Here is a 72,089-nt window from a genome sequence, read left to right as displayed (position 1 = left end):
AAATGTCATGTAATTGTAAGATACAGACTGGCAGTGCACCTTCAAGCTGCTTTTCTTTGTAAACACAAGCATTTGTTCATGTCCAATAAGGGTTAAGCTCAAGAGTTATTAAAGGGTGCTGTCCACTGTCCTTTTTGATAGCAACAAAACACTAGAGTTAAACTAGAGTTATTGAAGATTGCTGCGTTCTTGTGTGGTAGCATCCTGCTAGGAGTTAAGTAGTTAAAGGTGCTGCACCCTGTCATTTTTGGAAACACCATTCTGCTGGTGTTTAGCTGAAGAATCACTAAAGGTGCTGCACCCTGTCATTTTTGGAAACACCCATCTGAAATGGTTATAACTATGAACAGAGGTATTGAAGGTTTCTGCATCCTGGCCTTTTTATAGCACCCTTCTACCCTCAATGAGATCCGCAAGTCTAAACTAAATGCTTAAGATAAAGGTTGCTGTTTTGATTAACACTTTTATTATGATAATACAGTAGTCAAATATATACAAACTTTACAGGTTTCAGATGCTGCACTTGATTCGGAATTCATTTGGTATATTGGGGCTAGGCAAAGGTCACGATCATTGAATACTACAATACCTTAAAATGCTTCGAAGCTCATTTGCAGACAGATATATCATTGTGACAAACTCCCATTTGCCTGAAAGCGAGGTGAAAGCCTGAAAGCGTCGACAAAACACATTTATTGACAGATTTTCGTGCAATATTGACACATTCGCCTGTTACATTTTGCTACATATCTATTCGTCCGTTGTCCAGCTGTAAAGACCTAATCCAGTAGTCCTTGATCGAACCAAGACATTTTTTGTATTTCTTTGTTTATATTCTTTAATGTTACTTTAAGCTTTAAATAATATAACATATTTCTAACTTTTTATAATATATGTGAGGCATTTTTTGCAGTTTCATACCTTTAGGCCATACCAAAATGAATTAATGTTTAGGGGAAACTCTTAGTATGGAAACTTATCTAGCTATCCTGAAAAAAATGAACACCGAAAAACGAATATTAAACGAGTATCCTAAGTATAATATTGACACTAGAGCCTCCTAAGTTCATTCTAGACCAATTTCAATTGTAAGATAGATTTTCACTGAAATTTGAGTTCAAATAAAACTTGTATTTAAGCGAGTTGATCATGGGAAATATTCGACAAGAACGTTGATCATATAAAATGTGTTTTTGCTTTTTTCGATCAAGTAGTCCAACATTATATGTCCATGGACAGTAATAACAGAAACGATTTTGTATGGCTTAGATAGAAAATGTAAACATTACTGCATGCGTCAAGGAATTACAAAATGATGCAATTCCGTCTAGGTTTGCATGAATGGTTTCGCATTTGTTATACACTGTATACCAATCCCCTGTTAATTAGCGTTATAGCTCGAATGAGTTTGATTAAAAGCTAGATCCAAATTTCACTCGAGATTTAAAAAAAATCGCTTTGTCCGCCCAGTTACTTTTTTAACTGCATTTCCTTTTTGATATTTACTATCCTTATAGTGATTATTGGCATACTATCTTTATCCACTTCTAAATTGCGTTATTAGCACTGGAGTTATGGCTCTTAATTTATCTGAATGGGACCATATGTAATTGTCTTCTCTTTAAAGTTGCACTCACATATTGACATTAGGCATTTGTATTTAATTTTATCTCAGAATTAGCATTTTTTTATTCAAAGTCTTCAATCCAGACAGATAAGATAGCTCACAACAGAACAGATTGTGTCAATTGTTAGGACCACTTGCTATGCAGCTTTGCTGTTAACTTCGTGCATGCACCGGACGACAGATTAAGGCTCGATTTGGGTTGTGGAAAGATAACAGTAGAAAAAAGTGTATGTGCCCTTGTTTATAGTCAGAGGTATAAAAGGTCCTCCCGTTTTTTCTGTCAGACTTGTCACCGTCGCTGCTTGCTCCAAAGTAAGAATTACAGAATAAGTGAAACTATTGGAGCTATTTGTAACAGTAGACCAAGGACTTTGTTATAAGTATCTTATACAACTATATTGTGTCCTAATTGAATTGGTATTTGTTTTGTTTCTAAATACGAGAATAGAACGTTATTGAAAACGTGCTATTTGTGCTGCAGCTAAATGTCGAACTATGCTGTTCAATCTGGTTTAGCAACACTTGTGTGACAAATTTGTAAAGATATAGAAAGAAATAAATGAAAAAACAACAACAACATAATAAAGTTACACACGGTTATGGCAAAACCACTGAAACATTTGTATTTAGAAGGAACGATCTTTGTATTTTTAAAATGATGTTATACCGACGCAGGTTTTGATATACATTTGATTATGACAATTCAAGCGCCTATTTGTACACGCTTGTGCACGGAAAACAAATAGAAATATTGCTTATTATTCATTTTACCTATGTTTCCAGATCAACATGCAGTTCGTCATCTGTCTACTGGTCCTGATTCCCCTGGCCCTCAGTGCAGAGCCTGACAAACGATTCCTTATTACAAAGGCACAAAGTAACAATTAAACACTTTCCTTGCACATTTTTGTCAAGGACATAATATAAGTTTTTTTTCTAGATATTGATTTTGACAGACTCTAGAAGCACTTATGTGTTTCACTAAACTTCGAAATAAAATACCAAATTTCAGCTTGAAATTTTGCTTTATTTCATGCAGAATACATCATATTATGAGTAAAAACGTTTGGTGCCACCATTGCTCTTACTTTGAGTTAAAATGATTTTATTTTGAAAATTAGCAGCTCCATTTTACAATATAAATCTTCGACTCTTGTTGCATTTTGTTTCAATTTATGCTGTTATCCTTCAATTTGCTGATGTTTTTTTTTCTTTGATAAATTGTCCAGTTAAACTAGATATCGGCCTCGAACTAATATTAGTAAATATGCGTTCAAAACTCACCACCATAACACACAATCTAAAGGATAAACTATCTATGTTTTAAAGGAATAATGGGGAAATAACAGTTGATCAATGAAAGGTAAATAGTCAAGTCAGATTAAAGGGACTCGCTCATGGTTTGAAAAGTGTATTTTTTACCAAAAACAACTAAATAAAGTGTGGTATATCATTTGGGGTGTCCAAACTAAGATACACACGCTGAAAACATTCAATAAATTATTGTCTTTGGAGACCACCATTTTGAATACAATTAGTAACGCGTTTCAGCATATTACTGTAGCGTGATTGGATGATGGATATAATCACGTGTTGTTTCCAATATATTCGATAGAGGTTACAATATACATCAGTCAGTGTACATGTTATTGTGGTCGAGTGAATCTTTAAATGTATTGCCTGTACCGGCGTTGGCTAGCTCCCTACTACGATCAAAATGTTTGTACTTATACTTAAATTGTATTTTTTCTGCATTTTCGGTACCGAAGAGTAAAATAATTCTAAAATAAGTTTTTTTTTTCAAATGGATTACCGGAACAATATATACGTATAGTTCAAAAGATATTTAATTTTGATCAATGTATAATTGTACAGATAGACATCGTAAACACTCAAAACATCTTAAACATAAGGCACTCCACTTGGCATATAACCGGCACTGGTTCTATTCCAGGCCTTTTGGTGTAGCTATATCTGTTTGCAACCTTGCTAGCTTAATTATGTTTAAAGACTAGAATGAGCCTTCAGTTAAACAAACCATCAAATATCAAAGAACTTTATGTTTTAGTTATGGTGGTTGTTTAGTTGATAGGATTTAAGAATTGGCGGAGTGGGCTCAGCGAATTGACTTAAAATAAAAGCTCATTCGGATCGACACATTGGCAACGTAAAATATGACACAGGGAATTTGTTTTGGATGAGTGGCAAAGCTTTAAATCACCTTCAAATGTTGAGATTCTTAATGATTAAGCCGGGTATTAAAATATTGCCAATTTGCAGTTTCATTGGCTGAAAAAAATAACAGTCAGATTACTTGAAGTAATATTTTGATGATTAAGAATGGGCGGAATTAGCGTTGTGAACGAGCCCTTCATTATCATTATGATATCACTTCAGGTCATCTTACGTACTGAGAATAAAGCCTCATTAGCGTACACAATAACCAACTTAAACGCTCACATAGGGAGTATGTATCGGATGAGTGGCAGAAGGCGGATCTTTAAAAATCCGCGAATGTTGACATCTTTAATGATTAAGCCTAGAACTTGATGATCTGCTATTTCATTGGCTGAAAATGTAGGTTGAATTAATAATGCATACACAAATAAACTTAAATTCTGAAAATATTTCAGTTGCGGATTTTGCTCAGACTATCTGCGACTATGTCGGGTCTGAAGGTGGCGGTTTAGCGTGCACGACAGCCTGTGGTCTTGCAGGCACAGCAATTCCATTGAGCAGTTTATTGTGTGCGCCCGCATGCGCCTTGTAAGTACTTACCTTTTATTTTTAGCTCCCATTTTTGAAAGAAATTGCCAAGGATAATGAATCAAATAACCTTTGTGTGGCAGGCTAATAAGTAACATACTAACTGGTTCACTAGGTAAGATTCGTGTTACCACTTGGCACATATCTATAAAAGCACGATTTGCTTCTAGTAGTAACTGGTTATCTAGTTATGTTTTGCAAATTCCACTAAATGAGAACCATTATAACTGTTTAACTCACAGTGGCTTGATGACAAAGGCTCATTGAAGTCACATAAAAAAATTTCATCTTATATTTTATACATACTTGAACATGTATATCATCAATATAATACATTGCCATAAAGATAAAATGAGATTTGACAAAATTCAAAAACAAGTGAAGAATGTTCGCCCGGCGAAAATGTAAACAAAGACCAATTCTCGTCGAAAATTATAACTTCTTCGTAAGCCACAAACAAAATACCTGGCTCATAGATGCAGTGGCTCTTTATATACACGTTAAAACCGGTATTCTTGTCGAGAGAAACACTATACGACGAAAATGCTTCAAAATGCGAATTATCACAAGCGCATTTTCGCCGGGCGAACATTCTTCACTTGTTTCATATTACAGTATAGGGTATTTTTGAATTTTGTCAAATCTCATTTTATGTTTATGGCAATGTATTATTTTGATGATATACATGTTCAAGTATGTATAAAATATAATTTTGGCTAGTTGAAATTATTTATTGTGATCTTAATGAGCCTTTGTCATCAAGCCACTGTGGTTTAACTATATAAGATTCGTGTTACCAGCTATCTATAAATATCTTTATACAATTGGTTATCTACTAATGATTTGCGAATTTAACCTAGTAAGTGGTAACACGAGTCTTATGTAGTTAACCAGTTAGTATGTTACTAAGTGGAATTCGCAAACCATCACTAGATAACCTGTCCGCGCCTGAATCTGGAATGCATTTAAATTGCCATACTAGCCGCGGCAGCAATGTTTATCACCAATCATCATGGGGTGAAGGAATATGATAGAGGGTCATCATATGGACTTTCCTATGAAATGATTTTTAAAGCGGTTTCTGAGAAGAAGACTTTCAAAGTGTTTCCTTTAAGTTGCTTTGGCAACGAAAGTTGTGCATGGAACCAATTTTATTAAAGGAATCTAGACGATGACCACCCAAGGAAGATGCATGGGTTAGGGTTCGGTTGAAATTGTTGTAGTGGTTTATATATACACCCAGTTTATACATTATAAGTGACAGACAATTGATAAGACAGTAGCTAGTCAGTAAAGTACAAAAACTTATTGCTGATATACATCAGAAATAAGTCATTCTATTTTTGTTTGATTTTGAACTTTTGATTATTAAATTCCTGATACCAATAGAAACGTCTAAGAATTTATATGCAAGCCACACTCCCCTATATTTTCGATTTATGAAATAATTGGAACAATGCCATCAAATGTTAATTACCGAATCATACACACTCAGCTACTAATGCCATTTATTGTACCATTTGAGTTATGGTTCTGGACGAGCGTTAGCATCGGCGTGTGGTACTCTTGTGTACGAATATTGCGTCTGTAGGTGTAGTTTTGTTATGTTGTTCGTGATTGCCCCTTTTTTCTGACCACGTGGAATGAGCGACTTAAGATACCTGATGTATAAAGAAAATTTTGTTTCATTTCATCATGCAGTTTGCGAGATGTCTGGTAGTGTAGTGTGATATAGTTTTGGTAGCATTAGTTAGGGTAGTGCATGGCGATACTAATGGTATCAATATGTAGAAAAAAAACTCAAGCACATTAAAGATACAGTCATTTCAGTCTGTATTTTTGTGTTCCTTTTACAACTGAAATCGAAAGTGTCCAATGACCTGTTTTGCAATATTCCACGGCCAAAAAAAGCAAGTTTGTAATGTTAGTTTCGGTATATTGTAAACATGTATATTATTTCACTTCAAATAATGCCGATGTAACAGTAGTATCTAGACAAACAAATGTCATGTAATTGTAAGATAAAGACTGGCAGTGCACCTTCAAGCTGCTTTTCTTTGTAAACACAAGCATTTGTTCATGTCCAATAAGGGTTAAGCTCAAGAGTTATTAAAGGGTGCTGTCCACTGTCCTTTTTGATAGCAACAAAACACTAGAGTTAAACTAGAGTTATTGAAGATTGCTGCGTTCTTGTGTGGTAGCATCCTGCTAGGAGTTAAGTAGTTAAAGGTGCTGCACCCTGTCATTTTTGGAAACACCATTCTGCTGGTGTTTAGCTAAAGAATCACTAAAGGTGCTGCACCCTGTCATTTTTGGAAACACCCATCTGAAATGGTTATAACTATGAACAGAGGTATTGAAGGTTTCTGCATCCTGGTCTTTTTATAGCACCCTTCTACCCTCAATGAGATCCGCAAGTCTTAGAACTAAATGCTTAAGATAAAGGTTGCTGTTTTGATTAACACTTTTATTATGATAATACAGTAATCAAATATATACAAACTTTACAGGTTTCGTAGTTAAAACATAAAATTACTTCATATGAACACAATTTCTAACATTACCTGTCAAAGTCATAATGTTGAAGTTCTTCAAGACCCGATACAATTGACCCGTTACACCCTATCCCTCTTCAGCAGCACCCTGGCCTGCTTAGAACCTGTCTATCTGTGCTTTTCAGTGCTAAAACAAGTTTGTGTTTACTTATTGAAAATTGTTTACTTATTGAAAACCAAAATCTTCTTTATTTCTTTGACAGGCTTGCTACTGGAGCGCATAGCTGTGACCATGACATCACATACTAATAACTGCATGAACTGTTATTTGGTTGAATAAAACAATTTGACACTCTTTGGTTACTTTTCTGATTTAAGAATTGATCCCATGTTTTCCCATGTAGCAGACGATTATTATTATGACTTTAAACGGTGTGCGATGTATATTAGTTCGAAATCTTCTTTCAGTGGATACACTTATTAAACAATATATTAATCGTACAAAAGATGAGTCTGTGAGGAAGGTAAGCAAGAAGTAGTCCTCTACATTCGTTTTTTTTTATCTTTTACCTCAAAGATAGGTGAATCTATAATGGTTGAGACAGCCAGTTATCCAAGTCCGGATTGGTAGAAACATGTATACACCACTCAATGCGCCTAAATGTATTAGAAATCTATTCAAGAATCCCATAGGTGGGACTTGCTGCATCGAAAATTCGTGAGTGATTGGTATAAACACAGGTCACCACTGAATCAGAGTTGATTAAATCAGCTGACGTAACACGTAACTTCTTTGGTCTATCTATTTGATTAGATTGGACTTAATCCAGTTAGTCTAATGTTTCGCCCATGACAATTGAATACATATTGTGCAAGGTTGTCCCAGGAATTTGACCTAGTGACCTACTTTCAACCCAGACCCATAGCTGAACTCGATACACAAACTCTGACCAAATTTCATGGGGATTTAGTAATGGCTTCTAAAGTTGTAGGCCTTACTGTTCGACCTGGTATAATAATAATAATAGAGCAAACATATATCTGAGATGATCACTCGCTCTGTGGCAATTATTACGAACATTCTCAGGTCTAACTCAGGTGGTAAGATTGCAAATCTAAATATTTAAACTGTCTTTCTGGTTAAGTTGATGAAATTTTTTTAGAACTATTTGAAATTGTACAATTAAGTCACTTTTATTTTTGATGAACGAATGGAACGATGGTTCTTTGTCATTTAATAAATAAAAGTGCATGTCTGAGTCAGAGTCTGTACTTTGACTTGAGGCTGTTCGTTAGCAAGGCCTCAGATGATCTTAAACTTCGAGATATTGAAATGTCTAAACAAGAGTACAGTGTACGCACTGTTGAACGGGAATCAGAAATAGAAGAACATCTTTATGGCAGTATGGTGTACGCCATATTGTACAGGACACCTGACAAGTAAACTTCCGTTTATTCCTTGTACGGGAATCAGAAATTATAGAAGAACATCTTTATGGCAGTATATTGTATACCATATTGTACCAGACATCTTACAAGACAATTTCCGTGTATTCCTTGTACAGGAATCAGAATTAGAAGAACATCTTTATGGCAGTATGGTGTATGCCATATTGTACAGGACACCTGACAAGTAAAGTTCCGTTTATTCCATGTACGGGAATCAGAATTAGAAGAACATCTTTATGGCAGAATGGTGTATGCCATATTGTACAGGACACCTGACAAGTAAACTTCCGTTTATTCCATGTACGGGAATCAGAAATAGAAGCACATCTTTATGGCAGTATGGTGTACGCCGTATTGTACCAGACACCTGACAAGTAAACTTCCGTTTACTCCTTGTATGGGAATCAGAAATAGAAGAACATCTTTATGGCAGTATGGTGTATGTCATATTGTACCAGACACCTGACAAGTAAACTTCCGTTTATTCCTTGTATGGGAATCAGAATTAGAAGAACATCTTTATGGCAGTATGGTGTATGCCATATTGTACCAGACACCTGACAAGCAAACTTCCGTTTATTCCTTGTATGGGTATCAGAATTAGAAGAACATCTTTATGGCAGTATGGTGTATGCCATATTGTACCAGACACCTGACAAGTAAACTTCCGTTTATTCAATGTACGGGAATCAGAATTAGAAGAACATATTTATGGCAGTATGGTGTACGCCATATTGTACAGGGCACCTGACAAGCAAACTTCCGTTTATTCCTTGTACGGAAACAGAATTAGAACATCTTTATGGCAGTATGGTGTATGCCATATTGTACAGGACACGTGACAAGTAAACTTCCGTTTATTCCTTGTACGGGAATCAAAAACAGAAGAACATCTTCATGGCAGTATGGTGTACGTCGTATTGTACAGGACACGTGACAAGTAAACTTCCGTTTATTCCTTGTACGGGAATCAGAAATAGAAGAACATCTTTGTGGCAGTATGGTGTATGCCATATTGTACAGGACACGTGACAAGTAAACTTCCGTTTATTCCATGTACGGGAATCAGAAATAGAAGCACATCTTTGTGGCAGTATGGTGTATGCCTTTTTGTACAGGACACGTGACAAGTAAACTTCCGTTTATTCCATGTACGGGAATCAGAAATAGAAGCACATCTTTATGGCAGTATGGTGTATGCCATATTGTACAGGACACGTGACAAGTAAACTTCCGTTCATTCCATGTACGGGAATCAGAAATAGAAGCACATCTTTATGGCAGTATGGTGTACGCCATATTGTACAGGACACCTGACAAGTAAACTTCCGTTTATTCCATGTACGGGAATCAGAAATAGAAGAACATCTTTATGGCAGTATGGTGTATGCCATATTGTACAGGACACCTGACAAGTAAACTTCCGTTTATTCCATGTACGGGAATCAGAATTAGAAGAACATCTTTATGGCAGTATGGTGTATGCCATATTGTACAGGACACCTGACAAGTAAACTTCCGTTTATTCCATGTACGGGAATCAGAAATAGAAGAACATCTTTATGGCAGTATGGTGTACGTCATATTGTACCAGACACCTGACAAGTAAACTTCCGTTTACTCCTTGTATGGGAATCAGAATTAGAAGAACATCTTTATGGCAGTATGGTGTATGTCATATTGTACCAGACACCTGACAAGTAAACTTCCGTTTATTCCTTGTATGGGAATCAGAATTAGAAGAACATCTTTATGGCAGTCAGGTGTATGCCATATTGTACCAGACACCTGACAAGTAAACTTCCGTTTATTCCATGTACGGGAATCAGAATTAGAAGAACATCTTTATGGCAGTATGGTGTACGCCATATTGTACAGGGCACCTGACAAGTAAACTTCCGTTTATTCCTTGTACGGGAATCAGAATTAGAAGAACATCTTTATGGCAGTATGGTGTACGCCATATTGTACAGGGCACCTGACAAGTAAACTTCCGTTCATTCCTTGTATGGGAATCAGAAATAGAAGAACATCTTTATGGCAGTATGGTATACGCCATATTGTACAGGACACGTGACAAGTAAACTTCCGTTTATTCCTTGTATGGGAATCAGAAATAGAAGCACATCTTTATGGCAGTATGGTGTACGCCATATTGTACAGGACACCTGACAAGTAAACTTCCGTTTATTCCTTGTACGGGAATCAGAAATAGAAGCACATCTTTATGGCAGTATGGTGTACGCCATATTGTACAGGACACGTGACAAGTAAACTTCAGTTTATTCCTTGTACGGGAATCAGAAATAGAAGAACATCTTTATGGCAGTATGGTGTACGTCATATTGTACCAGACACGTGACAAGTAAACTTCCGTTTATTCCATGTACGGGAATCAGAAATAGAAGCACATCTTTATGGCAGTATGGTGTATGCCATATTGTACAGGACACGTGACAAGTAAACTTCCGTTTATTCCATGTACGGAAATCAGAAATAGAAGCACATCTTTATGGCAGTATGGTGTATGCCATATTGTACAGGACACGTGACAAGTAAACTTCCGTTCATTCCATGTACGGGAATCAGAAATAGAAGAACATCTTTATGGCAGTACGGTGTACGCCATATTGTACAGGACACCTGACAAGTAAACTTCCGTTTATTCCATGTACGGGAATCAGAAATAGAAGAACATCTTTATGGCAGTATGATGTATGCCATATTGTACAGGACACGTGACAAGTAAACTTCCGTTTATTCCATGTATGGGAATCAGAATTAGAAGAACATCTTTATGGCAGTATGGTGTATGCCATATTGTACAGGACACCTGACAAGTAAACTTCCGTTTATTCCATGTACGGGAATCAGAATTAGAAGAACATCTTTATGGCAGTATGGTGTATGCCATATTGTACAGGACACCTGACAAGTAAACTTCCGTTTATTCCATGTACGGGAATCAGAAATAGAAGCACATCTTTATGGCAGTATGGTGTACGCCATATTGTACCAGACACCTGACAAGTAAACTTCCGTTTACTCCTTGTATGGGAATCAGAAATAGAAGAACATCTTTATGGCAGTATGGTGTATGCCATATTGTACCAGACACCTGACAAGTAAACTTCCGTTTATTCCTTGTATGGGAATCAGAATTAGAAGAACATCTTTATGGCAGTATGGTGTATGCCATATTGTACAGGACACCTGACAAGTAAACTTCCGTTTATTCCTTGTATGGGAATCAGAATTAGAAGAACATCTTTATGGCAGTCAGGTGTATGCCACATTGTACCAGACACCTGACAAGTAAACTTCCGTTTATTCCTTGTACGGGAATCAGAATTAGAAGAACATCTTTATGGCAGTATGGTGTACGCCATATTGTACAGGGCACCTGACAAGTAAATTTCCGTTTATTCCTTGTACGGGAATCAGAACTAGAACATCTTTATGGCCGGATGGTGTATGCCATATTGTACAGGACACGTGACAAGTAAACTTCCGTTTATTCCATGTACGGGAATCAGAAATAGAAGCACATCTTTATGGCAGTGTGGTGTACGCCATATTGTACAGGGCACCTGACAAGTAAACTTCCGTTCATTCCTTGTATGGGAATCAGAAATAGAAGAACATCTTTATGGCAGTATGGTGTACGCCATATTGTACAGGACACGTGACAAGTAAACTTCCGTTCATTCCTTGTATGGGAATCAGAAATAGAAGAACATCTTTATGGCAGTATGGTGTATACCATATTGTACAGGACACGTGACAAGTAAACTTCCGTTCATTCCTTTTATGGGAATCAGAAATAGAAGAACATCTTTATGGCAGTATGGTGTACGCCATATTGTACAGGGCACCTGACAAGTAAACTTCCGTTTATTCCTTGTACGGGAATCAGAAATAGAAGAACATCTTTATGGCAGTATGGTCTATACCATATTGTACAGGACACGTGACAAGTAAACTTCCGTTCATTCCTTGTATGGGAATCAGAAATAGTAGAACATCTTTATGGCAGTATGGTGTACGCCATATTGTACAGGACACCTGACAAGTAAACTTCCGTTTATTCCATGTACGGAAATCAGAAACAGAAGCACATCTTTATGGCAGTATGGTGTACGCCATATTGTACAGGACACGTGACAAGTAAACTTCCGTTTATTCCTTGTACGGGAATCAGAAATAGTAGAACATCTTTATGGCAGTATGGTGTACGTCATATTGTACAGGACACGTGACAAGTAAACTTCCGTTCATTCCATGTACGGGAATCAGAAATAGAAGCACATCTTTATGGCAGTATGGTGAACGCCATATTGTACAGGACACGTGACAAGTAAACTTCCGTTTATTCCATGTACGGGAATCAGAAATAGAAGAACATCTTTATGGCAGTATGGTGTACGCCATATTGTACAGGACACCTGACAAGTAAACTTCCGTTTATTCCATGTACGGGAATCAGAAATAGAAGAACATCTTTATGGCAGTATGGTGTACGCCATATTATACCAGACACCTGACAAGTAAACTTCCGTTTATTCCATGTATGGGAATCAGAAATAGAAGCACATCTTTATGGCAGTATGGTGTACGCCATATTGTACAGGACACCTGACAAGTAAACTTCCGTTTATTCCATGTATGGGAATCAGAAATAGAAGCACATCTTTATGGCAGCATGGTGTATGCCATATTGTACAGGACACCTGACAAGTAAACTTCCGTTTATTCCATGTACGGGAATCAGAAATAGAAGCACATCTTTATGGCAGTATGGTGTACGCCATATTGTACAGGACAGGTGACAAGTAAACTTCCGTTTATTCCATGTACGGGAATCAGAAATAGAAGCACATCTTTATGGCAGTATGGTGTACGCCATATTGTACAGGACACGTGACAAGAAAATTTCCGTTTATTCCATGCACTCTTTATTCAGACTTACAATTAACAAAGCATATAAACGTTTTGCGTTTCACACATAACTAATATGAGTTTCAAACATAACAATATGCCATAATCATACACTTTTAGTATTATACATGTAAAGAAAACAGTTTATGTCAGAAGAGAGTGACTGCATAAATCTTATTACTGGTTTAAAAAAATAAAATAAATAATAGTACTAGAATTATTTCCAGAAAATGGACTTAATCGTGATTCTATAAGGTAAACTTAAGGTTTATCAAAATAAAATAACTTATCAACTTAATAATAGCAGAATTCAAGGCAGATTCAAGATCCATTTGTCGTCTGAATAAAACTGGTTCCATATTCATTAACGATCCATGTCTGAGTTTGGATATTTTTACCGAAATGGTGTTAATAATTGTTACAGTCAACATCGTCTTTGCAAAATACGTGACACGTTCAACCAAATGTTGCTCTTCTAACAAAATGTACATTAGAACAAAATTTGAAGTTTTTGAGTCAAACTCAGATGTTGGTGTATACGAACCCAAATTTTCAGGGGTAAACAATGTGTATAACACTCACTGCAGAAAATGCATGCATCCGTGGTTTTGACTTCCGGTGAACTTATAGCAATGTATTGGTTGAAGTACTGTTTCAAAAAATAAATCAAATGAGAAATAAAATAATTCTATTTTATATTATTATTACAATCATTATTGTTTTTATTATGATTGTTATGATTGTTATTATTATTATTATTATTATTATTATTATTATTATTATTATTATTATTATTATTATTATGTAGCACTATTATCAAAAAACACACACAACTAAAGTGCTTAAAAGAACTAGACACCAAATGATAGCATTGCAACAAAGAAAATTGTCAAAAACTTACCAAAAAATGATATCACTGTTTTAAACATTAAGAATCTTACTGATATATCACATCGCCTACTAAGCATGTATCTTTCCAATTTTGGGGAATTTTTCCAATTCAAAATTTACTAGGTTTGTCTACCATGTAAACTCAACTGAGACTGCGACAAGATTTTCCCTAAATCATGTAAAATAATGTTTAATCAGCTTCATTTTAGCTTGTATTGATAATTCTAGACTTGTTTTGAGGAAATACTGAATTTGCGGATTTTTGGACCATCTGGTGTCTAGTCCCTTTAACAAACAAATATACACAATATTTTAATTAATAAAACTGTACTTAATAATTCTTTTTTTTCACTTTGAAAACATGACTACCAAAACAAATCTAATTTTCCTTGGATTGGTGACTATTAGCATAATATTAGTGATCACAAAATCCCAATTGTTGTGTGTTTTGCATCTAGCAGTTCCAGGAAGTTCTGCTTTCAGATTTGATTGGAAATTGCTAAAACTATGCTTAACCCAATTTAATTCAGGAAAAGTTTGTTTTTTAAAAAAAAGACCTTCGAAGTTGTAGTGAATCCAATCTAAAATTTCGTCTGGATTTTTATACAAAATCTCTTTTATATGAAATTGCATGACCCAGGGAAGACAACACTTCTTCCAATGAAATCGCATGTAAGAAATAAGTACTCATCTATAATCCTGTATTGTCAGTTGTCTCTTCAGAAGAGTGGTCTGAATGGGAGTTTGGTTTTCCATTTATTTCAGTAACAAAAAGAGAGATCTTATTTTACTTTACTCTTTATAAATACTCCTGTCTCCGCAAAGACAAGACAGGTGGAATAGCAACCATTATCCACTTAATGCGAGTGTTGATTAGGATCAAAACCCATTGAGCGCAAGTATATTACTGGTAATTTATCTCTTCTTTTTTCAAATCTTCTAAAATCATCCATGTGAACAAGGAGGCACTAATATTTTATTACTTCTATTCCAATGAATGCTGGATTATAAAGACAGTTGTTAGAAGATATAAGTCAGTTTCTGCGCTGTTTCAGAAGCTAGGATAATGTTCCCCTAGTTGTGTACCAGTCATATGGCCGACACCTGTAAACCACTAGACCACTTTCACTGGCATCAATTAAAAAACCTGTTTTCAAAAGCTTATTATGCAATGACAGAAAAAATAAAAAAACATAGGAATAAAAAAAAAAAATAACAAATGTGCATACAAAATTAAAGGCATTCAGTCATGATAAAGATACATGATAAATAACAAACATAAAAATCACTGGTCTCTTTTAGTGCATAGAAAAAGACAATATAATTAACCGGAAGATTTCATGTGACAAAAAGTGTCAGAAACTCATACGAACAAACGAACATAAACTAACACAAACAAACAACAGACGTTGTGTACAAGGTCACCATAAGGCACAACTCAATAACTGCTTCTATTTCAATATGCAATTACTGAGTTCTTGCATTAAGGGGACTCGCACTGTCATGTTAGTAGCACTTCAGGATTATTTGGAATGTTGTGACGTAATACCTTCATAAACAATGTATGTTCAATAACAGTTTAATAACAGTTCAATAATAGGTCAATTATAATCAGGGGTCCTTACAATTGTCAATCATGAAAGATACCTAGGGGTCTGTTTGAGTATGAGGGATTCATGCCCAAAGCTGGGTAAAGGGGCTTCGACGGCTTTTGAAAATGTTTCCAAAGTGATTTATAATCATTTGAGGATACTTCCTACTGTTTGTGTTGCAAATATCCATGCAAATATATGGATCTTTAAAAACTGTACAAAGACTAAAAGCTCTAAACACTGACTTCCAGATTACTCCCGAACATTAGAACCCCTGAATAAATATGAACTGTAACAAGCAATAAAACATTTAATAGTAATACGACTTTTTAAGTTGTTAGCAGCCATCATGATGTCATTGTTCACTCTGAAGAAGGAATGGTGGCAGCCATTGTGGGACACATTTTGAAGGTCATGGGACTTACAGCCACCATTGTGGGACACATTTTAATGGTCAAGATAATTAAGATTTCTTCTTTGTGTAAAATACAGATCACAGTTAGTAAAAACATGGCCATTTCTAAATTTTAAGACTCTTAACAAGTCAACTAGTACACATACTGTTTAAATGCAAGCTAAGTCACCAAAAATCTAATAAATATAACAAATTTTACGTTTTTGTCACCAAAAGGCACTTGAGTATAAAGTCTTGAATATACAACTAGACTTCCACAAACAACATTAATCTTTGACTTAATAACATACAAGACAATCTTCTTTAAAAAAATAGTCATGAGAAAATAAACTGTAAAATTCATCCTAACAATCACAAGAATACCATAAATGATATTGCAATAATATCTTATACACAAACTTATTTTTGTACTTTAAAAACACACAACTAATAGATACTCCAAACTTTGGATTTCATCATGGATCTACCGAGACATATGTTTAATTAACAGTCTCGTTAAACTGATGGCTATTCCAGTACAACATAACCTACTGTGGGAAGGCAATTTTTTTTAGTATATGGGTGGGTGTCTTTTTTTAACTAATTTGGACCCCAAGAGGGTAATATTGCTTCTGTCTGGGGTGGTATAAAATCATAACAGTCTTAAAATCCCCCCTGGGGTTATATATTAAAATGGAATAGCGCTGAAGTTATGGTTGCCTATTCACTCTTTGTTGACAACCAAGTAAAAATGATTTCAAATAGATATTCTGTATATCAAATGACCTCCTCTATTTTCCCTCAATTCAACACAGTGGAATGGGACTGCTGATCTCCAAAAAATATTTTCATTCACAAAACAATAAAATATAATAGAAAAAAAGCATGATTCATATCAAAACATATGTGTTAATGGCACAATTAATGGTTACAAAAGTACAAAAGTTACTGCTATACTATGTTAGTCAAATTAATTCAAGCTTTTCTTTTTTAACTCAAAGAAAACAAGTATAACCTGCCAATACATTTAGAAAGTGAAGCATTATTTATCATTCCTTTATCAACAACAATGAAGTGATCTATGGTTCTCACAATACAAATATCACTTTTTAAGTATAACAATACTTTTACCAGTAATTGTTAGAAAAAGGGTGCAAAAAAATATCAGCTGATCCTTATATATCCACATTTAAATTTAACAAAATTGTCTCGTGCATATTACACTTAATATTCAGTAAGCAATTCTTAAAGAAAATTTAAAATTATAACATGATTCTTTTATAGGAATGAAGGTGAATTGTTACAAACACAATATGCAAAATTTTATGTCAGGTGTAAACATAAGTTGAATACTGAAATACAAGTAGATACAGCAGTGAATTTTTGGGCATTTAATTGGAATCTCCAATATCTCATTTTCAAAAATGAAAGGAAGTTAATCTAATGTCAAAATCATCCTCTAATGTACATGTATATCACTGTATTGCAAAAATAATTACTTAAATCTACAGTCGAAAACCTTTATTCAAACATGTTAAGGTAAAAAATATTAAAAAGGGAAAAGGGCAGGGGGGGCTAAAAAAAACAACAGGTTGGCCCCCAAAAAAAACATGCTGGTGCTAAGATAACAACGTACATTGAACTGCGTGTGCAATGAAGATCTTGAAAAAAATATGATTTTGATAGAAATAATGAAATAGTGTTTAAAAGTAATTTTACCATTTTAATGTTTTTATATATATTATATATATATATGTTGCTCAAATAAGAACAAAGGCTTGCTACCAAAAACATTCTGGTGGCAACCCCCTTTAAAAACTGCATAGCTAAAACAATAATGTTTATATGATGTGATTATGTATGTGAAATTAAAAAATGTTTAAGATGACAAATTATCACAATGTTTATAAGATATAATCATTTCTAAAATTAACAATAACATAACAAAAAGCCCCCATGTGCCTAAAAAAACAGCTAATTATTTCATTTAAAGACTAAATTTACCAATGTACTCACATACACATATCATTGCAAAACCAAAGGCAAATGAGAGCAGGAAATTCACCAAAAAATGTTCACAAAAGTCACTTCCGAGCCCCGAACTTCGGATTGAAGTAGAAGCCATCACTGTCTGCCCACCAGGGATCATTGTCCGTTCCCTCGACCACAAACAGCACTCTTGGGCCGGAGTCAAGATGTGTGTCAACGTCCAGTAGCTCACCCTCAGCTGACTGTAGACAGTACTTCCCAATGCCGAATTTCTGAGAGAAAGAATTGAATATCAAAGTTGTAATGAGCTGACTTTGTATATTACACTCACTTTGAACACTCGCTACTAAGTCAATGAATAGCAGTACAAATCTTTTATTAACTTGAACCTTTCCAATAATATAAACATCTTTCTATGTTTTTAGTGAAACATCATGTTATTTCAACTGCTCTTATCTTCACAGCTGTTACATTGGGGATTGAGCCCACAACCGTTTGGGCAAGCGGCAGAGACCTATACCATTACTGTCCTCCTTGAAAATTTAACCATAATTTCATGCCTACCTTCGGTATCCAAGTGAGAATATCTTCGATGACCTTGTTCCAGGGGTTATGAGCATATGAGTCCGACATTCGAAACTTCTCTTCCACACTCCCACGCCGAAACACCAACAAAACTCCATCTTCTAGATAAAAATACAAACACTGACGTCTAAGGTTTCCAATTGCAGTGTTTCATTCCTTTTCATATCAACAGCAAGCTAATCAGAATGGCAAGCTAAAAAGATTTTTCATTCTCCGATAAGAAAGTCTTCAGGTCTTATGGTTGAAGGCAACTTTTTGCAGCTTGTTGTTTAGATTTCAAGCAGTAAGGCCAGTGTGGAACTTGAATCAGTAAGGCCAGTGTGAAACTTGAATCAGTAAGGCCAGTGTGGAATTTGAACCAGCAAGGCCAGTGTGGAATTTGAATCAGCAAGGCCAGTGTGGAACTTGAATCAGTAAGACAAGTGTGACACTTGAATCAGTTAGGCCAGTGTAGAACTTGAATCAGTAAGGCCAGTGTGGAACTTGAATCAGTAAGGCTAGTGTGGAACTTGAATCAGTAAGGCTAGTGTGGAACTTGAATCAGTTAGGCCAGTGTGGAACTTGAATCAGTAAGGCCAGTGTGGAACTTGAATCAATAAGGCCAGTGTGGAACTTGAATCAGTAAGGCCAGTGTGGAACTTGAATCAGTAAGGCCAGTGTGGAACTTGAATCAGTAAGGCCGTGTGGAACTTGAATCAGTAAGGCCAGTGTGGAACTTGAATCAGCAAGGCCAGTGTGGAACTTGAATCAGTAAGGTCAGTGTGGAACTTAAATCAGTAAGGACAGTGTGGAACTTGAATCAGTAAGGTCAGTGTGGAACTTAAATCAGTAAGGACAGTGTGGAACTTGAATCAGGAAGGCCAGTGTGGAACTTGAATCAGTAAGGACAGTGTGGAACTTGAACGGGTAAGGCCAGTTTGGAACTTGAACCAGTAAAGCTGATGTTGAATTTAAACTATTAAAGTCAGTATTGAACTTATAGCAGTAACCATAGTTGGCCTTTAACAAATTAGACCAGTTTTGCACTTAAACCAGTAAGGCTGTTGTTTAACTAGTAAAGCCAGTGTTGAACTAAAACAAGAAAGGCCGTGTTGAACTAAAACCAGTAAGACCAGTATTGACCTTAAACCAGTAAGTCTGTTGTTGAACTTAAACTAATAAAGCCAGTGTTGAACTTATACAAGATGCCAAATGTTGACATGTCAAGTCCCTTGAAACAGCCTTTGACACAGACATAATACTCTTCAATGCATCAGATTTTTGAGAATGCTTTGAAAATGCACCTAAAGATACAGCCCTGATAAGGTTAAGTCTATCAACAGTATTCATATTGGCATTTAACCTCAAAGTATGACCTTAATCTTTGAGGTGCAGACTTGGGTCTTGTGTGAGACAAACCACCTCATCATGGTGAACCTTCAAGGCCAGATTTTTAAAAATCCTATTATGCATGGTCAAGATATAGCCAAGACAAGGATCATTTCAACCGTTGACCTCTAAGCATGACCTAACATTTGGGGTGCAGACTTGGGTCTTGTTAGCAACTTGCCAAATCATGATGTTAAAACTTCATAGCAAGTGTGTTTTTTTAAAAATCCTATAATGCATGGTCAAAATACAGTCTGGAAAGGGATTATTTCAACCTTGACCTAGATCTAGACCTTTGACTTACAGACCTGATTCTTGTGAGTGACTTGCCACCTCATCATGGTGAACCTTCATGGTTTTATCAAAATCCTATCATGCATGATCAAGATACAGCCCAGAAAAAGTCCGAACTGACCCATGCATGCATAAACATGTAACTGCCATTGTTACAACTATGTCTCGCTCACTGCAAGCAGGCTAGACAAAAAGCAATAAGGTTGAATTTAACCAGTAAGGTTGTTGAGGAACTAAAACTGGTGTTAAAGCTAGTGTTGAACTTTAAAGGGACTGTACACCAGATTAGCACCAACGAATCTCAGTACAGTTATTTAATAAAATGTTTTACTCTTTCATAATTGTAAAAAAAATACCAAAATGTAAAAGAAAAATCGAGTCGGAGACGGGTTCCAACTGGTGTAGCCAAAATTGCAGTCCAGTGCTGTATCCACTGTGCTATGAAGGCTTACCATTAACTATTGGAATATTTAAGCTATTTACCTTACTTGGTAATATCACGTGATAACATTGACTAGCCAATCATGCATAAGGAATGAATTTTAATAGGTAGACATACCAAGTAATCTTTTTTAATGGAAAAATATGAAAAAACGGCGAAAAATAAATTAATTGTAAACTATGTGGTACTTCAATTATTAAGTTTCAATGCATCGTACACATCGATACCAAGTTTGTCAGTTTTTGACAATTTTTTTTTTTTTTTCGCTATTTCATCATACAGCCCCTTTAACCAGTAAAGCTGGTGATAGACTCAAACAAAAGTTTACCTTCTTTATCAAGGTAATGAGCAATACTCTCTGGATCGGTGTCAGAACTCATGTGGAATTCAGCATAAGGCTGAAATACAGAAAAATACCAATGATTCGCTATAACATACATATACAGTCAAACTACGGTCATTAGAACAGGCGGTTGTTCGAACAGGCGGTCGTTCTAGAACTGGCGGTCCTTCGAGGTTGAAGCTTAGTCCCGGACCTTTTTCCTTCTATGTTCACATAAAATATACTGACGCTCCATGGAAACCTAAATAAGTTGAGGAGTCGAGCACTATAGCCGGTCCCAAATACACAAATCATGCACAAAACCTTATGACTTCCTCGAGGTCATAATTTCACACATTTTCCCGAGGGCGTGTTCCAAAAAAACAAAACAATTGCTAGGTGTTTAAATTCACAAGTTGTAAAAATTATATTGTCAACAAAAGAGGCTTAGTCCATGTATGCATGGCAAAGGGGGTTTGTCCATGCATGCATGGCAAAGGTGGGTTTGTTCATATATAAGTAATGAAAAGTATATTGTCAACAAAGGAGGCTTGGTCCATGCATGCATGGCAAAGGGGGTTTGTCTATGCATGCATGGACAAAAGTTGGTTTGTTCATGTATTAGTAATGAAAAGAATATTGTCAACAAAGGAGGCTTGGTCCATGCATGCATGGCAAATGTGGGTTTGTACAGGTACTCGATAAAACAGGCCCACAAATGTATGAACCAAGGGTATTATCAATTTTCAACTTCATATCTATACTGAAAAATACAATCTTATCTTAGATTTTATGACTTATACTCATACATTGGCCGAACCAAGAAAATGTTAGTGAAACTGCACGTTCTATATTTAATGTCATATTCCAACTTCAGAAAATAGACTGTTTGCAATGTTATCCATACTGTGATATATTATATTGATCACGTTATGTCAAAACATTAGATATTGGCCTCACTTTTAAACCAAACAAATTAAAATATTAACAAAAAGATGCTCAGTTTTTTTCATACTTGAATATTTTTTTCTCATATTGGCCTCTTTCTTCACAAATACTGGCTTAACAGCTCTTGTACAGAATTGGCACATTTTTAATTATTATTTGAAAAACTTTATGAACACGTACCCCTGTGGATGTATGATATGGTCAATTAACAATCTTTAACCACATACCCCTGTGGATGTATGATACGGTCTTTTAACAATCTTTAACCACATACCCATGTGGATGTATGATATGGTCGATTAACAATCTTTAACCACGTACCCCTGTGGATGTAAGATATGGTCGATTAACAATCTTTAACCACATACCCCTGTGGATGTATGATATGGTCAATTACCCCTGTGTATGTATGATATGGTCAATTAAAAATCTTTAGCCACATAACCCTGTGGATGTATGATATGGTCAATTAATAATCTTTAGCCACATAACCCTGTGGATGTATGATATGGTCAAATAATCTTAAACCACGTACCCCTGTGGATGTATGATATGGTCAATTAATAATCTTTAGCCACATAACCCTGTGGATGTATGATATGGTCAATGAATAATCTTTAACCACGTACCCCTGTGGATGTATGATATGGTCAATGAATAATCTTTAACCACGTACCCCTGTGGATGTATGATATGGTCAATTAATAATCTTTAACCACATACCCCTGTGGATGTATGATATGGTCGATTAACAATCTTTAACCACGTACCCCTGTGGATGTATGATATGGTCGATTAACAATCTTTAACCAAGTACCCCTGTGGATGTATGATATGGTCAATTAATAATCTTTAACCACATACCCCTGTGGATGTATGATATGGTCGATTAACAATCTTTAACCAAGTACCCCTGTGGATGTATGGTATGGTCAATTAATAATCTTAAGCCACATACCCCTGTGGATGTATGATATGGTCAATTAATAATCTATAACCACATAACCCTGTGGATGTATGATATGGTCAATCAATAATCTTTAGGCACATACCCCTGTTGATGTTATGATATGGTTGATTAATAATCTTAAACCACATACCCTTGTGGATGTATGATATGGTCAATTACCCTTGTGGATGTATGATATAGTCAACTTATAATTTTTAACCATGTACCCCTGTTTATGTATGATATGGTCAATAAATAATCTTTAACCACGTACCCCCTTCTCATCATCATCAAAGTCGTAGAGGCCGCGTTCAAACTTCTCCACAGGGTCACTGTGCTGAGAGAGTTCATCCACTGCAGTCTTTCCCAGCTGCCCTGTAACAAATACACTTAGAACTTAAGTTTAAAATTCTAACAAGTGTGAAACACCAGCAGTATTGAGAATATACCGGGTACTTAACTGTACGCCTTGATGATTTTCAATGTCACATCACCTTGATTTTAACCTCCACGACAATTACCAACTTTATTCAAGAAAGACTTTATTGAATCTTAGTCCATGTGCATTATTTAGTTCATGCGTTCATGCTCATCATGTGACTAGGTAATATTTCCATTGGTTTAACAGTCATGAGTATTAATATCCGAGTGAATTGGTGCCATGATAAAGGGGCACAATATAGGTCATCATTTGATAGAACCAAACTTTTTTTATTGCCTTTGGCCAGTAGAGCTTAAAATTGGCTTTTACCAGAAAAACAGACAAGGTAAATATCTCAGTAACAAAAACTCATGGGTCTACATACTGAAGATTTCCTCCTGTTGATCAAACTGGGACTTTGATCCGGTTGAGAGGCCCATCCCACTGGCGGGGGAACTTGCCCCATCCGACTGCGTGTAAGGTAGAGGCATAATGTGGGATGCATGACGTAGAAGGTTTCGGGTCTGTGGTGTTTTGGGCGGTGAAAGGACGGGCGCAGTTTGGGACTGGGATATGGGTGAGTATTTGTGGGCCTCTGATGCCTTGCGGATGTCCACCTGCAGGTTTGGGTTTTTGATGACTCCTGAAAGAGATGAACTTATTTAAACAATGGCTTTGAACAAGTTATTGCAACTTATATAAATCACTGTTGCTGGCCCGATGTTGTGCGAGAGATTGTTCTTGAGTTGTGAGTGTAACCCAAGAACTCGCAGAAAACCCACTTGTCCCACATGGTGACCACATGCAACCAGGCCAAAAATCGAGCCCGGGTTGCCTAGGTTAGGAGCGAGTGCACTAACCACTGCACTTACCAGACAACCTTTTTAAAATAAATTTAGGATGCTATGTTATAAATGATGTCGTTATGTACATGTATTATTTAGTAATATATGTTTAATTCACAATGTGATTATCTCGAATATTGGAGATTACAATTCCTCAAAACATTTAAATTGACAGTAAATCATCAAAAATTACCATGTGCTGGTTGAGGAGGTCTTGGATTCATTGAGGGACTGAAATTGAAGTTATTTGCTGGTCTGAAGGTTGCCTGGTTTGGTCCAAATGCTGTCTGGGTCCGTGCCGAAAAACTTTTTCGCAAAGTTCTCTCAATATCATGGTGGTCTCGAGGCCTTGAGTTGGGGGAAACTGGAGCGACAGGGGCTTGGGAAGGAAACAGGACAGTCTGGTTGGACAATTGTGGATATCTTGGTGGCTGGATCTGGTTTTGTAAAAATAGATAGCTTGGTTGGTGGACTCTCATTGATGGCACAATAGGCTGTGAAGGTTGAGTTTGGAAGAATGCTGATTGCTTGGGTCCAGTTATGTCCTTTTGGTACAGAGAACCTGGATATTGGGTCTGGTTGTAATTCCCTGAAGGGTTTGTTCCCTGGAATGATAACGGTTGCCTTTCATGTAGATAATTATGGGGGTAACCAGTTGTTTGATTGATGACCGGCATCAGGCTATGCCCAGTGGTCATCACATATGGCTCTGGTACCTGTCCTGGATTGGTCATGAATAATTCCCGTCGAACACCCTCTTGGTAAGGTGGATTTCTCGGAAAAAATCTCTGATTTGTATTCAGTGGCGTATATTGAGCCTGTTCAGGATGGTATGGATTTTGTGTATTGTATAGAACCCCAGGGCTTGCTAGTCCAAAACCGTTACCCACTAAGTTGCTTCTGATGTCAGGTGACTGTCGAGGCGTGAAATTCTTGGTAAAACTACCCGAATACTTCTCTATGAGCTCAGCATTGGCTAGAAACACTTGTCTTATTTTCTCATCATGATCATTCAGTTCTTTTTGAGAATATGCTTCCTTTGACTCCTTTTTCATCTGAAAGAAACAACTCCTCTGTTCTTGATGAAAATCTTCAAATGTTTGATTGGACACTGGACTTGGAATAATCAGAATTCTTCGACCCTCACTTGTCTGGTAATACTGTAATGGTCTTACAAATGAACTTTTTGGAATTGGAGACACAAGAAGTGGGTTTAACTCTGGTCTTGGGTTTGTAGGCAACTGCTCTTGGTTCATAAAACTACGGCTATGCTTGGTGGTTCCTGGAGTGGAGGTCGACTGAATGTTCCGATCTTTACTCATAACTTGCTCGTTAGGCTGAACCATTGTTGGCATTATTGGGCTCCCTATTTTAGGAACAAGAACTGTTGTTGGCACAGATTCTGGCCTCTTCAAATTCTGATCAAAGCCTATGGAGAAATGAGTCGGTGGTGTGTGTTTCATCCAATTTGAATGAGATGTTTTCGGAGGAGATCCTGACATAAACAGGAAGTCATCATCAGAAATTGAGTTGTTGTCAGGCAGAATTTTTACAGGGTCTGGAAAAGTATTTCCCTCAATGGGGCTGTATGGCTTAGTTGTTAAATCACTGGCAGTTTTTGGAGGACTACTCTCTACTGATATGTGTGTTTTAGGCACAATTTCTGATTTACCATCACCTGTAGAATCAGTGAAGGAAGTGTTGGACAATATATCAGAGATGTCAGTCCTTGAAGTGCTTTCTGTCATGCTTTCGCTCTGGTTCACTACCTCAGGAATGTATTTCTTAATGATATTCAGCATTGCTTCTTGGGAATCAAGCTTTTCAACCTCCTCCATATTTTCATAGTCAGAACTATGGGCTGAATCAATCCTAAAGGTATCTATATTTCTCTCAGAGTTCAGGGGTAGGCTCTCACTAATGAGGATATCAAAGTCGGGTAGACCAATTTCTTCAAATTTAGGCAAAAGCGCATTAATCAGCTCATCAGAAGTTTTCGGCAAGCTGGTATCTGAGCCACTCGATTTTAGTCGACCATTCTCTGTTTGTCCCATATAGAGAGAAACAACAGGTGCACTATCAGAAGGAGGAACTGTCTTTCCATTTGGATGACTCTGAATATCGTCTCCGAAAAATTTCATCAAATGTTCATAGGGATCAACTGCTAATGATGGTTGTAACACCTCCCGATCTTCACCACCTTGAAGATTAGGCTGAACCTCATTATGAGCCGCACTCTCTTTATGTTCCTTTGTAGAATCAGACTCCAAATAAGCAGCTTCTTTCTGACTCTTGCTAGAAGCTTCTTCCGGACTCTTGCTAGCACCTTCTTTTTGACTCTTGCTAGCTGCTTCTTTCTGACTCTTGCCTTTGTCGATTTCTGCCACAATTTCATGAAGTCTCATGTCTATCTCACTTTGAATATGTGAAGTGTGTCCATTTCCCATTGAGGGGAGAAGTGAATACGCCTGATCGGGGCTTCCATTTTCTAAAAGAAAGAAAAGGCATAATTTTGATGAATATCAAAACAAGATTTATATCTAGACTCTATAGAGAAAAATGTATTGACTTCTTCAAGTTATCTTGACCCAGATATTATATCTACCTGGTCCATTTCTGCCCAGTTTTTAGTTGTTCACACCTGCTTTCCAACCGTAAAAGAGGAAAAGGCTAGGAAATTTCAGAGAAAGTTAATGATGGTTTGTAGTTCATTAGTAAGTAATTATAAGACTTTATATAATATCTAATACATTAATTTAATTAGTATCTGTTTGTACTTATTCTTAATCAAAATTCAATACAATAAAAAATGTATACGGGGCAATAGAGTTAGCTTATGTATTAACAAATAAGTTCAAGGATACACCTCCATGCAGTGTATGTCAACGTATGGCAACATGAATATTGCCTACATAAAACATTATTTTAGTTCAAAGTAATTCATATCATCAATGCTTATTTCTACTGATCATAATATGAAAGAGGGCCAATAAGGTCTAGATGGATATGGTCCAGACAGATGGGAAAATTGGCTGAAATAGTCCAAGCCAATATTTCAACTGGGCAGAGTTGATCCAAATTTGTTCAGGCATACTTATAACTAGTTTGGAATTGATGTAATTTTTCTTACAGCCCATATAGATCTTGCATCAAATGGCTCAACATCAATATATTCATTAACTCATCAGGAGTCAAGTAATTATTTAACACACTGGTCTGACAGAGCTGGCAATGAAATGTGTTTTTAAGTGTCACAATTCAATACTATTGTAAAATTCTATTATCAAATAGATGTCTACAAAAAAATGCCAAAAAAGTTGAAAGTTAAGGCAGTTGTAAAAAACAAATTGCCAAATTTCTTAAAAAAAATACAGAAACAAGCTTAACTACACTGGTAATCCTTAAACATTTTATTCCATTTTTTTAACTTTATCTTGATTTTACATGATAGAAAAATACTCTATTATCTTGATTATCAGGAGGAGAATTCCTTTAAAAGTCTAAAAATTCTTAAAAATGAGAATAGAAGAAAAATAATACAAAAAAAACGCGCACTCAATTTGATCCTGTTATAAGGAAGATTTGTTGACATGGGCAAGGTGTTTAAGACTCAACCTCCAAAAAATATGCATTTCTACATTCTTGAATTAAAACCAAGTCAAAATATAAACTGACCTAGCAGCACGAATGCTGGATGTCTCAGGAGGTCGCTAGCAGAGGGTCGAGCCCTTTGGGGAAGCGTAAAGCCCTGGAGAATCAGGTCTCGGATCTCACCGTCGATGTTCGCAGGAATGTCCTCAACAGGGGGTGATTTCTCTACAATCTAACAACCAAGAAAGAGACATCTGTAACAATTCTTATATTTAATGGCTTACCATGTCAACTTTTCAAATACCTGCACACTGTTCTAAACTGGCTTAATGGGGATTTACATCATGAGTAAAATAATTTGATTAATTGATCTGAATTGCAGCTGAATTTGGAAAACTCAAAAACTTTTTATCTTTAGAAAACAGGCTCCATTTTCTTGCGCAATACTCTCATTTAGCCATACTTATTATTATAACTTGATTTTACAACTTAAAAATTAGTTCATTTTAATTATCTTAAGATTATTTCCTTTGTATATCTCAGACCTCTAAAAATGAATATATATCACAAATTACACACAAGAATAGCGTGCTTAACTAGATCCTGTTAAAATGGAATCAAGCCTACTTAAGGAGTTAATGGAGCTTGACAAGTTAAAATCTTACCACAACAATAAGAGCCATCAAATTCTGGTATCTTTTGATCCATGGTGGAACCCCACTCAGTACATGAACCAGCACACACACAGCAGCCCACACTTCTGCAGGAAAGCTGTACTCTATCGCCTTGGCTTTCTCCGGGCTCCATTGAGTTTGGGTACCTACAAGTTTGTTGTATTTCCTCGGTGTCCCCTGAATACGCCTTGATAGCCCAAAGTCTGTCATCTTGATGGAAACGGACCCGTTCATGGTGTTCAGCAGAATGTTGTCAGCTGGGAAGTAAATATTTTATTCAATGCATGTTCATACACTTATTTACAAACATTGGTTCAAAATCATAACATCAACCTTCATCTTTCTCATTAGAATACTTTGAATTACTTTATGTTACATTTGAAAATGATTATAAATATCTTAAATGAAACAGATTATGAATGCTAATTTCCATCGTAACGCTTGTCTGGTGTGGAAGAAATGTGAATGAAAGGTATAAAAGCTGTTTCCATAGTGATGCTGAAAATGCCACAGACTGTTGTAAAAGCAGCATGACATATTCTTTAAATAAAGGCCACAATTTCTCAAAAAATCTTTCCTAAATCAAGCTTAAGTCTCTTTATTCATTACACCAAATAATTGAATTGAACTTTGTTATTAAAATTATTTGTAACGCAATTATTATAAAGATAATTTCTTTAAAAAGTATCAGAAAGGTTTGAAATGAAATAACACAAATTGTTCCAAACAAAAAAGTGTTCTTAGTTTGACCATGTGACAAGGGAGTGAACTTAGTTTCAGAAATTGGTGCCAGATGTCAGCTGTCTGGTGTGGGTTGTTGCTAAATTCAATTGCTACCTTTAATATCCTCGTGCATTATGTTCTTGTTTTGAAGGTACACCAGTATCTCGAGCAGCTGTTTGAAGTATCGTAGAGCCGTTCTCTGTCCTAGACGTTGACCCAGTTTCCTCTGGGCATTGATAGCTTCAGTAAGACAGCCACCTATGAATGAATAGAAATCACTTGATGAAAACTAGAATTACATGAATCAGATGAGTCGTCTGTCATGAGGTCACCATGACCTTGACCTTTAACCTATAGGGATTATCTTCTGACCATGACCAGTGAACATACCAAGTCTGAAGACACTACATCTAGTCAATCAAAAGAAGTTGATCTTGAAAAAAGTGTCTGTAATTTTTCTTGTAAAAGTCACCATTTGATCCAATAATCAATAATCTATTGACCGTGACAAATGTGAACACAGAGTAATCCCTTTATGTCATTCATGCTTTAAAGTTGACACAATAAGGTAATGTATAATGTATGATCGATCGATCATTCATTTAATTTTCTTTGAGTTTGAGAGACTTCGCCGAAAAATTATTTCAACATCTGTTTGAAGCAATCAACGTAAATGATATGGTGGCACAGACATTTGCTTGCACATATCTATCATGAGTGTGTGGTCAAGTCCGAACACTCCAATGTAACTTACCAGCAATAAACTCCTGTAGGATGTATATTTTCTCGCCATGACGAATGGCTCCGTATATCTGCACGATGAATGGGTGATCTAGTTCACTCCACAAGGTTATCTCTTCTTTCTCATAGTGGGAGATGTGCATCTAAAAAATGAGATTTTTTTTCGTTTTAAAGATTTCTGAGAAAGGTGAGAAAATATCCCAGCAGCCATTTTTGTAGGTTGAGAATGGTTAAGTGGCATATGTGTCCGCTCTCACCCAAGATGTTGTAGGTTCGATTCCCATGAAGAGAACTTTCTCATTACCTCTCAATAGATATAGAAGTATATACTAGAACCCATTTCCCTGACACGGAGGAGGAAATTGGTCCTTCTATCCTCGGGTGGGGATGCTTCCATAGTCAAATGTTCAATGTTTTACCCTATAAATTGTGAGGAAATCCCTTTATGGATTACATGTATATACCCAAAGAAGAGCAATGTGAAACGTATGATTTAACAGATAAAAAAGTATATGCAGTTATAAATATGTTGTTTTTTTTTCAATTAATAGTTACATGGCCACAAATTCCACCAGCTAAAATAGCATTAACATATTGCTTATATATTTTTTTCTCTGATTCTTCAGTAAATTTCATTTTCTCTTCTCTATATACTCACCTCCTTCACACAGAACATGAAGTCTGTTTCAAAGTCTTTGGCAAGGTGACATTTCCCAGTCATGCCATTTCCAAGATGTGAAATCTTAATCCACTGGAACTCATTGTTGTAACGCAGACCCATAATCTTCAGCTTGCTCTGAAAGGTATGAATATTAATCTCAACATTATGATTAGGATTTTTGGTAACAGTGACCTTGACCATAACCCCTCAAACCCAAAGAGCAATTCTAAGTTACATCTTTCTGTTCATATAAACTTTAGTATACACCAAGTTTTATAACTTTCCATTTGCAATAAGTCATTGAGGGGAACCCATTGGTCTATTTATATTCAAAGCCACCTTGACCCACAATCAAATCCAAGCTAGGTCATCACATAAGCTACCTACACACTAAGTTTCATTACTATCAATCAATGTTTACTAGAGTTATTGAGCCGAAACTGACTTCATCCTAACCGTTCTATGTCAAGCTACATGTAAGTAGTATTTCAATACAGCCCCATGCTTCTCACACATACCTTATACTCTTTAAGAATAACGCCTTCCTCCCTGACATGTTTTTGAAGTTTGGCCTCGATGAGAAAGCGAGATTTGAACTCCTCCCATATCCCGACCACTCTTACCAGCTGGGCCTTGTCTGCATAAACTACCTCATCTGAAAGATTAGAAATATGTTGGTCATTTGTAGTGTATACTACAACTTATAACTTAAGATCATTCAGCTTAATGAGAAAATTGGCATATTACGACCATATATCTGTTGATGAAGTTATAATGCTCAATCCAAGTTCTTAAAATCTATTCAACTCAAAAATGTATAATAAGAAGGCAGCAGAAGGGGCAAAACCCAATTACAATTTAAGCCAGAGTTATGGGCCTTTCTGTACATGTGTATGGACTATAAGGTTTTGAACTATGGTAAAGTTCTTGCATGACGGTGCCAATGACAACATGGCTATAACAAAACCTCACCTTTTATGTGAAAAAAATAAAAAATTGGCTTAAATATAAATAAAGACATTAAACATATTACCAACCACTATAATTATGCTGCCAATAAACGTGCCCTTATATGGTGCATTTCCTCACCATGTTTCCATATGCAAAACAAAGCTCAATATTCTAAAGAGTGCCATCATATTTTACTGCCATTTAACTTTGTTACATGAAATTAAATGTCCTACCTATTCCCTTTATTCCTGTTGGCTTCTCCTTCACGCTGATGAAGTACTGTGGGTCTTTAAAACCATCCATGGGTAAGCTTTTGTTTCCTCTCCCCCTTGGCTGAACAAAAGAGGGCGTATAGTCCCCCGACGAACCTCCACTACCTGGGCCTTCCAAATCATGGCCCTCTTGTTGTCCAGTTGGTAGAGCATCCCCCACATCCTCACTCTCATCGCGTGTTTCAGGTCTTACATGAGCAAAAATAGTTCCTGATTTATCTGTGAAATCTTCGGTAGGGCTAGTTACTGCTGCTTCAGCTTCCTGCTTTACCTCAATAGAGTCTGTGCCCGTATGTACAGGTTTCTGGGATTTGTTTTCTTCCACACTAGCTAAGTTTGATTTCTTTCTACTCAAAGGTCGGGAATTGTTCGGAGACCCTATTGTTTCATTCTCAGGTATGCTTGGAAGGCTGAGTGGGAGACGTGTAGTTGAAGTCCGTGAGGGCCTCTTGACATGCAACTTTGTACCCCTAGTCAGGACTTCAGGAATGACGATATCCTCTGCCTCAACTGACACACCATCAAGGATTCTACCAAGTAGGCCACGAATGTGAATCCAGACCATATTGATCTGCATTGGTAAATCTTTGCCCTCAAGTTTTTGTATCACCCATAAGCATAACTTTGAAGTACACAGGGACTTACTTCCCTTGTCCAAGGTGGTCTCATTCAGTTTCTCATGAAAGTGATTATTATTATTGCAGTCATTGATGTGAATGCAAATCAAGGTGAAGATCTGTAGACACATTTGGCAACTCCTTGTACCTTCAGTTGAGAATGTCGGACTGACTATACAACTGGCAAAGTGTCGAAGCATAGAGTCAAGGATTAGACACACTGTACAGTTAGCAGTTTCTTCTTCTTGGTCCTCGATTAACTGAAGAGTGAATGCAACACACATCGCTACATCTGGGTTGTTTATTCGTGAGAGATGCCCGCCAGTGTCCTAAATGGAAAAGTGATTGTTTTCTCATACATTATTTTACTCAGCACAATGTTTTTGTTTGATATGGTAGCTGGGATCTGATCTGTTTAGCTAATCTCTAGTGATATTGAATTACCATGTACAGTCAAAACCTGTCAGCTAGATATCGCTTGGCTCAATTTCCTCGTTGGCTCGATCTTGATGTAAAGAACCCATTGGTTGTTACTCTATATATTAGGGATGGCAACGAATAGTAAAATTAATACTCGAGTACTCGGACAATCGTTCGATCGAGTACTCGTGTACTCGATTACTCGGAAAAATTGAATATGTGTTCGCAACTTTAGACAAGATTGTGTATACATGTATTGTTAATGACGTATGTTGTGCGTTGGTTGTATTATTGGTCATTTTCACCTTTAAAGTAAACTTTCATTACGTATTTTAACAAAAAAATGATATAAAAAGAACACAAATGTTGTTTCAGGCTTTTAATTTGTCTTATTCGTTTCATTTTATACAAGTATGCACTGCAGAAATGAACAACAATCAGAATTACAATGAACGAAATTCAATACGAAGTTCAGTTGTTTACTCTACATATTATTATTTTTTAAATGATAGTTTTTCGTACTGTGTTATTGTTTTTTACCTCATTAATATTCATAATTCTTGATTTAAAATATCAACCAATCAATCGTGATAATCATAACAAAAATAGTTGAAATACGCCCATTAAGAAATCAATTCTCGTAACGGTCGATACTCTTTCGCTCGTTAGCGTCCATTGTTTGGTGAAAGGTCTGTACTTGATATACAATAGAATTGTGTAGGTGAAAGTACCGCTATCAAAACTTCGCTAATTGACATCAGTACTAATTTGAAATAGGGGTCCTTTGTTGACAGTTTGCAACTATCACAACAACTGTCAACTAATTGTTTGAGGTCAATTGTGTACACAGCGGGGATTAGAGGGACCGTAAATTGTCCTCTTGGCAACCAACCAGATCTGATATTTTGTCTGTAAATCGTGTATTTGGTAAATTTTATAGATTTTTTTATTATATTTTTTCCGAGTACTCGAGTAGTGATTTGGTACTCGAGTACTCGGACGTTCTATCGAGTACTCGAGTACTCGGGTACTCGTTGCCATCCCTACTATATATGCTTTACCGCTTGGCTCGATATTTGTGAGGCTTGAAGGAAAGTAATTTGGCCGGTCCCTGGGATATTCAGCCAATGGGTTTCGACTGTTCATATCATGCAAACATACAAATTTGTTTCAACGAAAATATCTGAAAACATGTGGATTTGTAAAATTAAAATTAATAAGTCACTGCATTTAATACAACCAATCTTTTCTTATCAACAAGCATATCATTCTTTTCTTTTTTTCAATCTTTTGTTCTCGGTATAAACATGATTTCTTCAGAACCAAATCACTTTACTTGAATGGTAACACTGTGTTAATTTGAATTGGCAACTTCTTCTCAAGGATATGTTGCTGTTTGCTTGTTGATAGGATGACCTCATTGTTTTAAAGCAAGACATCCAGTAACAGTCTACACGACCATATTTTCTTGTTGCCCATTCAAGCTGGAAGCTGTCCAAATGATACTCTCTGTACCCAAAGCAACCCACACTTGGCCCAAAACATTTTCAATATAATTGTTTTCCAAAACATATATTAACATGATCTGTTTCATAACGTTGTTGTTGTGTTTTTACCATAAAAAAATAATTCAATGAGGTTGGTACGACCATTGCTACTGCTGATGTAAAGTGCATGAATTTGCTTTATTTCAGTACAAATCTTTGAACCATTTTAATCATCTATACTTTAATGTCTCTTTCTGCAACTTATCTTTTCTTTGACTCACCAATTCAGGCAAGAGGACTGAATTTAAACTAGACCTTTGGCAATATTACTTTTCCTGGGCTTTGGGCAAGTGGGTAACTGACAAATCAGAGCTTCCCATACATGGCTGAGGTTTCCAGGGCTTTGGGAAAGTGGAAAACTGACAAATCAGACCTTCCCATACATGGCTGAGGTTTCCTGGGCTTTGGGCAAGTGGTAAACTGACAAATCAGACCTTCCCACACATGGCTGAGGTTTCCCGGGCTTTGGGCAAGTGGGTAACTGACAAATCAGACCTTCGCATACATGACTGAGGTTTCCCGGGCTTTGGGCAAGTGGGTAACTGACAAATCAGACCTACGCATACATGGCTGAGGTTTCCCGGGCTTTGGGCAAGTGGGTAACTGACAAATCAGACCTTCGCATACATGACTGAGGTTTCCCAGGCTTTGGGCAAGTGGGAAACTGACAAATCAGACCTACCCATACATGGCTGAGGTTTCCCAGGCTTCGGGCAAGTGGGTAACTGACCAATCAGACATTCCCATACATGGCTGAGGTTTCCCGGGCTTTGGGCAAGTGGGTAACTGACAAAGCAGATCTACCCATGCATGGCTGAGGTTTCCTGGGCTTTTGGGCAAGTGGGTAACTGACAAATCAGACCTTCGCATACATGACTGAGGTTTCCCGGGCTTTGGGCAAGTGGGTAACTGACAAATCAGACCTTCCCATACATGGCTGAGGTTTCCTGGGCTTTGGGCAAGTGGGAAACTGACAAATCAGACCTACCCATACATGGCTGAGGTTTCCCAGGCTTTGGGCATTTGGGTAACTGACCAACAGACATTCCCATATCTCGCTAAGGTTTCCCGGGCTTTGGGCAAGTGGGTAACTGACAAATCAGACCTTCCCATACATGGCTTAGGTTTCCCCGGCTTTGGGCAAGTGGGAAACTGACAAATCAGACCTACCCATACATGGCTGAGGTTTCCCCGGCTTTGGGCAAGTGGGTAACTGACAAATCGGAACTACCCATGCATTGCTGAGGTTTCTCAGGCTTTGAGCAAGTGGGTAACTGACCAATCAGACATTCCCATATATGGCTAAGGTTTCCCGGGCTTTGGGCAAGTGGGTAACTGACAAATCAGACCTACCCATGCATGGCTGAGGTTTCCTGGGCTTTGGGCAAGTGGGTAACTGATAAATCAGACCTTCGCATACATGACTGAGGTTTCCCGGGCTTTGGGCAAGTGGGTAACTGACAAATCAGACCTTCCCATACATGGCTGAGGTTTCCCGGGCTTTGGGCAAGTGGGAAGCTGACAAATCAGACCTACCCATACATGGCTAAGGTTTCCCAGGCTACGGGCAATTGGGTAACTGACCAACAGACATTCCCATATATGGCTAAGGTTTCCCGGGCTTTGGGCAAGTGGGTAACTGACAAATCAGAACTACCCATGCATTGCTGAGGTTTCTCAGGCTTTGGGCAAGTGGATAACTGACCAATCAGACATTCCCATATATGGCTAAGGTTTCCCGGGCTTTGGGCAAGTGGGTAACTGACAAATCAGACCTACCCATGCATGGCTGAGGTTTCCTGGGCTTTGGGCAAGTGGGTAACTGACAAATCAGACCTACCCATACATGGCTGAGGTTTCCCAGGAACATCTCAAAGTCTTCATCATTTATCTGCCCATGCTCTCTCTTCTTGTAAAACTTGTAATCCCTAGCAGGCAGGTTTGATTCCACAATCTCCAGGGGGCTGTGGTGGCCAGACTGGTATCCATCTGATCCTGCGTTTTTGCCACTGCTGTTGTTGTTGTTATTGTTGGTGCCTCCATTGTTGTTTTTGTCATTGTTTCCTTGTCCACTGTCATCTTTGTTCTTCTGAGCAAATATAAAGAGAAATTTCACTTTGAAATTTATCTACAGACTTTGTGAAAATACAAAATCATGCCAAAATAGCTGATGAAATAAAACTCATGTATAGACATTTGATCCATGCAATTAACTGTTTTGAAGCTGGTCTAAACTGTCAAGACCTTTATTTTCGTTTAAAAGGCAGTAAATTGCACCAAGAACAAGAGCTGTCACAGAGACAGCGCGCTCCGCTTTTCAGTGTAAGGATTGAAAAGTTTTTGCAAAACATGCATGGATCACTGTGTTAGATTAGATTTCAATGCAATACATGATGTGCTGAGATATTAACATAACTGTGGTTACATGGAAAATTTTAACCAGAATATTTAAGTTTAATAATAAAGGGCCATTATTTGCAAAATACAGTTATCTAACTTGTTTATTCAATTACGTTTGGTGGTTGAATACCATTGTATAAAGTCTCAATGCAATACATCAAGTAGTTGCTGAGATGTTATCCTATTTGTGCTAACATGTAAGACCTTAACCAGAATTTATAAGTCTCATAATAAAGGGCCAAAAATTATATAATATGAAAGAAAGGGAGTTATCTTACTTGATTAAAGAAGAAGGTTAAATGGTTGGGAGCCTGTGTGTAAAGTTTCAATGTCATACATGATGTATTTGCTGAGGTATTGACTTAAAAGTGGTAACATGCAAAACCTTAACCAGAATTTTCTATTTTGAATAAAAAAGTGGCCATTATTTAAATTTAATGCAAACTAGAGTTATCTACCTTGGTTAAATAAGTAGGTTGGATGGATGAGTACTATTGTATAAAGTCTCAAAGCAATACCTCAAGTAGGTGCTGAGATATTAACCTATGTGTGCTTGCACGCAAAACCTTAACCAGAATTTCTAAGTCGAATAATAAAGGCCTATTTTTTTAAATTAAATGCAAACTAGAGTTATTTTACTTTAATTAAGTAGGTTGGATGGTTGAGTAGCATTGTATCAAGTTTCAATGCAACATTTGAAGTAGTTGCTGAGATATTAACCTATGTGTGCTTGCATGCAAAACCTTAACCAGAAGTTCTAAGTAAAAAAAATAAAGGGCAATTATTTGCATTAAATGCAAGAGTTAAGTAACTTGGCTTATTAAGTAGGTTGGATGGTTGAGTATCATTGTATAAAGTCTCAATGCAATACCTCAAGTAGTTGCTGAGATATTAACCTATGTGTGCTTGTCTGCGAAACATTAACCAAGGGGTGATGCCAACGCTGACGCCGACGCTTGGGTGAGTTGTATAGCTCTCCATATTCTTTGAATAGTCAAGCTTAAAATCACTGTACTGTGTACTGTGAACATGAAGTCCTGAAAGTTGCAAGTTACCTGTGGATGCATGGGATATATAAGATATAGGAGTGATAGGCGTCTCCAAGGATACTAGACTTACCAAAAACATTTGTAAGACATCTGACAGTCTTCAAACTACACTCAAGAAAAGTTGCATAGGTCGCCAATGCGTACATATCTTATACCACCTGGGCTCCAACAACCATCCAATACAAGATTTACTAGTAGTGAACCAGTCTGCCAGTAAGATCCATATAATACTACTGTTTTACTGCCCCCCCCCCCCCCCACCCCGCATTGTTTCAGCACTCACAACCCCAGCCTATATCTCATATAGCCAATATAATTTAATACTATTTTTATGTATGCTATTAATTTTCGTTCATTGTAATTCTGAATGTTGTTCATTACTGCAGTGCATACTTGTATAAAATGAAATGAATAAGAACAATTAAAAGCCTGGAACAACATTTGTTTTCTTTTCATATCATTTTTTGTTAAAATACGTAATGGAAGTTTACTTTAAAGGTGATAATGACCAATAATACGACCAACGCACAATATACGTCATTAACGATACATGTATACACAAACTTGTCTTCGCAAACACATATTCAATTCTTCCGAGTAATCGAGTACCCGAGTACTCGATCGAACGATCGTCCGAGTACCCGAGTATTAATTTTACTACTCGTTGCCATCCCTACAATATATATGTTAGCCTGTTGTGAACCAGTCTGCCAGCCAGATCCACATACCGGTAATACTACTGCTACTCCCTCCTCTCAATTTTAAGCTCAGAATTATAAAATTCTGGTTTTCCAAAGCTAAACCTCTGGTACAAACAAAATTATATCGTTTTAAAATACACACGTTACTCCGGAAACAATAGAGTCATTGGTCTGTTACAAGAATTTCAATAGCTCAAAATTCACGTTTTATTTGTACCGGCATGGGAAAACCCAAAAATGTGAATTCCGGGCTATATTTATTGTTTGAGCACTCACAACCAAAGCCTATTTCTCATATAGCCAATATGTATGTTTACCTGTTGTGAACCAGTCTGCTTGCCAGATCCACTACTATTACTCCCTCCTCCTCCTCCATTGTTTGAACACTGTCTGCCACAGCCTGCACCACCAAACAGGGGCAACTTCTTGGTGCGTTTTCCTTTGCGGGGTCCCTCTGTCAAAATATTAAATAAGTATGATGAGAATGATAACCTCAAGGTTTAATCCTCAGTGGTTTAAACCAGTCACTCATGGTCAAGATTTGCTCATCTCTGTGTTACCACCAGAAATGCTGTAAACTGCTGCACGTTACATTCAATACCTATGCAATGTATAACCAGATCACATCTTAATATTCTTAAGAACAAATGATAAAGTAAAATATAAATAACATGAAATGTATGTAGTTAAAGTGCATTGTGTAAAACATTTAGACATCACTTTACTTAGACATACCTGAAAAATCCCCTGAAGGGTTCGGGACTTTCGGCTCCTTTCCTGTAGAACGTCTGTTTTCCCATCTTTGGCTTGGCCTTTTAATGTACATCCTGGCTGGTCCTCCAACTTTCATCATCCCCTTTCTTGTGTCTGTTTCTTTCCTTTTTTGGCTTCTGTTTAAACTGACATTCATATTTCCTTTTAATGTCTGTTTTATGTGCTCTTCTTCTTGCTTGAATTTCTTCCTTATTTTCCAGACGCAATACTTCAATGTCTCCTTTTTCATCTTTGGTTTAGGCAAGATACCATCACAGTCATATAAGTTGGTATCAACACTGCCTCTCTTGACCTTTTTTGCTTCACTTTTGTTATAATTTGTTTCAATTTCATCGACATGGAAACCCAGGTCTTTGTTACCATTTTTATTGTTTTCATCAAGAATTTCCATCTTTGTTTTAAAATCATCTTTACTTTCCCCATGGTGAACAGTACAATTGTCAATATCACTAATGTGTTCATCCTCTTTTTGACCATTCCTAATCGTAAAATTGTTTTTCAGAGTATTGTCAAATCCCTTCTCAATTGCACCGTCCACGCAGAGTTCATCTTTATCAAAACAGATCTCTTCATCAACAGTATCTTTAACTTCACTGTTGCATTCATCATAAGTAGGTAATTCTTCCTTTAAATCACCATATAATAGTTCTAGTTCTTTTCCATTAACATCATGTTCAACCTTACTTAATTGGTCCTCAGTTTCAATATCTTCACTGGATTCAACATCTTCACTTAAATTTTCATCATCAGCATTGCTTGGGGTTGCACAATCATCCATCTCATCCCTATCATCAGCAGTATCTACTTCCAGACCAACAAGACAAGATTCATCGGTTTCCAAATTTCCAGCATCTTCATCCCCTTTATCAAGTTCCTTCTGTAATTCATCGACAGCAGCTTTCTCCATTTCCATACCGATATTGTCCATTTCTAATTCATCTCTTTCAGCTTGATTATAAACAAGTGTTTTACTTTCATCAGTTTTCGCACAAATGTCAACTTCTTTCCGACTCCTCTTCTCTGGGAACTGCTTGTTCATTTTGCTTTTAGGTGAATGAATGTCTTCAACCATTCCACAAATGGCATTCTTAATATAGTGGACGTCTCGTTCTCTGTAATCACAATAATGCTTTCAAAGACTTGCATAAAATACCATATTAGTTATTTGGTGTCATTGATTTCTGATCAGTCAAACTAGGGTTGCAAAATTGGACCCAAAACATTGAAAGAAATTGAATCAGAAGAAGTGTATCACTTTACTATCAGACAGTAATCCAGCACAACTTTTTAGGTACAGTTCAACCCCGTTGGCTTGAACTCTCAGGGACCGGCGAAAATACATCGAGCCTCAGAAATTCGAGCCAAGCGGGAATTCTTACCTCCAGTTTAAATAAACTTGTCCTTAACATTTTGTTTGAGCCAACAAGGAATTTGAGCCAAGTGAGTTCCAGCCAACAGGGTTCGACTGTATGGTCAATGTTTTTCACAACACCAATGTCTACCTCAATGAGGGTATGACAATAAGTGGACCATTTTTTAAAGAAACAGGGGAGCTCGTAGGAATGAAAGAACTCTTGATGTATTAGTAAAAATCAAATCAAATAAGTAAGCCAATAGTTACCTGTATTCACAACCAGTAGGTAAACCCTTGAAGATGCTTATGATGAAACTGACAAAAGAGATCTCGGTGCTTTCGAACAACTCTCCTGAGTCCACTGAAATAAACATGCAATAGAAAATTGTAACAAATACCAAGTTTCCATGAGTCATTAATTGGTTTCATTTAGTTGGTTGTTTAGCAGTTCGTGCATGCTCACTGGCCAGTAGAGAGCCATTCCTGCCAAACACTAAGAAAGTTATCATTTATATAATTTATATTTATTAAACCATCATAGCAGGGCTTGCCTTTCTAATGACAAAATAATGTCTCAAATAGTTTTGGAGCAACACCAAGGCTATGACAAAACATCTTTTTTCTCCCTTGTAAACAGATGGATGAACAAGTCATAAGACACAAGTCATTTCATTTACTTGTAGATTTCTGTTGAAATAAATAGATGATATTTGTTTGATGCAGTGTAAGATAGCAATTTATTTAACAGAGAGTCATTAACAAAAGCTATATTTCACGAGTGGCATAGCAAATGTGTGAAATATATTGCAATCTTACACTGAAACAAACATTTTTTCTTTTAATTATATGCCTAAAAAGGATAAAAATGACAGTAAGATGTAGTTTGAAAAGCAATGTATTTGAACGTAGTTATTTAAGAAATGACATTGTTGAAATTGTGTCAGAGCCCTACACTAGCTAACATTTAATATGAACGTGACAGTGGGCTTATATTTCATTTCAAAATGTTGAAAAATTTCAAGTGGTTATTTTCACTGTTTGAAACAGTGAATAAATTATTTTTATTTTTGCTTACTGTTAAATGTCTATAAACCACTGGAAAGGTCATAACAAATAGGTTATTCTTACCTTTCCCCCAATCATCAATGGAGTCAATGCTATTACAAGTGTTGGTAGTATCATCCTCCCCTTCCATGGCTGCGGGGCGTATGAACTGTGACACAGGAGTTGTGGCGGAAAAACAACCGTCCGGGCGTAAGGCAGGAACGTTACAGTCGACATTGTCATCTAGGCTGTCTTCCAACTGAAAGAAAGTAAAAATATAATAGCACCATTGAAGGTAAAACAGTTATAATTGTCATACAGGACATTAGAGCCTCAGAAAAGGTCTGGCCCCAATATTTTGTTAATATTTATTATTATCATATAAAGACAATTATCCTGGGTTTTGTAAAATCAACAAAACATGATTGCTTTAAATTCTACTTTAGAAATATGTCATTAATTACCTGTAACCTTTATCCAATTTAAAGAAGATTCAATGTAATGAAAATAGCTTCATTAGGTAGTTTTTTGTTAACTTAACAATAATATATAAATACATAATTACTTATTTTTAGAGCTATCACAGGAGTAATGACACAACCCCCCCCCCCACACACACACACACACTAACAGCCCTGACACAGAATGATGTTTAAAACCAATGTCTCAATGTACACTATATTGCAAAATAAACTAAATGGGGCATAACTCTATGAACTCGTAAAATAATTTCACCAAAACTTGCTAATGGCTTTCACCACTAGGCTTGATATAAATCATTCCTGTGCGAGGGTTTCTATAGTGGGGTCTATATATATGCTAACCTGTATGAACAAAAGGGCCATAACTTATACAATGTGAAGAATTTACTGCCTGAACCCTGCTGAAGGCCTGAACCGCTAGGCTTGATATAAATCTCTTGTATAAAGTTTTACCAAGATGAAGCGCAAACAAGAATCTCTATGAAGATTATAACAAAGACCCATAACTCTGTGAAAAATAGTCCAACTAAACCATGCTACTTTGGTATTAATGCACCAGTCATTTGTAACCACGGCCCCCCCAGGTCAGGGGAATAGCGGGGACTTTGGCTTTCCGCTCAGCCAAGCCCGGGCGGGGACAAACTGCTCGTGAAACCCCCGCCAAATTCACCCGGCACTGCGGGGCCACCTGGAAGGTAAAAACACGACCCATTTCCCCAGCTATCCCCGGTATACCCCTGGACCTGGTGGGGCTGTGGTTACAATTGACTGGTGCATAATCAATTATGTGAAGCTTAATTTAAAACCAGTGTGTTTGAACATGAAGCCTGCACAAGACTATGTCGACAGACAAACAGACAGACAGACACATGGCAGGGCAGGGCAGGGCAGGGCAGGGCAGGGCAGGGCAGGGCAGGGCAGGGCAGGGCAGGGGAATAAACAAGTATACCCCTGCACCACTTTGCTGTATAATTATGTACAAATTAAGCCTTAACTAAGTTTTAAGTATATAACTATGACATATGAACAACAAAATTAAAGTACATACGGGAAATGCCCCAGTGACCCAGTTGACCTCAGCAAATATGAATAGCTAGCCTGAACACTGTGAGTCATTCATTTGTGAAAATACCATTGCAGTTTCCCTTATCGAGAATAGCTTGATGCAATACATGGAGGACAATTTTTTGAAAAGGACTATGAGTTTCTTAGACACTAAATAATCAGCTATATCATGTAACAGGAAGAGTAATTGTGATTTAATTTTCAAACGCATGCATTAGTGTCAAAATGTTATTCAAGATTAGTTTAACAAATTGTCAAAAGAGAAGCTTATATCATTATTAGGCATTTGTCAGATCTGTCATGCTTATTTTAATGAACAAAATGTAAAAAAAGATTAAAGCTATATGTTTGCTGCCATTATAGCGTAACAATAAGGAAGTGAGCAATACAAAAGACGACAGCTAGTGCACTCAAAAACATGGTGACTATTATGTGACAAGAAATTTTATAACACTGGGGTATTACAAGGAAGCGATATTCAATTCCAAGAATCAGACAAAATGGACCCTCCCACACACAGTCCCTTCAAATCTATTTAGGCCTAGAAAAGATGTTTTGGGTTACCCGATTCACTATATTTATTGACTGCTGATTCAGAAAAAGATATTGCCAAATTAGAAGTTATTGCCAAATTGCCAACTTGAAATAAATAAAAAAAAATACTTGCTAAAAAATTGAATGTACACCCCCCCCCCCCCCTCCACTGTTACCTACCAAACCATAACATAATGGGGGGCATATATTACCAGAAAACAAACCTTATTTAGGCCTAAGTAATGCACATCTGTCAATACCATGGACAAATACAGTATGCGTAAAAAACATTTTGGAAGATTTATGACTCATACTGGAGTTAATACCAAAATAAATCCAACCAATATTACTTCTAAATATAGGTTCAAATCAGCAGCCAGTATATTACATCGTGTTGGAGCTGGTATTGTGAAGATCTTGTTTGTTTTCCTAGAATTACACTGTTTTAAATAGTGTCTAGTATAATGGGGAAATAAGAATTTTGGAAAAATTTTATGGACACTTTTTGGCTATTTAAATGGAGGGAAATCACTGGTGACAAATACATTGTCTGCTTAAAAGGCCAATAGAAACTGAGTATTATGTACATTGCATTCATATCGGTTTAAAGCATATTCATGCTCTTTGGACTTCATATATCAATTTAGTAAAACATGTATTTCAAGATATTATTATTTAAAGACATTTTTTCCATTACACAAAGCTAAAAATATTATCAGGTAATAACCCATAACTGGGATTCCAATTATAAAAAGAAACAAGTTATATCTTTCAGTTTGAACAATGAAACAATGTGAAAACAAACAAGTATTAGATCATATCTTGATTTAAATAAAGTTGATGGGCCGCATTTTTACCTTCCAGGTGGCCCTGCAGTGCATGGTGAATGCAGTGGTTTATTCGCGCCAAAAAAAAAGCAGGGATTGGGCCTTACCTAGGGTCCCTGGGGTGCAGGGGTATTTGGCAGGGATTTCACCATTGAATGTGGAGCAGCACGAGGATTTTTTTTAACTGGGCTTGGCTGGGCCCAAAGTCAAAGTCCCTGCTATTCCCCTGACCAGGGTGGGGGAGGTCGTGGTTACAATTAACTGCTGCATTATATTCTATACATCACGGCTGCAAAACGTGGTAAGCTAGATATTCCTTACATAGCAGGGCATTTTCGTACCTTTTTAATTAGGACAAACGGCCAATTGTTCATGACGTTGTAAACAACATGATGATGACATTGTTGTACCGTCTTGTAGATGTGAAATATTTGATGATGTGAAGATACTACTGATGTGTAAGATGGAGCTGCATGAAAATATGTCATGTAGCAGCGCAAATATACGCTATTGTGGCCAGGTGAAAATCTGAAGGATTGTTTATTTTGTGTTTTCTTTTCATATTTTGCCCTCTGATTTGGCGCTTTTAATACAAATTGGTATTTATTCATATTTTCCCCCACAAAAATAAGAAATGGCAGAAATCGTGTGTCACCATGGCATATAGCTAAGTATTGTACTTCACAAAATGCTTAACATTTATATACCCACCGATCTATTGTCGAACAGGACATTGTCCTGGAGCTTCTCGGATCCAAGTTTGTTTGCTGAATGCCCCTCTTTCTCCAATGTATCGTTCCATTTCTCTGGTATGGGTGATACCACCAGTTTTTCACATTTCTCAGATGGGGGTGTCATGTAAGGCGAGTATTCGGTTTGTGGAGCCTGGTACTGGGGGTCAATTTCTGCACATTTCCTCTCTGTCTGATGTCCTTCACGAGTGAAACTGAAAAAGTAATACATTTCAAAATACTTGATTTAAAAGAAGGTACAAGGTTGACGTTTTTTTTTAACAAATTTCCAGACGTCTTTCTTGTCAATGTTCTTTTTCTTGGGACATGTGTAGCAAACAAAGAAATAAAGGCACTTGCAATTTCAGACCTCTTGATTTACCTTTTTATGGTTTTAAGTGCCTTTGCATGTACCCTAAATTTTGAGAAGCCAACAGAACGTACCAGGAGAAGGACACCTTTACAATTAAATCTGACTCTCAAACTAAAAAGATATCTATTTCATGAAGGAATGGTATAAACAAGCAATTTTTTAAGGAATGGTATAAACAAGCAATTTTTTGTTCAAATTATAATGGCATATTATGACAGTTCTGATGTAATAGCGGTCGTAAGTACTTAATTCAAGGAGTGTGATTAAACAAGGCAATAAAGTTGGAAAGGCAAACAGGACAAACAAGACCATGCTGTGGTGCCTGTAACAACATGCAACCTAGATAGGGGCAAAACAGATTTTTTTCTTTTTCTTTTATTTTATTGGGTACAAACAGGGCTTCATAAAATTTTAATTCTAAATCGGTGCGAGCCGGTACCCCCCCCCCCCCCCCCCCCCCACACACACACACCATGCTTATTGCCCACTAGTGGGATTTTAAAGATCAATTTAGACTAGACTGTAAAACGCTTTCATTTACTGAAGGGCCTTGAAACAATGAAAGTGTTGCTCCATCCCCCCACCCACCCCCCCAAAAAAACACAAAATCCGAGGCCGTTACCAGGTTCCAAAGATTGATTTTTAGAAATGACTTCTAAATTCTGTCACATTTGTCAATTCTAAATTTTCGTTAGTGGTGATTTACAGGGCAATATACCATTTATCATTGTTTAAATACTTGGGTTTTATCTCAGAGTTATGGAAGGGTGCAGCGCCCTGCACTTTTGGTAGCACACTTAGCCGTCATGGAAACCAGCATGGGCACCCTTTTATCTTCATAGAATGAAATTCTTAAGGTAGTCAACTATCTCACTACGTTTGATTGAAACTTAGCATAAACTTTTCATATGATTATAAATTTATACATGCTTACTTAACATGTTTTGCAGTTGAAACCTAATTTTACTACACTTAAACACAATTGAAAAATGGGTTGGGAGTTAAAGTGTCGGTCCGGAAACCAGAACCACAACATGGATTATGTTATGCCTACAAATCAGACACTGTTAAAGTGCTCATTTTTTATGCACTTAAGTAAATAAATATGGTTTGTTATGAAAAAATTAACCACAGGAAAACATTAATTATGTTTGTTCATCATGATCACTGAATTCTATATTTGTCTTTAATGCGCAGTTGAAATGTTTAGCTATTCATCATAAAAGGTAAACATGGGAGGATAATTGTGTCCGCTAATATGTTCACTCACAGGGACTGACTCTTATCTTGATCATAACAGTATAGAACGACATTGAGGCAATTATGTTTGTACCTGAAATTTATGCACTTCAGTTTAACAAATTGCGTCCTAGATTAACTAAAAATGAATCCATATTTTTAAACAAAACTTTGGTAAAATAACAAATCAACTATTTTTTAAAATAATTAACAATAATGAATGACAATAATGCGCGCAGTCATTAAGAATTTACATTTCAAGGTACATTGGTTAATGTTAACCGAGTTTGGGCCCATAGACAAAATATAATTATGAACACTAAGTCAGTTAATGTTTGATAATACACATTTACCAAATTTAAGTGATGGCCTGCAACTTTAAGCTTTGAGGGAACAGTCAAATATGAACATTATGTGTTTTATCATATTGGCACAAATACCTTCTAGGAAACATGACTCACCTCTCATCAGTCGGGCAACTCTTCCCTCTCATATTTTCCCTTATCTTTCTGTTGACAGCATCTTGGGACATGTAAGCAACATTTTCCCACATTTGAGTATCCCTGTCCCCACATCCCTTGTCATGATTTTCACTCTCCATGCCATGTTTCTCCATGTTGCTGACATTTTTCTCCTTCTTCAAACTACCTGTATCATCTTTCCCATGATCTGTGGAAAAGTGGAAGTATTGTTCGTACAAGGCTCTGTACTTTCTATCCTTCAATACCACATCAACATGTTCACTCTCTTCAGCCTCCTTGTTGCTATCCACATTGCTTTCCAGTACACCTTTTTCATCATGAAATTCTTCTGAAACATCTTTATCAGCGTCAAATTTCTCTGAATGTTTTAACTGTTCTTTTTCAGTTATTGTCTGAAAGGCTCTTTTCATCTTCCTGACATTTAATTGTTCCTTTATAGTTTTAGAAGAGTGCACATTGCTGGATAATGGCTCCATCTTGGATTTCAAAAATGGCATTGATTTTGACGTCCCCCCATTGTGGTTTTTGGATCCAACCTTGTTTTCACGCTGTCTCTTTCTATTTCTATCCACACAGGATGATGACCTTTTCCGGCCTTTCTTACATTGCTTTTCTGCAGTGTCCTTCATGTCTGTGTCAATAATGATAACTTCATTTACTCCATCCGAGTTGAAACCCACTCCAGTTGATATTCCTTCCACAGATTTCAGTTTTTTAGTCTTTCTTGCCTTAGTTGACACGTACAGCGACCTACATGTAGCTTTCTGCGGAACTGATATCAAATCTTTCACTTCAATCTGTCTATGAAAATTTCTACCATTTAGGGATCGAACACCCTGTTGACACCCATGTCTATTGTAACTTTTAAATCGCTGAAAGCTATGCTTCTTGTTCACTAAACCTTCTGGCAAATCATCCTCACCATCAACCGTTACTGAGTTTTGCCTGACCAATGATTCAAAAACACTAATCAAAGGGCCATCAAATGAAAAAGTGCGCTCTAATTCGGCTCTAACCTCATCTGTCCCTCCGTAATCAGAATCTCCGTCCTTTGCGCCGCTACTTTCCATTTTGACAATGTGGTACTTTACCCCATAAAATCAGCTGGAGAAAAAACATAAGGAAAATATTATATCACCTCCTTGTTATCTGAAATGTGTAAATCATACTCAATAAAACTGCGATAAAAGTTTAAGTCACTTGACTTTAAAAAGCACACTGCATACATGGGTACAATGAAAAAGAGATTATTTTGTAACACAAGTCGGTTGATATCCATTTTTCAACCCACTAGATAAGATATTTTTCACCTGAACAAAACATGGGTATATTTTTAAGGTATCATATGCAGAAATAAGCTTGTCACTTCATTAGACTACTGTATTTACATGATTCTATATTCTGATTCATTTTTACACAGTACAAATATGGGATCATATGAAGGGGCATTGCTTCCTAGGATGGTATTCAATACTGGTCTTACCGGTAATAATGGATCTAAGAATGCTGTAGCCAATCAAATTGTTCAATATAAATAACTGGCCTATACCGTGAATGGAGTCAATGATGTATGACCATAAGATTGACACAAGTGGCATACCGAATACCAAGTAACTACACCCCTGATATCTTATATGTACAACATTTCATCAAAAGAGCACTGTAGATTAAGTTCTTGCAGTTTGTGTTTTTGTCCTTTATTTTAACATAACTCAAATATGAAAAGGCCTTAATAATAGAGCAATCTTTCTTGTCCAAAAGAGTGTATCTAAAAAATTATAAACATTCTAATTTTTACATATCCTTTCCTATAGATAAAACTTTTTCAAACAATACCAAAAATAAAATTGCGTAATGAGGCATCAAAATTCACATACCAGATAATAGTGCAAGTATTGGTTTAATACCTTAAATTCTTTAAACTGATTTTCTACAGATGAGATAACATAGTACTGTACTCCTACACAGGGATATTTCAGAACAATGATTTTTCCCCCAATTAGCAAATCCTATTGAGGTCATGTTCAAATCAGTTCCTGATAAGGTGACTAGGTGCTTTAGAATTTCTATAATAATAACAAATACGACTTAAAAATTCACTGACACACCAAAAAACAATCAGGACAACACTCCTTGTGGTTATCCTTTCAGAATATTGATTTATTTCCCATGATAACACTTCCAGAATAATATATGTTTTCCCTTCTGAACCCTTCCAGAATAATATGACTTGTTTTTTCCTTCCAAACCCTTCCAGAATAATATGTGTTTTTCCCTTACTAACACATCCAGAATAATATTTTTTCCCATGATAACACTTCCAGAATAATATATGTTTTCCCTTCTGAACCCTTCCAGAATAATATGACTTGTTTTTTTCCTTCCAAACCCATCCAGAATAATATGTATATTTTCCCTTCTGAACACTTCCAGAATAATATGTGTTGTTTTTTTTCCTTCTGAACCCTTCTAGAATAATATGTGTTGTTTTTTTCCTTCTGAACCCTTCCAGAATAATATGTGTTGTTTTTTTCCTTCCGAAACCCTTCCAGAATGATCAGTCATCGAAATTAGACTGTTGTATGAACAAGCCCGAATTCTAATACTATTGCTAATGTAACGGTCCGCTGTAGGCGGCGGATGTTCGTTCATAATAATATTCCGTATAAAACGGAAGTACGTTCATACCGGATGTAAACTTGGTTGGTAATATGCAAATTAGCAAAGCCCGGGCTATGTGAGAATAGAGAAGTTAGTGTATATTAAGACCAGTGGACCCCTTCAGGGTCGAGCATGCTTTTCCCTAAAGGGATCTGTTGGTGTTTGTTTCATTACGCCAGAAAGCTTGGCTATCTGGTGTTTGTTTGTTTGACGGCGCACGTTACACTAGGCATCAAACTTGAACGCTTACAGGATAATATATATATGATTTCCCTTCTGAACCCTTCCAGAATAATATGTTTTTCCCTTCTGAACCCTTCCAGAATAATTTGTTTTCCCTTCTGAACCCTTCCAGAATGATGTTTTCCCTTATGAACCCTTCCAAAATGATGTTTTCCCTTCTGAACCCTTCCAGAATGATGTTTTCCCTTCTGAGCCCTTCAAGGATAATATGAGTTTACCGTTCTGAACCCTTCGAGAACAATATATGTCAACTCTTTCTGGATTATATGTGTTTTTTCCCTTCCGAACCCGTACGGAATAATACATGTTTTTCCCTTCCAGAATGATATCTTTATTCCTTCTGAACACATCCAGAATAATATGTTTTCCCTTCCAAAATAATAAAAAAAAAATTCCCTTCCAAACCCTTCCAGATTAATACATTTTTTCCCCTTCTAAATTGAACCCTTACTAAAAAATATATTTTTTATTGAAAAATGCTGAATAAATTTCAAACATACAGTAATTCATTTAAATATCAACAAATTATAAAGTTTTAGTTTATTTTAAAGTACATGCAACAAAAACAAATGTAAACATGTATTATTATTTAAACATATTGCATGGGTAATACTTTCCAACATGCAGTCCAACATATAATTATAAGAGAAAAAAATTACCTATACAATATATATCTAAGAATATGCCTGGACTAACCCTGTATTTGTGACAAAACAATCACAAGGCTGCACAACACTTCATCACATGGCCTCATATACAATCAGAAATACTTGGAAACCCACTTCACAGTGCATATACATCCTTAACTATCATGTGTAGGGGAACAAACTTATAAGTGATAATTGCTTTAATTAGCATAACAATGATTTATTAACTATCATGCTTTACAATATTATCAACAATTGAAAAGATAAAGCTTCCATATTCAATTCCTTTAACTGCACTTGACAGCAACATCTTTTTGTTACCAGCATCATAAATTATTAATAATAATATTAAAATAATGTAATGTGAAATTAAAAATAATACTATATTTGATAGGTGCTTTTTGGGGGGGTTCATGCATATACATTAATTCTCATTTCAGAGTGGTTATGAATCAGTGGGCAACTTTTTACCATGCAATAAGTACTGTGCGGATACACATCAACAATAATTACTTATACAGACACTCCTTTTAATGGGACTTAAGACCACACCAAATTGATATTTCGTTCCGCGGATTTACCGCTCCTATTTTTTGAAAATGTAAAAAAATTTTTTTTTTTTTTTTTTTTGTGCGCCCGCACATCCATTTTGATCGCCAAGAAGTCTTTCAGGTAATAATTAATTAAAAGGCTAAAAATAATCAAGTATAATTTTTCTACGCTAGTTTTCATGTTTTTGTAAAGGGAAGTTACCGATGCGTAGTGTTTTTATACTGTATATTGATCGGTTTAGCATGGGTTTCAATAAATTCAATCAAAATGGCGGCTTCCAGTATAAACAATGTGGCTCGAAGTTTGGAAATTAAATCTTATTTTTGACAATAAATGTTTTGTGCATTCTTGAAGTCATTGTTGATCATCTCATGCACTAAAGGCTCATTATTTAAAGCAATCATTATGCAATAAAGCATGTGTATCTGAGACTGGTAGTGATTATATTGCATAATTAGTGACTCGTACTATCAACTTAGTACTATTTTATCCAAGTCATAATACAAGGAATCAAAATTTACCTCGTTACGACGATGCTGAAGATGACATGTCAACTTAACTGGAACATGAGTCATTGTTTGGTCGAAATTGATGTACCAAGCTCATTTTGAACAAATTCTGATAAAACAACAGTTTTGAACAAATATCTTTTTTTTTACAAATAGCGATATAAACACTGGTCTGGATATACCTCAACATAAGTAAGCCTAAATTTATCACCATGCAGCATAATCCGGGATGGTAATGCACTTGTCAATTGTAACCAATGCCCCACCCCCACCCCTCGCACTTGTTCCAGGGGTATACCGGGGACAGCAGAGGCAATGGGCTGTGTTTTTACCTTTCAGGTGGCCCCGCACTCACTGTGCCTGGTGAATGTGGTTTTGTCTTCATATTGAAAATAGTCGGGAATGGGCCTCACATAGGTATTCGGGGTTGCGGGGCCATTTGGCAGGGATTTTACCAGCAGTGTGTCGCTGCAGGTCAGGTATTTTACCCGGGTTTTGAGAGACCGGAAGTCAAAGTCCCCGCTATTCCAGACTTAGGGGGGGGAGGGATATACAATTGGCTTGTGCATAAAAACATCTAAATAACAAAAAAAAATACTTTGAAAAATACCCTTGTTCTTTTTGTTTTAATAAGCACATGTCATTGCATTTCCTGTGATAATAAAAACAAAATTTAGTCTATGTTATATGCTATGGAGTCTGATGTTTGATGATGCCTGTGTAAGTGATCATTTTTTACAAATCCAAAATCAATTCTAAGTTATATCTAAATACAGTTACATATGATGTTAAACTGATTCAGGTAGATTTATATAAGTTGTTTCAAACTTTTTACTAAAAGCAAGTTATTTATTATTATGAATGGTCGTCATATTAAAGTATGTTTTAATTATATAAGAAATTAAATTTATCCATATAATGTTTGTACTAAACACGGATGAATAAATAGTATGTATTCAGACATTTTCCCAATGTCCATTAGAGCTTCAGTTCAAGATGGCATTAAAATGGGTTTAAGGGCAATTATTTTGAACAATCTTTCTTATTTATATTGAATATAAGGAAAAATATATTTTTCGCTCTTCGCTCGCTTCGGTTTTTATGAAAACTGACAATTTTTTTTTTTTTTTCGCTCACTCGCTCCAATTTTTTTTGGCAAAAATCCGAGGAACTAAACATTAATTTGGTGTGGCCTAAGGCAACAGATGATACCATTGCAAGAAAAAATGTGTATCTTTTGCAGTTTTGCATATTTTTTTAAATCAAAATATACTGGGGTTGTCTACCACATAAATTTAAAAATGGCGTCGGTGTATGTGTCTGTACAAATAATGTGACTTCCATATACCAAATATACACACCATAAACTGATAAACCATTATAAACTATTTTTGAATGGGTAAACTCAGCTGAGACAACAAAAAAATATTCCTTTTATCATGCGAAGTATATTATTGGCCTCATAATAGCTTGTATTGATAATTCTAGTCTTGTTGTGAGGAAATAATGTATTTGCCGATTTTGGGACCATCTGGTGTCTGGTCCCTTTAAGTCAATGAAAATATGATATGAACACCACAATCCTAATGATTGAAATCAGGCTTTATGCTCATGTATAAGGTCAATAAATTTGGTCATGGGTACAGCATCTATATATAACTTCTTGAACAAGAGATATCACAGGAATTAAGGCTTCCCCCAGTGTTAGCACTTCTTTGGATATTTTAAAACAGGGCTTCCCTGAATTCATAAGGCCTGAACACACGAAACAAAGTAAGCTCAGTCCTTATATATATTTACATGTTTACCAATTATCTATCATAATTAGAAGCAATTAAGTTAATCATATTTTACTGATCATTTTAATAAAGCATTAAAGCTGCACTCTCACAGATTAAACGTTTTGACAACTTTTTTATTTTTTGTCTTGGAACTAGCCAATGTATGCGAAAATCCATGGAAACCAGTTATATAAGACTGAAGACAAAAAATAGATCGCAGATTTTTATATTTAAGTTCAAAAATTTATGTGTTATGCATTTTCTTAAACCATTAGTAACAGTTTAAGCCATAAAACATTAATTTTCGAACAGAAATATGAAAAACTACAATCTGATTTTTTGTCAGCAATCTTATATCATTGGTTTGAAGATGTTTACGCAAAAATTTGCTCTTTCCAAGACAAAAAATAAAAAAGTTGCAAAAACGGTTAATCTGTGAGAGTGCAGCTTTAATAACGCTTTGCTAAAAATTGGATTTTTTCAGCAGTTTCCCATTGAAGTCTGTTCCATTGGTATAAATTATTAACTTTAATGAAAGAATTGAAGACATTCATACCAAAATCAGGTGATTCTTAGACAAAAACTAAAAAAATGTAAATAGTGTCAATCTGTGAGAGTGCAGCTTTAAGATGGAGCAAAAGCAGCCAGGGATGGAACCTTTCTCATGCACTCATTAAGATTTTACACAAATTGTCCTAACTAACAAGTCTAGAGCTAATGTAGGTTATGAAAAATTATCGCCATCATATAATAATTTGTAACAGAATAATCTGTAATTGTAATCTCATACACCATTGGTTAAACCATATCCGATGTTAATCCAATCAGAGAACAATACTGATATTTATACCCAATATGGTCATATTAACCCTGGCAGTGGCGTCTTTAGCACGGGGGAAAGGGCATAATATTTTTTATTGCGTATGACAACCTAATAAGATGTATAGAAGTATTCTTAAATATATGGTTGAAACGCGTCAACTATTTTATACTTTCAAAACCTCAGTGAAATAAATAAAATGAGTGGGTTTGATGATGGTTGTTCCCCCCCCCCAGTTATGAATTTCTGTACCCCTACACTGTACCCCCTTAAAATTAATGCAATATATCACATCAATAATTATATTCCTATTAAATCAACAAAGAAACAAAACATATTTGTATATAAATGAACAGATGCAAACAAACAAATTTTAAATCTTCATTTTTTTCAAAAGTAAAATAAATCACAATACCTCTATACAAACTAGTTTGTATTTTACAGATCTATATCAAAAAGTATTAGCAGATTTCATACATACCCATAAAGAACTAACAATTGAAATTAAACGCACTGGATTTTTATAAACTTGTATTTTATAAGACTGTTACTTAGACAAAATTTATGAGTTCCATATTTGTAGCAAAACGTCACCACTAACCAATCAAAAACTGGCAATCCAGCCCAAGTGAAAACACAGCACGTAAGTGTTGTCCAGGAAGCCAATTCCAGCTCACCAATCCCAAATTGTGCAATGGTTTCATGGAAATCGAGTACATGCCATTAAATTGATATCAATTATTATTGAATCCCATTATGATAATCAGATGTATATAATCACAAAACAAATGAATAAAACACCTGGCGATGTCTGTGTGTACTGAAGTAAACTATGAAGTTTTACCTGTGTCTATATTTGGCTCCTTATAATTATATTTGGGTCAAGGTTAGAGAATATTGGGTGTACAGACTGCTTATGGTTTAAAATGACTCACTGGTTCTTTGTGTAGCAGCTATCTTAACTTAAAATATGTCGCACTTGTGAAGAAAGAAATATAATGGTGAACAATCAAATTTTTATAAAATAATTTATTTTATATGAATGAATGAAAACAATTAGTATATATTGCTGTATATAGTTGTTTATCAAGAGTTTGTTAAATGCACTCATCTTTTTATAATGTTATAAAGAGTGCAAATCATTAATGATTAAGATAGTTAAAACTATGATACTGACCAATACTGACAATACTGACAGCTGGAACCCTTGAACAAATGTTGATTATACTCAAATAATGTCTGTGAAGTCCACGATTTGTAAGTGTTTCAACAAAATGTTTAAAGGTTAAATTATCCCTCAATTTATGTGAGACTTCGTGGGCAAGCAGTTTTGTTGTCAGTTCACTAATATTTTCATTTTTTCTGAAATTTCAATATATCAAATTAAAAATTAGAATGAATTAATAGTCTGGGTTCCTGGAAAGGCAGAAAAATGTGAAAAATAAGGAAATTTACTGCACCCCTCTGCTAAACAAAATAATTTGGTATCAAATTGTAGGTTAAAGTCTGTAGATTATGAAAAGTGCGTTTGGCCACTTGGCGGCTCTTGCGAAAAGAAAATATCCAAGATGGCGACCAAGATGGCCGCCATTAATTGCCATTTCAGTAAAAATACTATGTTCGAATATAGCTATTTTCATTAAATAAATAAGAAAAAATATTCACATGGATATTACTTTTCTCATAATGTACTTCAAATTGACATATAACCTTAAATAAGTCAAGGTCATTGTCAAGGTCATTTTCAAGGTCAAAGTATAAATAATGCTCTAAAATTCTATTTTTCCTGTTCACTTTTCTTCTTTTTTAATTTATTTATGTTAAGTGTGTGTCAAAAAGTGCTGGCAGAATTGTAAATTGTATGTTCCTTCATTTAAAACAATATTTTAGGATATAGCTTCTATATTTTTTGAAAACACCAAGGGTTCATACTATAAAAGCATGCCAAAGGTGGTCGCAAGATTGCTATTGCTGTAAGAGTCTTATAGCAAACTGTGCTAGTGTTACTCTGAAAGTCTAATTGCATGGCTTGTATCTATTAAATTGTATGCTTTATGTTGACATATCCATCTGACCTCTCCCATGTCAAGTTTAAGCTTATTTCAGCCATTTCAAGGTCATGGTCATTTCAAGGTCAAGATATGCAAAATAACTCAAAATATGTTTTTTTTCTATATACTTTTTTCCATTTTCATTTTAATATACATTTAGTATGTGTCTAAAGGCGTAGACAGAATTGTAAATTATATGTTCCCTCATTTAAAACAATTGTTTAGGGTATAGCTTTTTTATTTTTTGAAACCGCCACCGCCAAGGATCATACCGTTAGAGTGTGCCAATTAAAGGTGATCGCAAGATTGTTATTGCTGAACGAGTCTTATGGCAAGTTGTGCTAGTGTAACAGTCACTTAATATGTATATCTTAATTCATGGCATGTATCAATTTCATACTGTGCTTCATGTTGACATACTTATCTGATTGCTTCAAGGTCAAGGTCAGTTCAAGGTCAAAATATATTGAAACACAAACAGTTGAGAATATTGTTATTTTCGCCTTTTTATGTTTTAAATTTTGTTAATTAATTCGTGCTTGCAGAAAAGTAATTGATAGTTTTCTCTATTTTGATCTCTGTTCAGTTACTTTTAAGTGAAATGTTTTAAAGATGATATGGAGACAACTAGGTGTCGTCCTAGTACATGTTACCCAAGGCAGTTACAACAATTTTTTGATTCCAAGAGATTTCATTATTAGTACATTGTAACTGTTTCATTTTTAAACATATATGCATACGAATAGATGTTAACTATTTTATAAAGTAGTTCACATTGAAATACAAAATTAAGCTTTTCAAAATCAAAGTCAAACTCATTTGAATGTCATTTGAATGTCAAAATGCAAATATGTTCAATATCGACGGACACTTTTTTCTCAAAAATGAGGACTTGGAACCCGGACTATAATAACTATAATATTAGTGATTTCAATTGCATTACCGTGAAAATATTGGTCTAAAAACATGAGAGAGTTCTAAAAACCCAACTCTCAAATTAGGCCAGTATAAGTACCCGTATCAATATTTGCAAATGAAGATACTATATATAGAAATAATAAACAGACTTCTTGAAAGCTTGTTTTCCATTCTACCATAGCAAAAACACTCCTAAATAATAACAGCCAAAACTACAAATATATTAATCTTGACAAACTTCAATAATGGATAAAAATCTGCAACAATTATAAAATTTGCTTAGATATCTTACACAAAACATACAGAGAATATCTGCCTACCAAGATTTCATGGAAATGGTCCTGGATCACAGATCGAAAGTACCTGGGGGATTGGATCACAAATCACCATCAATGCAGACAAAATATTTTGTTAGTATTTTTCGATATGTCACTTTTTTTATCATTATGTATTTATAAAATTATTTCATGTCTTGTACTGTGTTTGAGAGTGTTTACTTTGTGTAACCTGGTATACCATTATAAGTATCTTCCATGGCCGAGAGTGTAAGATAGATTCATTCTGACCCGAGCATAGTATGTTTTGCGGAAACGAGGTTTACCGAGTTTCCGCAAAACACCCTGCGCGAGGGTCGGGATGAACCTATCTTACACACGTGACTATGGTAGATGCTTTTTCTCCCACCTCAGTTAAACAAAATTAAGTAAAAATGAATTTTTTACTGGAACTCTTTTGTGCTTAATGAAAATAATTGCGTATAGATATGCGATAATCGTGGTTGTCATGGATATGCGCGCAGTGATTCAGATTATGTTAATAGTCAAACCGGTCTTTAAATAGTTCTAAAGAGAGTAAAGCACTATTTCTTAAAAGGTGCTTGAAAACTGTAACTAAACTTTTGTTAAAAACAAAACAGCTAAAAAAATAATCACACTTTAAAACAATAATATAGAATACAGTCGAAACTCTTTGGCTCAATATTCTAGGGACCAGCCAAAATACTTCTGAGCCTCAAGAATATCGAGCCGAGCGGGATTGCCTACTGAATGTGTATTTTTCTTTGATACGTTGAAGAACGGCTTGTTTACCTCGTTTGTTATTTGCTACGTTATCTCCGCAAGAGAAGAGTATTTATCAGACATGGTTATTGTACAGTTTGCATCATGACGCTTTCGATACTTTGAAAATATCATTTGATTTTTTAAATTTATTTATGCAATAAAAATCAAACTAAAAACACATCTATGCAAAAACAATAAACAAGCAATCTGTATACAGTGAGTAACACATAAGCATATCTTATAGGTTGCACCGGGTCCTTCTTTAGATTGCTCAGAATTTGACATTTGTATGAATTCTTCCATTTGGAAAAACATTCAGGGCAATAATTTTATGTTAATGACACCTAATATCAAAATGCTTTTGAGATTTACACATATAAAAACTAATGACATAATTTTGACGTTTGTACTCGAGCCAATTAAAGTCTGAAATTAAAGGGATGGCATGTTTGCTCAAACTGTTAAACCATTTCAATTTCATAATAATTATGATACCAATCAAGCAAATCTAATTGATTATCGCCATGTGCTAAATGAAGCCAAGCAAACAAATCAAGGTGTGAAATTCTTACCTGAGCCCACGAAAATGACATTGAGCCAAGATACAAAACAAAGTGTGAAATTCTGACTAGGGACCACAAAAATCATATCAAGCATAGAGAAATATCAACCCTCAAGATATCGAGCCATCCGAGCAAATTTTATTTGAACATGTAGTTAAAAAATCCTTCCTTTTAATCCGGCTCGAGCCAAGGAGGATATCAAGGAATTCAATTACAGAACCACAAGTTTCGACTGTACATGGCTACCTTATAAACATGTCTTAGCTAGACCACAAAAATGAAAGAAAACCAGACAAATTAACAAATAATTCTTAAAACAAGAGCTACTGCATTCTGAATTCTATTCACCTAATGATAGGAGAATACTTTTCCGACATATCTTGATGTTTTTGGTGAGTTTGGGTTTTCTGCATTTAACAAAGGTTATCCCTTCCAACCACTGTTAGAACATTGATATGGGAGAAATGGCAATGTTAAACAAATGTTGATGACCAAAGAAATGAAACTTTCCACCAGTTTTGTAAAAAAATACTTTACCAGAAAACAAAAGCTGAAAAATCTCGACATTGTAAAATCAAACACTGTTCTCTAACAAACTTGCAACACCAAAGTAAGGACATCACAATTTCCCTTTATTAGTTTATATACTTAATTATTAATATTGGAAACCCACCAGGAAATAAATAAAAGAGCCGCTTCATTATTGTACCAGAGGTTAAACCGGGTTTGCTTGTAAGCTGTAGCTAAACGTCCCAGTTCAAGACAGTCAGACAGGGTTTTATTTTCTTATTTAAGGATTACCTCATAAAATGTTGATACAGTTCATCAAGCTGAAACAAGTCCATTGACATCAAAAACTATTTTTTAATAGTTACTGGTACGGGTCATGACAGTTTGTTATTTCATAAAAGCACTTCAACACCATAATAGTTTAACTCTGATTATATGGTTCCAATATCCTCCTGAATTATCTATATATTAATATAGGTTTCTTTGTTCTAAGTACAACGGCGCCTTCATAAGTTAACATGTACGTAATCATGACAGATGACATTATTAAAAGCAGTATGACATCATGTTTAAACATAGTCAGCAAGGAGGAAATAGAGGTTTACCTAATTCACAACCAAATCTATTGCTGCTGCTGCTGCTGCTACTACTACTAATAATAATAAAAATAGTAATAAAAATAATAATAAAAATTATAACCATGGCTTTTAAAAAAGACAATTTGCTGGTCTGGGCCGATTTTGATCTTGCAGGACAAATGGCTTTAAAGCTGCAACCTCACAGATATACCATTTTTACAACTTTGTAATTTTTTGTCTTGGAATGAGCAAATTTTGCGTAAATATCTGCAAACCAATCATATAAGATTGCTGACAAAAAATCAAATCATAGATTTTCATATTTCCATTCAAAAAATATTTTTTTATGGCTTAAACCTATATAAAGCACATAGGCAAATAGTCAGATTACGCCTCCCAGTCAATAGCCAACTTACTGATAAGCAGTCCTTATCTGTATAGGCCCTTTTTAGCAGTTATGAAAAAGTGAGAATATAACAGCAGATAATACATTTTTTTCAGATAATTAAATTATCTAATAAATGGTGTCAATGATGAAATATTAAACTATTTCGTTTCATCTGTAAATGCATTTCGAAGACTAGTTACATTACTTTGAAATGTTATAATTTCATTCAATCAAGGGTTTAAAAGACGCTGGGATCGATTTAAATTTTATTTCCCCCATTATAAAAAAGACCCATCTGGATTAAAAAGCCGACTATTGATGTCCTAGTGTATAACACACAGAAATATGGCAGGAATTATCCTGTGTCATCCAGCAGATTGATCAAGTTCCAGGTGTCTGTTTTACTTTATGACCCCCTCATCAAAAAATTTACATAAAGAAAGCCAAGACTGATATTTCCAGTATGAATAAAACATCTTGATCATCCAGGCGCTTGCAAATTTGGCAGAAGACAATTGTTGTTTACCTGACCTATTTTACGGCTGAAACCAATTGCTGGACATGTATCAGCTTCACAGTGAATGTATTCATTGTTTTCTCAGCTACATATTATTTCTATAGTTTTAAATCAAAATAATTAATATGATCTTAAAATAATTATAATCTTTATTTGTTTTAATGCTTAAGTAATCTCACAAAATATATTTGATGATTTACGCATTAATGAATTTGGGGAATTTCCATTATCCGCCTCGTGGTGTTTGACGTCACAATGGAATATCACACCTATGATTGGCAGTATAAATAATTTCCAAGGAAAATTCAATACCCATAATACTTAGCTTTACTTTTATTAACATCCAGATGCAAAATTGAAATATTAAAATGACCCTTTTGAAATGAGGGCGATGCGTTTACATCCAGTAGTCGATAGACTAGGCCATATGCCTATATACATGCGCTAATGGGCAATGTCGGCAAATGATTATAATAATGCATAAAACATCAATTTTTCAATTTAAATATAATAATATGTGACAAACTGCACAAATTGCTATGTTCACTTGTCGGGGTTCAAACCCAAAACCCCTCGCTCTGCAGACGGACACTCTACCACGTCCCTATAAAAGCTAGCTCTACAGCCAGGTATAAGTGCCGCTATATAGTATCTACACATCGTATACCCGGTTACACTGGGGCTCGTCTGGGATGGCCGGCAGGTTGATAAGGAGCTGTCCCTATATATACCTAAGTCCAAATCCCCCCATGCTTCTAGCCAACAGCAATCCCTTCCAGTTCTAAGCACCCCAACTTTGATAAGAAGCTTTCTGACTTAGAGCAGCGGCTCAATTCCCAGATCTCTTCTGTCCAGTCTAGCGTTGATAAAAAGTTTTCCACTATTTTACAGCGCCTAGACACTCTCACACTTCCGCCTGATGTTAGTGTACCCCCACCCAAATACATTCTCCTTGTTACCCCCTTCCCAGGCCACACCTCCAGAGACCGCATGGTTACTGCCCTCCAACACCTCATGTATACTCAGGTGGTAACCGTGGTTCTCGGCGTAGTAGAGGTGGTGGCCGCCATTCTTCTTTTGGTCAGTCCCCTAGTCATCCAAACTTTTAGCCGCCCTTGCTAGTGGCCACCCACGGGTTGGCCCTGTTTCTGGCCAGTCTGTTAGTGTTTCTGATCTTGTTGGTGCGTCCAATACGTCCAATGTTGTCATCGATTCAGATCCTGCTATAGGTCTGATAGATAGTGGTTCCATGGTCACTACTATTAGTGATGTAACCCTCTTTAAGTCTTTGCCTAGTAAGCCTCCTTTGAAGGAATTGTCTGATTTGAATATTGACATGAATGTTACTGTTGCCAATGGTAACATACTTGACATTTTTGGCTATATTGAAATCACTTTGGCTGTTCCTGCTTTGAATTTTGAACTTGATATTCCAGCACTTGTATTTCCTGACAGTGGCAGTCATCTGGTGATTGTGGGCACCAATATTATTAGACGTTCTTGGCAATCGGCTTTTGATGCCCTAGTCTGTGAACCTATTACAGTAAAGTCTACTAATGAGCATACTGTAGAACTAGGTCCTTATGAGTCTGTTACGCTTAACGAAATTGCCAGAGGTCTTAAACATATTGTTCAGAAGATTGTTACTGAGAACGTTTCTTCTGATAGCCCATATCTTGTTAGACCCCATATTTTGACGGCCCCTCACCATGGTAATTATGTCAAGGTCCCTGTAAGGTTGTGCAACATGACCACCAAACCTGTCCTCATCCGCCCAAAGATGGACATATGTGTTGTAGACGAGGTCAAGGTCGTTGACAATCTTGCTTCTTTACTTCCTTCTTCCTCTTCTTTAAGTCTTGATCCAGTTGACGATCTTGGTGTAAAAATTGACATCGATAACTTGTCACTAGATCAGATTCTCCTGATTCGCATAGTACTGGTTAATTGGCGTCATATATCTTTTCTACAGGCTCTACTGATCTTGGTTGTTCCAATATCGTCAAACATAAGATAGTTCTTACCAATGACACGCCCTTTATGGCTTTAAGCAACCAATTACCGCAAGATTCCACCAGGAATGTATGAGGAGGTACGCCAGCATCTTAAAGATATGCTTGACTGTGGTGTGATTCGCGAAAAGTGATAGCCCTTACTCCTCTAATGTAGTTCTTGTGCGAAAGAAAGACGGCTCATTGTGTTTTTGTCTGGATTTCCGTATGTTGAATTCCAGGACACGTAAGGACACCTATATACTGCCAAGGTTTGATGATACTGTCGACATCTTGGTAGGTTCTTCTCCAAACTAGACTTACGCTCAGGTTACTGGCAAGTCAAAATGGAAGAAGAAGACAAGCACAAGACCGCATTTTCTGTTGGCAATCTTGGCTTCTTTGAGTACAACCGAATGCCTTTCGGTCTAACAAACAGTAACGCTACATTTCAGCATCTTATGGAGAAATGTATGGGCGATTTAAACCTTAAAGAATGTCTTGTTTTCATTGTATCCAAGAACATTTGTCCTGTCTCTAATCTGTTTTTCAACATCTCCATTCTCATGGTCTTAAACTTAAAGGCTCAAAATGTGAGTTCTTTAAGTCGTCAGTTACCTACCTTGGCCATGTTATCTCGGCCGATGGGATTTCCACTGACCCGGGCAAGACCTCTGCAATTTCCGATTGGCCCATCCCTGAGAATGTCCAAGAGTTGCGTACCGTATTTTCTCGACTATAAGGCGATTCGCTTATAAGACGGCCCCCTAACTTTGCCCATGAAATCTGGTGCTTTTTGTTTCGACTCGCTTATAAGACGGGGTCAATTTTTAAGCAAATCTAAAATGCTAAAATTCTTCCTAATGTGTAAAAATGTTCAAGCTCAACGGACAATTATCGACTTTCGCGGTAACTGTTTTTGTTTTACTCAAAGAAAATGGCAGTCAACTGTGAGCTCTCTATTTGGAGGTAGGTTAAAAATGAGTACATAAGTTTGCAGGACAGGTCGTTACTTATCGGAATTGTAATAATTAATCAATAACAACATATGTTTGTTTTAGTTTTTTTTATTGAAGACACCAATGAAGTTCTTCGGCAAAATAAATGGCTTCAATAACATAACTGCAAAAAGCCGAGGCATGAATAGGTGTTTGTTTAGCAATAATGCTTTAGGCAATATTGTCCCTTGATTGGCGACGAACATAAAGGATTCATATTCGCATTGTCATTTGTTTGCTTAATCAAATTGACAGTTAGGTACCTACATCATATTAATATTTTAATATTTTATCGACTTGCTTATAAGACAGGTCCCCGAATTCCCCAGCCCCATGGTCCTGGTCCAGCAACATTCTTTTGCGAGCCAAGGTCTTCGGGCAGGTGAGCGGAATTACCCCGCTCATAGGCTCGAATTCCTCCTCAAATGAGCTGTCACCGACAAGTTCCACAACTACTTGTTCGGTAACACCTTCACTGTTTTCACGGGCAACAATTCATTCACTCCTGTTTTGTCATCTGCGAAGCTTGACACAACAGGTCACCGCTGGGTGGAGGAAGAGTTGTCTCGAGAAGTTTGTTGTCTACTCCGTGATCTTTCATCTCTTTCTCTTGATAAATTTAATGGTATCCTTTATAGAACCGCTACCGTGGATGGTGAGCAGGTCTGTCAGTTAATTGTTCCTGCTGCTTACAGGTCGGTTGCTTTTTCTGGTATCCACCATGATGTCAGCCATCCTGCCAGCGACAAGACTCTATGGCTCGCCCGCCAACGCTTCTTTCGGACGGGTAAGGAATCCTTTATTAAGGATCATGTTTCCTCCTGTCTTTCTTGTGTCTGTAGGAAGAAGCCTGTGGTACCGCGCGCAGAATTCGTACCCATCAGCACCACGCGACCGATGCAGCTCGTCTGCATGGACTTCTTGAAGCTTGAGAGGTCCAAGAATGGGTACAAGGATGTCCTTGTCATAACGGACCACTTCACCCGTTATGCTAAGGCCATTCCGAATCACAACCAAATGGCGACTACCACAGCCAAGGCCCTTTATGAGAACTTTATAGTTCACTACAGTTTTCCCGAGCAGTTACACTCGGATCAGGGTTGTAACTTTGAGTCCAAGGTAATAAAAGAGTTGCGTAAGATAGCGAATGTCCGCAGAACTCGCACTACCCCTTTAATCACCCCATGGGCAACCCTTCTGCAGAGTGTTTTAACCGCACTGTTTTACAAATGCTTGGCACATTGAACAACGATCATAAGGCCAACTGGAAAGATTACCTTCCAGCCCTTGTGCAAGAGTACAATGCGACTAAGAGCTCTTCTGCTGGTTTCTCTCCTCACTTCCTTATGTTCACTTTCATGGGCACCAGTCCGGGTAATCTTGCAGACTCCAATCATTACAGTTACGCTGCAAGACTACAGAAGCGCATGCAGTATGCCTACAAGGTTGCCAGAGAGGCTGTGCAGAAATGAGCCGGCCAAAACAAGACCAACTATGAACGCCGTATTCACGAGAACAAGCTGGTTGTTGGCGATTATTGTTCTGGTCAGAAACGTCAATCTTCAGGGTAGGCAGAAGCTCGCCATCAGATGGGAACGTAGCCCTTACGTTATTGTAGACGTTCTGTATGATGGTCAGCCGGTATACAAGGTTCGCCAACAAACCTGTTAGAATATGCTTCTCCCTTTTCAGACAAGCCTGGTAAGTTTATTACTCATATTTCTTAGAATTGTTTATGTATTAAACCGCAAAGTCTCCCTTGATATATTCACCGATCACTGTTCATTGTCATTGTATATTGTGTTATTAGTAATAAGATTAGCATATACTTTAATGTTTTATTATATGTTTTAGGTTTCATTCCACAACGTTATAAAGAAATATTCGAACTCCGAAGTTGAGTGGTTTCATCGTTGTATCCACCCACTACATAATTATGCGATCTAATTTTTTGTCAGCAGTCTTATATAACTGGTTTCCATGGATGTTTGCAAAAATTGGTTCGTTCCAAGACAAAAAATAAAAAAGGTTGTCAAAACGTTCAATCTGTGAGTGTGCAGCTTTAAAATCATTCTAAAATTAGTTCATTTCTTTCAATTTCCTTCCGGAACAGCCAAGTCAGTAAATAATGTTGAAAATTTTATACATGTAGTTCAACAGAGTTTGTCAGTCACTCCTCTGCAAATACCAGAGGACATCCTTGAGGGCGATAAACACAATAAGTGAATAACACATAACAGTCTGTGTTATTCAATTCACTGTTATTACATCAAAGAGGTGTTGAATATGTCATCTTTTTCTCATATAAACAATTGTCACACTTTTTTTACGAAGAGTAATTTTCTATAAGGATGTTATTGTAAATCAGCGAAAGCCATAAAATTCCAAATAATTAACCAGGTGTGCCCTAATTCTACAGGATCTCAACAGTGACAAGCTTGATTAACTGCAGATTGACAGGTGTGTGAGCCACTTACGTCATCATAAGAAAATATTATATAAAAAAAAATTGTTGTTGCCCATTTTAATAATATTAGGCAGAATAAATGGCTCCTTGATGACCATGCCCTAGCTAAACACTGTGAAATCAATAGTTTGCTGCATATTGGACAAAAGTGTAGCAAATAATACTCCCAGACTGAGACATGTGAACCTCTGGCAATGTCAGAGAGGTAAATGTCAAGAAACTATTTTCTACTTTTGTTTTGTAATAATGTTAGACATATATGTTGTTGGTGACTATTTAATTGATAAAAAGTGCCTCTGATGTGATTTATCATGATCCAGCATGGGTCTCAAAGCAATTAGATAGGGCTGGTAAAAAAGTGGTAGAATTTCTTCATCTCTTGCAGTCTGGTTACAAGCCAAACGTAATACTATTTTCTACATCAAAAGCACCGACATTTCACAAGACCCTGATATATATATATATATATATTTTAATATATATATATATATATATATATATATATATATATATATATATATATATATATATATATATATATATATATATATATATATTAGGCGTATTTTCCAAAAAATCTAAAAAAACATTAACAACCATATAGTTTTTGTTACATCGTACCCATCACTCTTTTAAACTTAATATTCAAGGGATTCAGAAATTCTACCACTTTTGAACCCACTGGCTGTAAGACCCAAATCTACCTCTTTGACATTGCCAAGAGGTTCACAAAAGAAGAAACAGATAAAAAAAAAAAATTAAATGCCACTTGATGCTTTACAGCTCATGTGACTCCAAAGCAAGGGCTCATTCATCAGGGCTCATCCTACCAGGCGACTTAGACGATTAAGTCGCCCTGCCCGCGGCAACTTCGCTATTTTCTAAGATCAAAGCGAAGTCAACTTCGCCGACTTTTTCAAAGATCAAAAAGTCGATATCGCTAAGAACTAACGCTTGTCAAAACAGAGCGACTCCACCTCCCGCCTGTCAGCTCTATTGACAAACAGCCAATCGTGTTTAACCTAGTAAATATGCTCCATTGACTTCAGCCAATGAGAACGCTTGTTTTATTCAATCGAGGCACGTGTTTGCACCATTGACTTTGTGTACATGTGCTACGTCATCGATGTAATAAAATTGTAAGGGATTAATATTTACACTTGCCGATGTTTGTAAATGTCAATTAGTGCCAATTAGGATTTATACTTTATGACAATAGCGGTTTAAATGATGTGCACTGATGACAAATGAACTTAATTGGGTGTGATTAGCGCGAAGTTAGCGAGAAGGGCAAGTGCGAATCACAGTTCCAGGTTTGTTGTTTTTTTTTATTTCAGAAATGCTTCCATTATTATTTTTTCTTCGAACGGTTCACATCAATATTCTATATACGAGATATTTTGGATTCTGTTGAATAGTAATCATGCTTTCTACGTGGCTTCTGCGGGATTCCCCAGGCCTGAAACGTAAAGCTGACGGTGTTGAAAGTGATGACATGATCGACAGTTCAAATAAGAAATCATTCAAAAAGTCAAATTATCAAAATAATTTCAGTTGGTACAATGAAGATGCAGATAAAAATTGGCACTGCGAAGTTTGTAGAGGTGCTAAGTTGGACAACGCCTACGCCCGTGGACATGACCAACCAGCAAAAACAACCAATCATCAGAGACATGGCTTGTGTAAGTATTTATTAAAACAATAGAAGCATTGCTTAGTCAGCAGATAAATCAATTCAAAATGGTATTAATTTTAAGGTGTCTGGCTTAATATATTTTAAAACATGTTGTAATATATGCCCAAATTATTTTAAATGACAGCTGAAAATGATGAGATACTGTGAAATATTTTGTGTATTTTCAGCAAATCAGCACAAGGCCGCCTTGGAAAAGACAGTTCTGAGTTCCCAGGAACCCATGAAGAAAATTGTACTGGCCAAACTGTCCAAGGATGACAAGCTTGGGGTCAAGCTCCTTAAGACTGCCTACCACCTGGCCAAGCGGGAGCTCCCCAAGGTGGAATTTCAGTACCACCTCCAGCTTGCCGGGGCCATAGGTGCTGAACTCGGCTGACCTTGAGACCTACATTGTAGACTGATCAAGTGTATAGTGCTTCTTGTTTTGAGAACTAAGATGTGATGATATATTGACTACTTTTTTGTTTTTTACAATTGATGTCATGTTGTTTGATTTCAGCTAGTTTTGTTTGTATTTATTAGCTTATTTTATTTATTTATCATGTATTTAAATTCAGATATATATTTATGTGTGCATGATAGGTTTGCATGTAATAAAATGTTTGAAACTTGACTCTTTTTTTTTAAAGATATATACAACAAATTAATTCCAACTAAAAACCAGTATGACTATTTTAAAACAATTTAAACACCTATTTAATTGCATAGAAAAGTTGTCCAGGGCACACCAGAACCCACCATTTGACATTTAAAATCTCAAAATTTTCCGACCTGCAAGAGGGGGACACCCCCTCCCGCACCCTCCCCCCTTCTCCCTAAAATTTCTGTCTAGGATGAGCCCTGATTCATATCAAATGACTGTGTTTGCTTACGGAATGAAATGTTCTGAACCATGACATTGCAACAAATATTATTGACAAACAAGTGATCAATCATGATTGACAGAGAATTTATAATTCAACAGTGTAAAACTGAGCAGTTAAAACATTCATTTTTTGTCAAAACGTGTCAGGATTGGAACCATCTGGAGAATAGTGTAGTCCACACATAGACAGTGGATAGTCCACCTAAATGGCCGTCAACGAGTCTTTTGACGATTTTTTTTAATATGGCAGACTCGTGACGTCCACCATCCCAGCAAAAAGTAGCAAGCGGTCCTTGCGCAGAGAATCCTCGCGGCCACAATTTTGAAATTATCTCCGTTATAAATTCAAATTACTACGAAAATATTATTGCCTACTATTAAACACACATATTTAGTTATGTCAGTATGCCCAAAAACATGTTATCATAAAACACTTACAAGTGTCGATTGTTTATCAAGTATCCCGATATTGGTAAATCTGGGGAAAAGCTGACTGGTTGTGTACATGTATAACAGTATTCGTGATCCATAATATATTAATGTGAAAATAACAACTGATGACAAATTAAATCCAGTTCCGATCACTGTCGGATAAAAATTGAACAACTTTGTCATTATTATTTAACATCAATGCATATTATTACAGTATATCATTTCACCCTTTGTTAAGCGGTAGTGAATTGTAGCGTTTCAGGGATACATAAGAAATGTCAAAATAATAAACAAGTATCCCTGATCGGTCATTATTGTAGGACAGTGGAGGGCTTTAGGACCACCCTCCTTTTTGACTTAACGCCTCCCCCCAGTGTACTACGCAGGCACTGCACCGTATCTAAGCAGAAGCAGAAGTTCTGTGTCGTTATTAGTCTTAAAACTCCTCTGTACATTGTACGGTAGAGTACAAGTCAACAAAAAACGAAAAGCTAGCTTTTGCAAAATCAAACCTTCTGTTCTCTAACATATATGCATAAACTAAATAAAGGTTGGGAATAGATATCATCTCAATAATAAATGACAAAAATCATTACCATTTACGAGTTTAAATACTGAAATTACTGCAGAATTAAGCTGGAAACCCAACAGGAAATAAATACGAACTGCTTGATTAATTGTAATTGTAGTTAAACCGGGTTTAAGAAAGTAGGGTTGTGCTAAAACCCGGTACCCGATATCACTTTCCGAGACTATTTTTGCGGAGTGCAGAAGATACAAATACACAATTTAATTTAATTAAAATTGTATATAGCTTTGTATTACAAGAAATGAAAATGGCAAAAATAACAAATAATAACGCATATTAATAATATGTATTGCATATGTTCTCCAAATATCGATACCAAAATGTTATTTCACATTGTGCTTTTCGTCGTTGGTTTTTTTTTGCTAAACATGGTGTAAATTCAATATATGAACTATATACAAAATAGATTAGAGTAAAACGCACAAAGTCGTAGAACGAAAAAAGGTAAATAGAATTATGAAAAAAGTTTCATTTACGCTATTTAAGCACATGTATATATTCATAGTTTTCATACTGAATTATTCATTGTATTATTTATACATCGTTTTACATGATTTAAAGAATAGCGCAACCCTCATATCGCCCACACACTGTCTCCACTAAGAATCCTCGTTTAAAAACAGCGCAGAATGGATTCCCCGTGTGAAGTCACTTGATCGTTTCAAACACTAACTGCCAATAAGCATTTTAGCCAATTCGCTGTCATTTTCAGCAGTGTTAATCTTTTTCAAAAGACTCCATTAATTAATTGTATCACCGATGTTAATCTGTCGGGCTCTGTGTCTACGCAAGTTATTTCGCAGCAGTTTCCGCTTCCTTGCACTGTCCGTCGTTTTGGAAAGCCATGAAGTGTGTTTATTTAGCATGTGAACTTTGCGTTATGAGCGTCGATCAATAATATATCGACGCCAATTTCAAATTTTCTGGGTAGATATACCCAGATGATTTCGATTTGGAATAATACGAAAAAAATGCAAAAGTTGAATTGTTAGTAAGCGATGTGATACAGCAATGCGGTGTACAAAATGATATCAATATAATGCGAGTTTTTCTTCTTTTTCTGGCAATTGTATTTTCTGGTGTCTCGGTCCTTTAAAGCTTACTAAATATTATGTGTTTTTGCTATGTTTGAAGAGAAAGATATCTGCTAAATTGTTAACCAATAGTGATATTCGGAATGTATTTATCCTATCTCTATGTAATTATCTACACAATTTAATTAGTTTCAAGTTTGTTTGTTTTTACATATAGTCATTTTGCCTTTGGTCAATTACACATGATCATAATTAAATGCCACGACAAATCGTTTTTTTTTAATATAAACCTTATCAAATAGGCATATACCATTGAACACTGAACATGGTTAGAATATGTTGTTGTTGTTTTTAATATTTGTTTATGCCGTCTTTTTAAATCAATTGTATAATGTTTACAATCATTTTATACTAAATATGTGCATGTACACATTCGTAGTGAATAAAAATTCGGATAAGAAGGGAAACACATTTAAATGTACTTTTGTAATTTATGAATGCTGCAAAAGGTTCAGACTTAAAATAACGATGATAAAATTTACTGTTATAGATATATCTGGCTTTTCACTACAAAGAAATGGTTTAAGGTTGTTTGTATGCATTTACCAACATCAATGGGCTTTGAGTGTCGCAGATACTTGGCTTATTTAT

The 72,089-nt window shown here is 36.2% G+C and overlaps 2 protein-coding genes across 5 annotated transcripts; one reads left to right on the top strand and one right to left on the bottom strand.

The window, feature by feature from the left end:
* Positions 1-13,275: 13,275 nt before the first annotated feature.
* LOC128212349 (uncharacterized) lies at positions 13,276-70,487 on the bottom strand. Of its 4 annotated transcripts, none has more exons than XM_052917953.1 (21): positions 70,412-70,487; positions 47,547-48,671; positions 45,454-45,688; positions 41,919-42,093; positions 41,058-41,151; positions 39,398-40,548; positions 38,980-39,116; positions 36,353-36,601; positions 31,890-32,874; positions 31,224-31,360; positions 30,703-30,840; positions 30,058-30,187; positions 29,418-29,561; positions 28,572-28,837; positions 27,991-28,138; positions 24,509-26,803; positions 23,856-24,113; positions 23,324-23,424; positions 21,159-21,228; positions 18,706-18,827; positions 13,276-18,413 (listed from the first exon to the last, which is right to left on the bottom strand). In XM_052917953.1, exons 2-21 carry the CDS (start codon positions 48,635-48,637, stop codon positions 18,237-18,239), a joined length of 8,103 nt encoding a protein of 2,700 aa, XP_052773913.1. In that variant the 5' UTR covers positions 48,638-48,671; positions 70,412-70,487; the 3' UTR covers positions 13,276-18,236. The 4 variants fall into 4 exon arrangements, with proteins under 4 accessions (XP_052773913.1, XP_052773756.1, XP_052773837.1 ...); XM_052917796.1 differs by lacking the exon at positions 70,412-70,487 and adding an exon at positions 55,382-55,572; XM_052917877.1 differs by lacking the exon at positions 70,412-70,487 and adding an exon at positions 55,262-55,390.
* LOC128234981 (uncharacterized) lies at positions 67,908-68,894 on the top strand. The gene is made up of 2 exons (XM_052949648.1): positions 67,908-68,504; positions 68,686-68,894. Exons 1-2 carry the CDS (start codon positions 68,246-68,248, stop codon positions 68,892-68,894), a joined length of 468 nt encoding a protein of 155 aa, XP_052805608.1. The 5' UTR covers positions 67,908-68,245.
* Positions 70,488-72,089: the final 1,602 nt, after the last annotated feature.

The sequence above is a fragment of the Mya arenaria genome, chromosome 1 (genome assembly GCF_026914265.1).
Source record: "Mya arenaria isolate MELC-2E11 chromosome 1, ASM2691426v1".
NCBI lineage: Eukaryota > Metazoa > Mollusca > Bivalvia > Myida > Myidae > Mya > Mya arenaria.
This window is presented reverse-complemented; position numbering and strand designations above follow the sequence as displayed.

What these genes read in the sequence shown, in the direction of transcription:
- LOC128212349 (XM_052917953.1), bottom strand. Translation starts at nt 48,637, where the DNA reads ATGGAAAGTAGCGGCGCAAAGGACGGAGATTCTGATTACGGAGGGACA. An exon ending in CCCTTCAGGGGATTTTTCAG is followed by an intron (nt 39,117 to 39,397) that starts GTATGTCTAAGT and finishes ATATTTTGACAG; the next exon opens with AGGGACCCCGCAAAGGAAAA. An exon ending in TCCAGCATTCGTGCTGCTAG is followed by an intron (nt 26,804 to 27,990) that starts GTCAGTTTATAT and finishes TCTTTCTTTTAG; the next exon opens with AAAATGGAAGCCCCGATCAG.
- LOC128234981 (XM_052949648.1), top strand. Translation starts at nt 68,246, where the DNA reads ATGCTTTCTACGTGGCTTCTGCGGGATTCCCCAGGCCTGAAACGTAAA. An exon ending in TCATCAGAGACATGGCTTGT is followed by an intron (nt 68,505 to 68,685) that starts GTAAGTATTTAT and finishes GTGTATTTTCAG; the next exon opens with CAAATCAGCACAAGGCCGCC.